Source organism: Phoenix dactylifera, chromosome 6 (genome assembly GCF_009389715.1).
Source record: "Phoenix dactylifera cultivar Barhee BC4 chromosome 6, palm_55x_up_171113_PBpolish2nd_filt_p, whole genome shotgun sequence".
Lineage (NCBI taxonomy): Eukaryota > Viridiplantae > Streptophyta > Magnoliopsida > Arecales > Arecaceae > Phoenix > Phoenix dactylifera.
The window spans coordinates 13997618-14068647 of NC_052397.1; the positions used below are offsets into that span (position 1 = coordinate 13997618).

Below are 71030 nucleotides of genomic sequence, written 5' to 3' on the forward strand. Positions count from 1 at the left end.
ATTATCGTGGAGGGGGATTCGGCCATGGTCATCAGTTCGGTCCGGGAGGCCTAGGGGTAATGGTAGTGCCCACCCTTTGCTTCGAGATATTTGGGCAATGGTGGGGGCTGGAGGGGCCTTATAAGCCAAGCACGTGTTTCGTGAAGCTAATGGGGCTGCGGACTGGGTGACTGCTTATGTAGCCAGTCACTCCGGTAGACCCTGTGGGCTGAAGATGGGAAGTTGCCATTGGCACTCGAAGGTATTTTGTTTTTCGATTTTATTGGGTGTCTCTATACTTGTCAGGTATGATCCACCCGCCTTAGCAAAAAAAAAAAAAAAAACCGTCAGCCTAGGTTAAATCCATAGTGAGTTAGAATTGGCCTAGATAAAAGGGGCAATTTATGACAAAATCCGTCAATCCAATTCGTAAATTATTTTTTTACTAAATACGTTGAATTCTGATTTAAATCTTTCACTCATTTAACCTATTTTTAATCTATGTAATAATTAAATCAAATTATGATCTAACTTATTTAACTAGCTTAAAATTTATTTAATTTATTTAAAACCTACTTAATTCATTTTTATCTTATTTAATATGATCCGCACCGTTGAAATTTATTTAATTTATTTAAAAATCTATTTAATCTATTTAACCCATTTAATTAATTTTGATCTATTTAATAAATAAATCGTGTTTGGATTAACAACTTTTTGGCTTGATCCGCATCCAATCTGATCCATATCAATCCAATTTGAACCAATTGTCATCTCTCTTCATCCAACTCGAATCCATATGTAGACATTAAAAAGTTATAAAATATATTACTATATTATATTTCTTAAAAAGTCTTAACTATTTTTGAGCTCAATATGTACAATTTCAATGCTTCCTGGTCTGCTTAATACGTCACGATTAATTTATTTTAATTACATTAATTATATCTTAAGAATCGCTACTAATAACCTAACTAACTTTTACTCTAGGCCCAAAAAAAATTATAGATTGGATTGTTTGGGTTGAGGAGGCCAAGTTTAAGGTTGGTATGGATTGGCATTGGACAAAGATTTCAAGGTCTGGCTATCGTCCGACTTAAGTTGACCCCCAAGCCTATCCTCATAGACCTGTTTTTTCTCTTTAAATTTAAGAGCCATCAAGTAATTGAAAACATTATCTCCAGGGCAAGTCCAGCAAGAGAGTAGTATAGCTGTTTCTCACTTGGTTGAAATTTAGTTTATCATGTTCTATATTTTTGACTTATATTTTGTTTAATATTATGAAAAGTACTACTAGTTATTTTTTATTTATTTAATTTATATGAAAAATTTTAATTTTTGTTGTTTTAGTTGATTCAATATATTTAATCCATACCATCTAACTTTACTAGATGTGTGATGCCTGGGGATGGGATGGACATTTTAAAAGAAAAGATGTTGAGCCTTTTTTTTTTTTTTTGTGTGTATCAATATATATATACGTACGCATGCACACGACTTATGACTCTGGAAAGCCATGTTCCCCATCATGGGCCACCCATCTACTACAGTACGGCTATGAGCCAATCACGGGCCGTTAGCATGGGGACCTCCAAATAAAACGACGTCGCCGACGTATCTTGTCCATGGATGCAAGCTGTTGGATACGATAATTACCGAGATAAAGGATTAACTTTGTCTTCTAGGCCTAATTATAGTCCTTTTTTTAATCTTTTTAAAGCTACTCCCAGCGTGCTACCGGACAACATAAATGCTGCTCGCCGCGTTTAAAAAACACCGACAAGAGACAGGGACAAAGGTCCCAAATCACCTCGGGATACAGCAGTAAAACCCCACCGTCATAGAACACACAGACACCTCCACTCCCAAATAATGGACTTACACGTGGATCTTTGAATCAAACTTTACCTCTTACTAGGGAACACTCAACAGTAAAACTGGTGTGTCATGTATGGAGGAAAACTGCTAATCCTCACCTCGCAATCACCCAGGACAATCACGATTTACGCAGGGATAAAAAAAAAGGCTCAAATATTTCAGAAAAGCTCGAGCATAAACTTGTCCTACTCAAACAGCAACTTGTTTCATCAAATGACGTGCCTGAATTCAGTTCAATGCAGAATGGGACCCACGACCTTTCCGAGAGACAAAACCAATTAGAATTTGCCATGTCATAGGTAACGGCAAAAGGCTGTCCAAGGCCGAACAGCTAATCCGGGCCTCTCCTACCCCTCCATCCACGCTTCCACTGAGTACTTACTGCGCTCTGCCGGCTTCGCCCTTCACGTGAAGACCCCCCCCCCCTTCTCCTCCCTCTCCTGTCAGTCTCCACACCCCAATCTCTTTAGCATTTGGTTTTTGGACTCTGTTTCGCTCTCGATGGAGGAGGGCGAGGAGTGGGTTTGGGTGCGGCCGCCAACGGAGGCCGATGCGGAGTGGTGGGCCGGCGGTGGAGGCGAAACGGAGGACGCGCGGCCGCTCAAGGTCCAGTTCTCGGCGCCGGCGAAGCACTGGACGGACGCCGCTCCCATCGGCAACGGCCGCCTCGGCGCCATGGTGTGGGGCGGCGTCAACTCCGAGACGCTCCAACTCAACCGTAAACAACCACCATCCACCCATTCCTTTCTCTTCTTTATGTTATCTAAATCCAAGAAGATAGAAGGTCGAAATGCACCTCTCTGAGATATTAGTTATCATCGCATGAATTCGTCGTATATTAAAAATTTTGTTCTGCTTTATTATAATGATCGAAGAATATTTGCGAGACGGCAAACAAGTAATTAACTAGAGGTTGTTTCTTTTCAGATTTTAGATTGCTCTATCGGTAAATAGCACTTGCTCTTGACATGTTGAATAATGATTAATGAAATTTTGTATATAAAGATGTTCTCTTCTTGTTTTTATCTCGAGGATATCATACAATGTCGCCCGATTTTTTCTGATCTCTTTTCACTTTATATATGTGCTGATATAGATCTCTACAAACAATCTTCATATTTGCTTGATCCCCTGCCCCAAACCTAGTTCTTTTTCATTTTTTTTCTTGGCATCCAATAATAAAGTTCATGGTGTTCTTGTGTGATTTCTCATGTAGATGATACTTTATGGACTGGTGTACCTGGTAACTATACAGACCCAGATGCACCTGCTGTTCTTTCCAAAGTTAGGGAACTTGTTGACAATGGACAATATGCAGAAGCCACCTCAGCAGCTTTTGGCTTGTCCGATCATCCGTCAGATGTATGTATGCTAATTTGCTTTCGCACAGCTAAATTTGTGGTTTTCTATGGCAATACACTTATTCTTGCTTGTAGGTCTTGCTTCCTTGTATGCTGAAATGGTAGTAATAACTCTTGGTAAGTCAGTTCCCCATGCAAGTGCTAGGCCTGTTCCCAGAACGAAGGACTTTTAACTAAACGGAGGTTTAGAAGAATAGTAAGTATCATGCACATGTATGAGAAAGGGTACATTCTCCTAGAACTGGGAAGGGACTCTTGTTGGTCACCTCTTAGAAATGATTTAAAAATAGATAGGATTGATGACTACATAATGTTCATTCAGGCCAAGTTATCTATTGAACGGACTAGTATACATTTCTCCGTGACAAAAAGGCTGCTGCATGGCACTTGATCCACGAACTTTGAAATCATTGAGTTTATTGGATTGAGATCTCCATTGTTAGAATGGGAGTTATTATTTGCACCCTATGAGAAAATTTTTTCCACATAGTCAAGCAAAGATTAAAATAATATAAGAAATTATATTTCTGTGGTACCATTAAGTAATAATTAGGTCAATCATTATTATAATAGAGTGTCTGAAAAGAAACCCCTAAAATATCTCCGACCAATTTTTCCCTAAAAACCGGCCATACTACAAGTAAAAGAAATTTAATAAATTTGTTCATATGTCCTTTCAACGTCAAGGAACGCCTCCTTGTTCCATGGTTTAGGATCTCATCTTGCTACTAAATAGTATATAGATTAAGTGGTTCTGCTTTACGAAGATTTCCTAAGATCCAACATCCAAACACCTTAATAAATTTAGAGATAATTTTGCTTTGTCTATCTTCTTGCTACTTTTCTTCTCAGGATTGTGAGTTGTGTATGTGGGAGTCACTTTTGGGGATTGTAGAATCATCTCCATTTTTCTCCATTGATGCGCTAATCCTAATAAAACTGGGAACTTTCATGATCTCTCCTGCTAAAACCGTGCATCTTGCCGTCCAGGAGCTTGTGTCCTAGATTAAACAGAATGGAACTACATTTTTTTGATCTCAGTTCTTTTATATATATTTTCCTCTGAGGAAATTGGCTTCTCTCTCTGTCGTCTGTCCTGTTTACTGTTTGAAGCAGAACATGTGCCTTATACCTGAATTGGTCCATGTTGATGGAATTGACCATCTTCCTGATATTACGGCTAAATTTGCGTTCTAATTTATGTTTGTCTGATCAACATTATGATGCAATTTACGTACTTTACACGTCTAGCGGAGTTTATAAAATATGTTTCTGTATTAGTGCTTCAGTTGAATCATGGTCAATAATCAACTTTAGATTACTTGAAAGCTTGCATGATGTGCTAGTTAAGGCACATATTTCAACCTTTCTTGGCTATCATAATTCTCTGCTGAAATTCTTTTTCTTATTATTTTTAAATGAAGGTATACCAACCTCTTGGCAATATCAATATAAACTTTGGTGACTCTGATGATGCATATATGGCTTATGAAAGAGAACTTGATCTGACTACTGCAACTGTAAATGTCAAGTATATTCTTGGTGATGTAGAATTCACAAGGGAACACTTCTCCTCAAGCCCACATCAAGTGCTTGTGACAAAGATTTCTGCAAACAAATCTGGCTGTTTATCCTTTATAGTATATTTAGACAGTAAATTACACCATCATTCTAGTGCAAATAGCGCGAATCAAATAATCATGGAAGGTAGCTGTCCTGGGAAAAGAATTCCACCAAAAGGAAACGAATCTGAAAATCCGAGTGGAATTAAGTTCTCTGCTATTCTGGAATTACAGATAGGCGGTGATGACGGTAAAGTACAGGTTTTAAATGATAGGAAGTTGAAAGTTGTTGGTTCAGACTGGGCTGTATTACTTCTAGCAGCTTCTTCCTCGTTTGAAGGGCCATTCACAAAACCTTCAGATTCTAAGAAGGATCCTACATCGGCATGCTTGAACACATTGTCTTCGGTTAGGAATATGTCTTACTCTCAGCTACTTGCATATCATTTGGACGATTATCAAAATCTTTTTCATCGGGTCACCTTGCAATTGTCCAAGGTATCCAGTGATGCACTCGGAGAAAAAAGATCGGCCTTTTTAAATCAGATCACTGTTCAGAATAGTCCTGCAGATGATTGTGGTGTGTCAGGATTGGTAATACTAAACTCATCAAAAGTTTATTCTTCAGCAAAATTAATGGATGGCACTTTCAAATCTACTGCAGAAAGGGTGAAATCTTTTAAAGATGATGAGGATCCATTATTGGTGGAACTTCTATTCCATTATGGTCGTTATCTGCTTATCTCTTGTTCAAGGCCTGGGACCCAGATTGCCAACTTACAAGGAATTTGGAATAAGGACATTGAGCCGGCATGGGAGTATGCTCTTTCCCGATAATTCTACCTCTATATTATTTATACTATATTGTTTTCCCTAAATAATTAGCTCAGTGATATATGATGTTGTGGTTTCTTGATACCTTATCATGTCCCTGATTGTTAGTTGATGAGAATTTAGATATGCTAATGGTGTCATTTTTATCGTTACTATTACTACTACTTATTGTTGTTGTTGTTGTCATTGTTATTATTATTATGCTCATCATCATTGAGAGAATGGAGGGAGATCCGCTTGCACTAGAAGGCCTAAATACTTGAGAATGCACCACCCAAGATTCAAACCCAGAATCTCTAGTTCCTAAGCAAAGGTCATGCCGCCACCGCCGCCCCCACCACCGAGAAAATGGAAGGGAGACCGACTTGCACTACAATTGCTTGGTCCAAAATACTTAGAAATGCATATCCAAGATTCGAACCCAGAACTTTTGGTTGCTAAGTAAAGGGGTGTGAAGTAGATGTATGACCATGGGGATGAAGCCCACTTCATAGATATGTTGATGTTATTATTCCATCATCATCATCAAAATCATAGAGAGAGAGAGAGAGAGAGAATGGGAGGAAGACCTACCTATGCTATAATTACCTAGGCCCAAATACTTAGGAAGCCCAAACCTTAGCTTAAACCCCACTGTTAGACCCTAACCCAAGCCGTGGCCCATGCTTGAAGCTAACCCTTGTACCATATCTCTAGCCAGACGATTAGCTTGAACCCCATCTCCTTTGGCATATGCCTATTTATAGTAAAACTACCCCAAGTTGTACAAGCCTTGGTCTATGTTATGTGGACACTTCATTATTAAAGTTTTTGAAGTATTAACACTTTTGGATACTTGGGCATGGCTGGATAGGATGTGACATTGTTGGACACTCTGAATTTTCTTGCTGATGCCAGCAAAATGTGATGCCATATGGCAGTTCTATCACGCACGTGGGACTTTTAAATTCAAGTGCAAAATGTTGCAAACAAAGTGACATTATGTTTAATAAGTATCATGGTTATGTGAACACTTTAAGTGAAGTGTCAATATTTTTTATTGTTTTATCAATTTAAGGGTCTTAAGTCTTAACACATCTTATGTGTATGGACATGTGTCTATCTACGTACACACTTGTCTGTGTATAGTGTTTGGCACTTGCGTTGCACATACTTCAATCAAGAAGAGGGAGCAAATATATGATGGTGATAAACAGTCTTCATAGAAGCATCAGGACTCTAACATTACTAGAAGCATTAGGACCAAGGTCCGTCGTACCGGTACCGGTCGGCGTACCGGTGGCGGGCCGGACCGGTACGTACCGGCCGGTATCGGTACAGTACCGGCCGGTACCACGAGCTAAAAACCACAGCGCCTCGCGCTGTGGTTCATAAAAAAAAAAAATTCGTACCGGTACCAAGCGGTACCAGCCGGTACCGACCGGTACGGACTCCGTACCGGCCGGTTCGCACAAGAAAACCGGAGATACCGGTTTTCTTGTGGTTCCGGTACCGGTCTAGGACCGGACCGGTACGTACCGGCCCGTACCGACCGGTACGTACCGGCCCGTACCGGCCGGTACGGGCCGGTACGTCATTCCATGATTAGGACTCTAATTTTGTAATCGAAAAGAATTATTGAAAGACCTCAGTTGGCAAGCAAGTTGGACTCTGATGCTTGCTCGATGTATATAGAGAAGAAATGTATACACACTTTCACTAATATGTTTATATCTATATGTACATATGAACATATATATATATATATATATATATTACCATATATGTGTGTATATTTATGTATGTGTGTGCCTATATGTATGTGTGTCATGCCACCATTCCTGGATGTTTGGAGGATGTCATATTTGACACTTGAGGATATGCCGAGTCTCTAGGCAACACTACCTAGTCCAGACCTATGCATAGTCTGAATGATTCATTAGGACCAAACATCATACTGATCCCACTCCAAAACTTAGTAACACAAAACTTCTACTCAGGGTTGTATGTCCATTTTGAAAACTCCTCAAGAGCTTAAACTGGTACCCACTTGTTAGGTGCTTCCTTCATGTTTTTAAAATGTTTACCTCCCCACACCCATAGGGTACCTCTCCTAAGTTTGGCAAAACAAGATAAACAACTAAATATACATTTCCCCACCACAAGCCATAAAAATTTTACCATCGTAAAGATCCATATATATCTAGGTTATGGCACCAATGTTGTTCCCAAGGTTCGCCGAACCGATATCGGAGGCTGTATCGGCCAATGACCAGTTCAATACGATAGGGGTCTATGTTGTGCCATTTCTGGGTGAACCAAAAATAGTGAGAGGGAGGGGGAGACGAAGGGAGAGGGAGGAAGTGGGAGGAAGGGAGGAAAGGGGGGAGAGAGGGAGCGGGGAGGAGGGTTGCCGTGGAAGTGGGGGGAGCGAGATATAAAGTGATGGAGAGAGAGAGAGGGGGGAGAGAGAGAAAATCCTAACTCGAATACTTGGATAGGGAGGGGGGAGGGAGGAAGAAGGAGAGGGAGGGAGAGAGAGGAGCGGGACTCACCCGTCGGGAGAGAAAGGAGCGGCCAGAGGAGGCTTCATGAGAGTGTTGAGAGAGAGAAGCTACCGAAGGAGGCCTTTGAGGGCATTAGGAGAGAGAGGAGCAGTTGGAAAGGTTACACGGGGGCATCTGGTGAGAGGAGCGATTGCACACATTGGGATGGGGAGAGATGAGTCTCGCATATTTAAGAGGGGGAGAGACAAGCCTTGACTTAACTCATAGGCTTATATCCTGAATTGGTATGCTGAACCGTGCCGATAACTGATCGGTTTAGTTAGGTACACCCCGAACCGGCCTGTTTGGCATGGTTCGGCAATCCTTGGTTGTTCCTATTGGCCACACTTAAATCAAACTATAATGCTCCACCCTTCCGCTAATATAAAGGCCAACGTAGTCATGATCACACTTAGAATTTGCTAATAAGCCCTTCATTCATCTTACTTTATGGGCCAACCTCATCAAGAACCAAGGTTCTAGTGTTCTATATCGCATGGTGCATGGCTTATCATACTAACCTTGTGTCGTACAGTACAGTATGAAGGCTCGATGCGGCACTGTACCAACCCATGGGATAGCTACTATGCCATCTCTAGTAACATACTATGTATCAATACAGGGGCATTACTGTACTGACCCAATCAACACCATTAGGGTATTGGTATGGTCTCCGATACTGAGATTTGAAAACCTTGTTGGAAACCATACCAAAAAGTTAGTGACATGCCAATAATACTAGCAGTTGGTCTTTTCACAGATCCACTGAATTAAATGACTTGGTTTTCACTCTATATTTAAGCCACTTCCACACCAAACTCACCTCCTACAAGATTCAGTTGCCTACACAAAACTCTTCATGTCTGAACCTACATTATCATCCTATACAGAATCATAGCCATCGGCAAAACCTCATAACCAGATTATCTCACTGTATATAGTCCAACCATTCCAAAATGCAAATTAGAATCATTTCAATCTTCCATAACGAGGCAAGAGATTCCATTGGCCTGGTTCTAGGAAAAGTAAATGAGAGCTAGTTAGACCTCTATTTTGGAAAGTCAAGGATCTATGTATCTATATGTGCTGGTTCTTGTTTTAGGTAGGTATTCTGCTTCATCAAGTAATTCCTATTGTGAAGTAATGGAACGAAGATTACCAAGAAAATGAAGAGAGAGAGAAGAATTGACTTCTTTATAATTGAAACTACTTTGGAATTAAAATCAACTATGGTAAACCTGATGTCTTGATGGTTGACGGAGTTAGTTGGCCTTGTATGAAAATAATGATATGCACAACTAGAGCTGGGAAAAAAATCTTCCTATGCAAAAACGGTTTACCAATAAAAAGGTTGTCACGCTATAATAATAGGAGTTTGAGCAACTCACTTTCATGAGCTGGGTTCGGGTTAGTTTAGGCCAGTTCTGGCCCTGAAACAAGTTGACCCCTCATTTCATGCCAATTCCAACATGGTACTGGCCCGGTTCAGGGCAGCATGGAAGATGCTGGTATAAGCTCAAATTACTCCCAAACAATCAAAGAACAGGTTTGGCTCATCTTTGTGCTAAAATGACCACTGAGGCACATAGAGTAGGAATTTTAAGAAATTTTCAGAGGTCTATGTAAGTCTGTGACTAGTTTTTGTGCATTTGTATCAGAGTGTCGTACTCCTCTACTTATTTATTTATTTTCTCTAATATCTTCATATCTGTTGTATCTATATCCACTTTTTGGCATATTCTGCTAGGAAGTATGAGCTTATGACTCGCTTAATGAGCACCTTTTCTAATTTTAGATTGAACTTTTAGTGATTTATAATGCTTTGACCATAGAAGCATGGGTGTATAGTGAGAAACAAATGCACGTAATTTCTATGCATGGCATTGTGTTGTTTAAAATAGAAAAGCTGACTGTTGTTTTTCTTCTTCAGTGCAGCTCCTCACTTAAACATCAATCTGCAAATGAACTATTGGCCATCCCTTTCTTGCAACCTTAGCGAATGTCAAGAACCCTTATTTGATTTCATTGCTTCTCTTGCAGTCAATGGGAGTAAAACTGCGAAAGTAAGATGTTTTTCATGCTTGACTTATCTTCAAATAATGTATCTCCTAGTAAATTGTGTGGATTCAAAATTCTCAGAAGTAGCAAAAAATTTTGTAGCAACAGGTATGCACCAAAGAATTTTGCTGTGCGGAAAATTTCCACATCAGTTTGCAACTTGCAGCATGATAACTTGTACTTTGTTCAATTCCCTTTTCTAGAATGTGCTTAGTTGGTTATCATATCACACTGACTAAATTGATATTTATTTTAACACTGCAACTGGATTTTTTTTTTCATAATGTGACTTGTTTATGTTCTACGAGTTCAATAGCAAATTACCAGATGTTATGTTGGATTGAGCAGTGGTTAGCGAGTGGTAAGTTAATTTTACAGTTATATAATAATGACATATTTCTTCTTGGTATGATGCAGAGTTATGCTTAATATTAGTTGGAGGGACATGAGATTGACCAGGCTATTGCAATAGATCATGGTTTATAATTTTGTTAATTTAATGATCTGCACTGACAGGATTACCCCTCTAAATCCATGGTTGGATGTGAATTTAGAAATTGATTTTCGACAATGAGCTATGTCCACTTTTGAGAAGGATAAAGAAGATAATATTAATGCTTGGCCTCAAGCCAACTAAAATTCCAGTTTGACTTGAACATCGGCATCACGACTTTTGGTACTAGAAATTGCCTGCATAAAGACAGTTTTTTTTTTTACATGATTGTATGTGGATTGTCTCACTGGTTGGATTTGAGCCATGGACAGTTTTTTTGCATCTGGTTTTAGTTCACCTGGCCCTGGACTTGCTTCTATTGCATGTGCAAGGAAAAAATGATCAATGATGATATTCAGAAAGGTACTATTTAAACATCCATGTTGAGAAGGGGCTAGTTGATTTTGCTTTCCAATGCACTGCTTCCTCGCGAGCATGGAATCAATGGAAGGAGGGAATGATACCCGGAAAAAGTGATATATGGATAAAGATTTTCCAAAGAAATCAGACATCTTGTTTAAACTCAAGTAGCTGTAGCCTGCAAAGGGGAACCTTTGTTTTCTTGAACAATTTTAAGCCAAGTTACAATGAAATAGAAACACAACTAAACAGCTAATGTACGATGTCAATGTTGAATAAGTTATAATGATATGCTTAGAAACAGCTAATAAATTTGAATAAGCTTATTAAGCACCTCAGTGCAAAGCTTTTTGTAGTGTAGAGCTAAATTCCATGAAGATCAGTTGCCAACTAGGATAAGAGTGTAGGACCAAAAAGTTATGATGATATAACTGTTATATGCAACATATTGAGGGTTTAAGGGTTGCAGATATCATGTTAAAGTCTTAATTTCAAAATTTTCTTAAAAGATGCTCATCATGAGTAGATATTGTAATGATTAGAAGATATTTCATGCACCATCGCACGGACAGATTGTGCGCCTCTGTGTGTGTGAGACAAAGAGAGTAAAATTCCATGTAGATCTTTTGCCAACTAGGATGATTAGGATTCAAGAGTGTAGGACCCAACAAAAGTTATTATAGTACAGCTGTTATATGTGACATGTTGGAAGTTTCCCGGCTGATGGTAGCATGTCAAAGTTTCCACTTAATTTCTAATTTTTCTCAAGGGCTGCTAATCTTGAGTAGATCTTGTAATGACTAGAAGATGTTTCATGCATGTCCACACATAAAGAGTATATGTATGAGCACTATCATCCCAAATCTCGAGTTACATGTTGGTAGTAAGTAAAGCATGGCATAGTTTTGAGTATAATTAATGATTAGTGGCGAACCTACTTCTCCAAAATAACTGCATGGACATTATTATTATTTAACTTTTTATATACATTATCTCTTGTTTAATGGTTGTTAATATATCGATTGTTAAATATCCTTCATAATGCTTACAGGTCAATTATGAAACAAGTGGTTGGGTGGCACATCAGGTCTCAGACATATGGGCAAAAACATCACCAGACCGTGGTGACCCTTTGTGGGCTTTATGGCCAATGGGTGGAGCTTGGCTTTGTACACATCTATGGGAGCATTATAGTTTCACTTTGGATAAAGTATTTAATATAAACACATTCTTTTGTTATATTATTGGACTGTTAGCATGCATTACTATTGTAGTATCTGATATTCCCTGCAAAATCTACTATTTTGCAAGATCTAAAATGGCAACCATCTGGTACTGTCGACCCCATTTCATGAATTGTGCCATCCCATATCAACATGGGGTATTATCAGCTAGTTCCACAAACTATGTGTAGCAACCTAAAATCTCATCCAAAAAGGCTAGATAGAAGGTATTATTTGGGTTCCTTGGCTATGTGTAAGTACCGAAGATCTTCCTAGTGCATAGCCGATGTGGGACTAAATACACACTTGCACGGGTTCTCATATACTCTCCTTATTTTTAAGCCCCGGCATTCTTGCCAGGCTAAGGATCCAAATCCATTCACAAACACCAAGTTCAACTCATGGTTAGCCTAAATGGGCTCGTGTTGTAGTATTCCCTAATCCACATAGGCATGGGCTGGGTTGGCTCTGATACTATTTGTAACAACCTAGGACCTTACCCTGAAAGGTGTTATTAGTTCATATCTAGAATCCTCGGTATGCTCTTCATTTCCCTTGATATTGTAATACCTTCATTTCTTTCTTGTTTCTTTCTTTCTTTCACCACCAAATAATTTTAGTTAGAGTGTTAGACATCAAATTTTGGCCATATAAATACCTGATAGGTCTATTTTGCATTAATGTCTTACAAAATTCACATCCTGAGCTATAATGTTTGACAGAAAATATACAGTTCCCAAAATATAAATTATATGATTAAAGTACAGGGACGATGTTTTGGTGATTTGAATGCTTGAAATTGAAACAAATTGGTCCCAATTTTATTATTTTATTATGATCTCTGGAACAATATGCAAAATCTAAAGCCGTTCTTATGTTGTGCATAGTTTCCTCCTGGATCTCAGCCATGACACAATCTACTAAAAAATGTTAAAAAATGACATCATTTCTAATCCGATGATGTTTGAATAAGTTCATTGCCATATTTCATTATGTTTTTTTTTCTTCCATGAGTCCCAATGCTTAAAGGAGGTTCAGTGGGTACATGCATGTCCTTTTTCCCTAAGGAAAAGGACTGGAGAACTGGAAAAGACCGCCGAATCTTAGAGAATGCCTAAAGTAACTAAAGTGAAATGGCCAGGCGAATAAAATATTTTTCTTAGAGTTTCCTGTCGGATTTGATTGCTTTTCTTTTTGTAGAAGATTAAAGAGGCTTACTAACTTTATTTTGTGTTTAGGGCTTTCTAGAGAATAAAGCATACCCTCTGTTGGCGGGATGTGCTTCCTTTCTGTTGGACTGGTTAATTGAAGGACCTGGGGGATATTTGGAAACCAATCCTTCTACCTCTCCAGAACATTCTTTTATTGCTCCAGATGGGAAGACTGCAAGTGTCAGCTATTCATCGACTATGGATATGGCCATTATAAAAGAAGTTTTTTCTGCAGTTATTTCATCTGCTGAGGTGACTTAAAGCTTAATCTTGGCTGGCTAGACATATATATGCTTTGTTAACCTCCTTATTTATCAAATCAGATTCTTACTGCTTTATACAAAATGTCTTATACAAGAAGTTATCCAAATTGTTTATAAACCTAGATCTTGGGGAGATCCGATAGTGATTTTATCAAGCAGATCAACAAGGCACTATCAAGGTTGCCCCCAACAAAAATAGCTAGAGATGGTTCGATCATGGAATGGGTAAGAGGAGCCTTTACTTCATTAGTTTTTGATTACTAATTCTCTTTACTCCGTGGCTGTTTACAATGTCCTATTTTAGTTTTGTTGCCTGTTCTGTGGTAGCCTTAAATTTTTTATATATTTATATATATGGCAGGCACAAGATTTTGAGGATCCAGAGGTGCATCATCGACATTTGTCACCCTTATTTGGTCTTTTCCCAGGACATACAATAACAATTGAGAAAACACCTGATTTGTGCAAAGCTGCTGCCAACAGCCTTTACAAAAGAGGTTTGTGGAAGAAATATATAAGAAAGATTCGTTCAATTATGTGCATTTTGTATGATAAACACCTACAAAATTTTAGAATTATCTTTTGATGCTAAAATGGACTAAATCTCTGATCAACCAAGGCAGGATTTTTTTTGATTGATCAAATATGTCTAAATTTAGTTACTTGCTATATATTCTGGCTGTAAGCAACCTTAAATATGTTAATTATCTGTAGGATTTTCAGAACTCTATTTGCAAACTGATGCTTGGCCCACCATCACAGATGATACCTGCAATCTAAAGAATCCATAAACCACATTTCGAAAAGACTGGTGGTTCAGCCAGGGTAATGATTAAATGCTGCTAATTAATTTGATGACTGAATCGGAAGTCAAAAAAAAAAGAACACAAGAACTTAATTAAAGCACATTAATTAAGAAAGAGGTAAGAGATTAGGACCAGGCACTTTTCCTTCACATGTGGAAATCCTAATGAAATTTTCTTTTTGTCATGCAAACTCTAAATAATCATTAGTACGGTCCAAGGTTCGCTGTGCCTGTACCGGAGCTCATACCAGTCGGCTGGCGGCATGGTTTGATACATCCCGTGCTGCTCTGTGTTGGGCCCGTACCAACACAACAGGGAGGGAGAGGGAGAGGGACGGGAGAGAAGAAAAGAGAGAGAGAGAGGGGAAGGAAGGGAGAGGGAGAGGGAGAGGGAGGGAGGGAGGGCCGTCGGAGGGTAGGAGCAAGGGCTCCGCCAATGAAACAGGGGTCTGAAAAGGGGAGCCTGTGCTCCGGCTCTCCGGAGGCCTCTCGCGGCCCTCTGTCCCTCTTCCTCCCCTCTCTCTCTCTCTCTCTTTCTCTCTCTCTCTCTCTTCATTCTCCCTCTCCTCTCCTGTCGGTTTGCCGTTTTGAATGTCGGAACTATTTCAGTCTGCCGCCGGCATGGCTCGGTATGCCCCGAGCTGGGCGGTTCGGGACGATTCCACATTTCTTGGTACGATCTCATGATTTATTGGCCAGCCAAAAGAGAGCCCTTGATGGACTCGAAGATGAACCAAATGCATCTAGACTTCAAGGAAGCTACTAGAGATAAGGAAAGATATTGAGAGAATCCTGTTGCTTGGCTCTGTTTGGTTTCTGAGGAATGGAAAGATGAACAAGAAATTTCCTCTGGTTGAAAACACAAGAAAATGGGGGTTTTCTATCATTTCGTTGCATTAAGAAAATCAAAGTGAAAGTTATAGACAGTCACAAAAGCTTTTATCTTGTTTTGTTGGTTTTGGATTGACATTGTTGTTGCACTAAGAAAATCAAAGTGAAAGTTATAGAGAATAGTGAAAGGCCTTTTTCAAAATTGCTACCTTTGGAAAAGGAAAAACTAATGGTTGTAAAAGAAAAATTTGGACCCTATATAGTATATTCTCTTGAAAATTTTCATTCTAAAAGTTCTCTTGGCTAGCAAACATTGGAAAACAATATTTCAATGTCATAAACTCTTCTCTTTATGGGCTGCTTTATAGGCCCAAATAGGGCCTTTGCTAGCCCATAAGACAACCTTTTTCGCTTGTAGGGTGATCGTGATAACTATATGACAAAACTGATGTAAAAATAATAGTATATCAATATTCCAAAACCAAATTACTTCTTATTCTGATACACAATAGAGTTACAGATTGTTCCTCAGAAATTTCTAAGTTTCTGCAGGCACTTCATCAATAAATTAGGATAAATCTCGTCTAGGTTTCAGAAAAGAGTAAAATGTTGCTGGGCAAAAAACGGATGCAAGTTGCACATACCAGGTCAACAAAACTATTGCAAGCCACCGTATCTCAGACTGATGATGGTATTCGTTGTTATTTCTAACATCTTGTTACATTACTATCAACAATCGAGGTAACTTGATATTATTGGGCTTTCTCCTTTCTTGACATCATGTGCAAATGGCTTCATGTGGCCCACAAACCAGCTGCCTGGTGTCCTACACCTTCCCACTTTATGTCCCACATTGCTTTTAGGCTCTCTGCTTATAAAATATAGTGCATGCTCTCATTTTCCTACATTAGTCTCACGTTTAAATTGTTTCTTTATTTGTCATATTTTGACAATTTTCTATTTGTCTGTGACTGGCTCCGAATTCACTAGCCACTGGCTGATTATGAGAATGTCTTCCTGCTGTCTGTTGGCTATGATAAAATGAAGATTTGGATGCTGCCAAGAGAAAATTAGACATCTTACTGCATTTTACTTCTGAGTTTTCTCCGAGGAATAGATTAGCATGGAGGGTCTGATTCATTTATCATTTACTATTAAATGTTGTGTGAATTCTAATGAAAACACTGATTTTTGTTATGCACCCCAAGGAGAGGGATGGGACTCTGAAACAACCCCAAACAAATGGTATCATTGTTAATAAAAATGTACAGACTTAGAACCGCAGACATGGATGATGGGTAAGAAAGATGATTTTCTTAGCTAAGAATGAAGTGCGGCATGATCAAGAAATGTCAAAGTACTAATACTTCCTCAAGGTCAAAATACATGAAGACAATCATTTGGTTTATCTTAATAAAACTCATAAATAAGAAAAAGAACAAGCTTAAAAGATGCATTTGCACGGCATAGGATGTTGGCCTTTCCATGGTCTAGCTTGAGAGATGAAGGAAAATACACCTCACCACGTTTATTCAGCATACCTTTTTGGGCCTCTATTTTACATGGTAACACACCAAATTAAATGTAGTTCTCATTGCTAGGATTCCTCATATTGATCATGTTGGTAAGCCAGCCTGCAAAATTCTCAACAAGCCTAGATTTCTAGATATCTTGAGAGTGCAACTGAATGCGAACATCTAAATTTCCACGTAATGCCTATTTTGACTAATGTTTCATTGGCTTTTCCAGGGGACGTCGGCCCAGGGTGGTCAACCACATGGAAGATGGCTTTGTGGGCCCGTCTTCACAACAGCGAACATGCATACAAACTGGTCAGGCAGTTGATCAACTTGGTAGATCCTGATCATGAAAGTGATTTTGAAGGAGGGTTGTATAGTAACTTGTTCACAGCACACCCTCCATTCCAGATTGATGGTAATTTCGGGTAAATCATGTGATTCCATACCAACTTTCAACATACCGATAAACTTTTTCAGCAGAAGGCCAAATTTTCATCCTTGCCAACTAGTTTTGATACTCTCTTTTCAGTTTCACTGCGGCAATTGCAGAAATGCTTGTCCAGAGCACGAAGCATGATCTCTATTTACTCCCAGCTCTCCCACGAGAAAAGTGGGCTGAAGGTTGTGTTAAGGGGTTGAAGGCCAGGGGCAATGTCACAGTTAATGTCTGCTGGAAGAAAGGGGAACTTCATGAAGCCTGCTTTTGGTCTAAGAACCAAAACAGTCTCAAGAGATTGCATTATAGGGGTACTGTCGCCACTGTTACATTATCCCATGGAAATATCTACAGATTCAATAAGCACCTAAAATGCGTGAAGACCTGCTCCTTGAAAGAAGGAATATTTCTTTGACTATTTGCTATTTTAGATGGGTCGACCAAAAAGCAGTAGTTTCTCAAGATCATCAACCAAGGAGCTTCCTTTTCTTACCTTACAATTTAAGTCAGCCAAATACTTTCATCTTTGATATCAAGTTTCCATTCTACATATTTAGTAGAAACTGTAACGGAAGGAGCGGTAAAGAGATCCCATTGGAGTCGCGACATTTTTGTTCTGGTAAGTAATAAAGGGACCTGACTAATGGAATCATGCAATTCATCATTAGAATGTGCTGGTATTTTGTTTATTTATTTTCTTACTGTTTTGAATGCAATAGGGAATCAGAGCAGGAGAATCCTTAAACAAGGAAGAGACTAGAAAAATGGGGTCATTACAGGCCCATCAGAAGCATGCTGCTTTCATTCGACAGGAATGGCATCTCAATTTGGATGTAAAATAAATGTTTCTTTTTAAAAAAACTATGCTGCTGAGCACCTTGGTGAATGTTCATCTCGTTGATATGATAGATGGGAAAACTTAAAAGGATCTAGGATTTTTTGAAATTTTTTCTGATATTTAAGATGGAGATATTGAACTTATGGCCAGTATGATAAATTGGAGATTGGCAATTAGTTTTACTTTAGTACTTCCGGTCGATTAAAGCAATAAAAATTCAGCAAGAATTTTTTAAAATAATCATCAGTTTGGTGAGGCAATCAATCTCCTTTTTTATGGTCGACTGATAGAGCAAAGACTAGCGACCAGCGGCATTGCTCATTGAGGCTCCATTGGCTTATCAAAAGAGTTCCAGGCTTCAAAACCTCTTGGAACAAATAAACTAGTAACTTGTTTAAGCGTTTGTTATCAATTAGGTAATCAGTGAAAACATAAGATGAATGAGTGAACTAAATATGATTGACCAAATTGAAAAAATAATGGGTTAAGATCATATTGTTTATTTGGAATTGAAGAGAGGAGAATGAGTAGATATCGAATGATTAATTTCTATTTTTTGTTATTGTGGAATCCGTCACTAAGATGGATTGCTCTTAAGCAGTCAACAAACTCGTCCTAATGCAAGAGCCTTTTGCGAGCAAATTTGGAAATGAAAGAAAGCTACTGAAAATTGTTGATACTGAATTATTTAACTATTGATTTTAAAATAGTTAACTTAGAAACTGATTCAAGGGAGTAAAATCACGTTTTAAATGTAATGGCCAATATGTTTTTATAGTACTGGCTGATATCTCAAGATTTACCGGTTTACATTAATGTAGTTAATAAGGGTCAAGATTTTCTATATCCTGCATCAATACAGGTTAAGATCTTGCCCAAGATAAAAGTATTGATGCAAAACCAATTAAAAAATTTCTTTAAAGCTCCATAGCATTTGCTATAATCTATACCTGATACTAATAATACCTTTTGTATAGTATTTTGAATGCAGAGAGTGGTTCAACGGAGTTCAAGAGCACCCAGTCTCCAGCATTTGAAAGAAAGAGAACATCTTCACCCCATTCGTAAAACCTTAATGCCTGAGTGCTTGGTGCAATGAATGCCAACTGTTTCTAAGCAACTACTTCAAACACAATATCCCATAAATCATTATAGAGCTAGATGGTACCATTAGCCTGCCCCATCATCTATAAAAAACTGGTACGTGGTAGATTCACACCTCTAATCACACATAAGGGTGCTATCATGTTGAGTCAGGTCTGTGTTTCTGCTAGCCTAGTATTGAGCATGTTGGACTCCTAGGATTTACACATTTAACCCAAATTTTATCCATCCAAGAATTGGTCAAATTCAAGTTCGCGTTGGACTGAGTCAGGAAGGAGTTGGCTTTAGGTTCAAGACCTGAGTTGGATTGGATCTGATTGGGACTATGCCATTTTTCCGAATGTTCATTTCCTTCATGCCCTTTAAAGGAAAGGCAGGTGGTTACTGTTTTTCAGTTTTCTTTTTTTTTTTTTTCAAAAATTAAAGTCAGTTTTTCCTTTTCTGTTGAATACCAAAAATTTGAAACTCGTCAGGTGAATAAGGTTACAATGGTGGAGAAGGTGGTCATGTTGACAGGCAGCATTAGGTGGTGTTGGTTGGCAGGCAGCACTAATATCAGTGATGGTCACAGATGATGATGACCGGTAGAGGCGGTGTTGGGTGGTGGCGGTTAGCAACAGTGGCCAGCGATGGCCACCGTGAGTGGTGGCGAGCGCTGGTAAATGGTTGCAGGAGGCAAAAGGTGGCTGGTGATGGCCGACAACATGCAAAGCTAGCAATCAGCACTGGCCAGTGGTGGGCAATGCTGGTGGTTGGTGGTGGCTATAATCTCTAGAAATTGGTCTCCAGTTTACTGAACACCTGTTTGACCTTGGCTTCCATGTTTTTGAAATAAAAAGTGAAATAGGAAACCATGCCAAAACGTGCGTAAAACTATTCTCAGATATCATGGTCCCAAAGGACAATTAATAAGCTTGATAGGAAACATGGGGAGTATAAAGGTAAAACCAACATTATATACAAGGTAAACTTCATGGTTTGGATTCAGTTCGGACTCGGGCAAGGTTAATGCAAGATATGACCCGGTGAGATCAAGGTGGCATTTAGTCGAACCAAACCATAACCGAAAATGTCATATGAACTCATAGCTAACCAGTAGACCTACAAGTCAGATTGCGGTCGGCGTCAGTTATCATTCCGCAGATATTGGTAACAACCCTATAACTATCCTAAGAAAAATGTAATTCATGCACCTGCTTCTACAGCCATCTCTAGTCTTAACCCTCTTGAAATCCCTTTTACTTTGAGCCTGAGAACAGCAAGCCTCTACCACTCCTTCTCGACATCTTATATTAAATGATCAAATCCAAAGATCTTAACTGCTTTTCTTGTAGCTAACATAATTACTGGACTCCAGCACTAATCCTTCATCCATGCACACTCTTGGCCTATCCTAATATCCAATGCACAACATTTATAATCTTCTACATTTCACAGAATACAACTACACTTTTAGAAGTCCCTTCATATTCCATAGCCTCTGTAGACTAATGTACATCATCTTCTTCGCCATCCTCACCCTTCATCCTAGAAGATACAATCCTACTCATACACCCATCACATCCTAATCCTCTTCTCCTAGTTAATTCTTCGCACAGCTGATAAACTGAGTTTCTCTGAGACTCAGAAAAGAGATCATTCTCTTCTTTCCTCCAGACTTTTTCACTCAAAATCCTTGAGCCCTTTCTCCCTCCATTAAAGGAGGAAAGAAAACTTAGCGTGCTTACATATAACCCATGTATTTTCAGAACCTTAGGTTCCCAACCAACTTTTCAAGAATCCTTTACCTTATCCTTACCCTAGTATCAAAGAAGAAAACTCCATTACAAAAAGAAGACAAAATCCACCCAGTTAGAGCTTGAGAGTAGTGACTCTTTAGTTTAGGGGCTGAGCTTCTTTTCAAGCCTACCGAAAAAGATCTTCCTTAGTGTTGGCAATGTATAAATGCGGCTATGCCTTTTTGCTCTTCATCTTTTTCATTTTACTTGCCTCGCTTGCTTTCATGTTCTTTATTTCATGTTTTCTTTCCTGCTTGTGTCAACTTATTTACCTTTTTCTTTTTCTTCCTTGTGTCCCTAGGTTTACTAATCTCCTACTGAACAATCAATTGTGAGTACTAAGCAGATTCAAATTTACTATGATGATGTACAGTCATTCTTGTATGAACATTGTTTACATTAACAGAAGTGGCACGATAACAACCAACCTGAAGAACAATGCTTTTTTTTTTTAATGTCATTCTAGCTTGGGGCATGAACAATCCATTTTTGTCTCTCCAACACTAAGGGTACAACGAAATGAGCCTGCTACCTCAGTTGATTGAGAATTTTAATGAATATCTACATTCTAAAATCCAACACATATACAGCATTGTTGGAGAAACAGGCTGCTAATTTATCACCTTTTTGGTTCCAACACACTTCACAAAATTTCACTTCCCCACTGTAAGTCTTCACAGCCTTCCCCTTTCTTTCAGGGACCATATGTGTACACATTGATCTGAGCCAGGAAGTAAACACTCACCGTTTGGGCTAAATGCAACAGATTATACGGGAAGCCTGACAAATCACAATATGTTGTTCATAAGAAAAACTAAAGACATTACTCCAATTAAGCATATACAAATTTGTGATTCATCTTATGAGTTACACTTCATTACCTATGAGCATTCAAACTGTACAGAAGCCTTCCTAGTTCCGCATCCCATAACTTGATTTTTGAGTCAAACGATGCACTAGACAAAGTCAGGTTCGGTGATCAATAGCCATTTACAAAAGCTAGTGGTAAAAAAAACTATAATTTGAATTCACATGCAACAAGGGGGAAATTAAAAAACATACAAGACATACAACATCCAAATTACACAACAAAAAAGTTATTTCAAATAATCTTCCATACATTCAAAAGTTCTAAGTTTGAGATTTAGAGTGTTTAAATAATATCATTGTTGATGATTCCAGCTCACATAAAAACATATTTTGGTGCGAGAGAGAGAGAGAGAGACAAAAAGAGTGTGTGAACTTTTGTTTGACAGGTACTCTCCAAGTTTATCCATACATAAGATACCATAACCATTATAACATGATTCATAGCATGACACATATTTAAAGCTACGTCATATCCATTTTACATGACCTTCCTGTTTTCTCCCATCATCCCCCCTTTTCTCGTAAGAGTAAGACTGCCCCCCTCCAGCTATTTCCCATTGAAATAGTCATATCCATCTTTGACATACCCAGACATCCAAACATTGCCTTTAAGGTCCCTTCAACCTTGTCTTTTATTATTAGGTTCCCTATAGGTTTATTTCAATGCTTAACCTTCACAATCCTTGAAGTCATCCTACATAGGAAAAGATCAGTAGTAGGATGTCTACAGATATCCAACATGTGCTTAGCTAAATGAAATTATACACGGAAATTAATAGGTCATACAACTGGTTCCACTTCAAACTGATTAGACGAATGCAATAAACAAGTAAAATATTGGCTTCACTTTCAGAATGTTACATCTAATAAGATAATTTAGCAAGTTGTTTGTGGGAAGATGAAAGTAAAGCTACCTCACTTCACAAGGGGCACCATGAATGAAGTTGGCACTCAAGTTTTGGGAGAATTGTTGAGACTTAGGGGTGATACATGCAAAGGAAATGTCTGGAGTTCAAATAGTAGCTTTTCTTGACAACAGAAAGGTTGAGGTGCAAAGGAGCGTGCAAAATCATGATAAAAGAGTAAGAAGGATTGCAACCCAGAGCTTATATTAAGTAAGTACTTTAGCTTGTTCCTCTGCTAGAAGCAATTAAAGGATTTCTTTTCTTACTAGTATACATGATAACCCAGCTTTTCACTTCCCAAAATATCCCTAACTACTCTTTTGCTTAAACCATGGACCCTACCTTCATCTACGGTCATCTATCATCACAAATGACTAAGTTGCTAGAGCCTCTGAAAAATTTGGAATTAAACATAAAATCTGAAGGACTCCAACAACTAGCTCCATGCTACGTCCTCTTTCCCATTCTCTTAATTTTTGTACGAGGAGTTAAATGTTTAAAGTGGACTTCTTTGTCCTGCTTAGACTTTTTGATATTGCTCCAAATACCCTTAAAGATTTTAACATATCATACTTAACCATAAAAACTCAAAAACTAGATTTTCTATCATAGTACATGCATCGAAGGAAAGCCTTGTTTCTTAAGGAACAAACAATAATCAATAACCAACATTAATATTAAAATTATTTTGAAGTTATTTATTGTAAGATCTCCATACATGAATAATTATATTTCACGCACTTATTCATGTGGCTTACAGCTAGTACCAAGAAAAGTTGCTACATGTTTCAACTAAAAGGTCTACTTCATTGGAGACCCAGTCAAATAAGTTTTCTACTCCATCCAGGTCAATCTAAACCAGAGTCCAGACACAAAGGATTGCTAGAAAATTGAAGGGTTCTAGAGATTGGTGCCTGGAGTCAATAGTCTAAAAATATGTTGGTTAGCTTTTCACACTAGTTCCCAATCTAGGAATGAAAATCCAGATCTTTTGCTGTTTCATGGCCTTTTAGGTAGGTTTTTATTCTTCAACCTAGCAGGACCTGTAAAACATTCTACTTTTCAATGGAGCTATTAAAGGCACAGCTTGGTGATTAAGATTGGCTTTATAAAGTCTAATGATATAAATCATGCCCCAAATTTTTATTACTTTCTTATATTCATGAAAGCTCTAAATAAATAGCACGATAAGATTGCAGAAAATAGAGTGATATTACAATGGTTAACCTGAGAAGCTTTGAGATTTTGGTGGACCTACCATGCTGGACTTGAATCCCACACCCTCTAAATCCTTCTCTTTTTCTTCCCCATTGTTTCCTCTTTTTACCCTTCTTTTATATATCTTCTGGAAAATCTATATGCGTTATTTGAGGTTCGAACTTAAGCACTCTATACCAAGGTCCGCCGTACCGGTACCGGTCAGCATACCGGTGGTGGCCCGGACCGGTACTGTACCGATCCTGTACGGTTCCGTACTGGTATGACAGTCGTACCGGCCGATTTTCCAATAAAAAGCTCCCGGTACCGGATCCCATGCTGATCCGGTACCGGTCCCAGCCCGGACAGGTTCGGACAGGCCCGGACCGGCCGGTACGGCATACCCTGCTCTATAATTTAGACCTTATTCTCTTGACTACAAGCAAGTGCTTTATCAGCTTAATTTTAGGTATGATTTTTCCTTTACCAAGTGCCTCTTGGTTAGCAACAGATAATAGGACAAAAAGATGATGAAATAATGGGAGAAATATGAGAATTCAATATACAAAAATTAAGGAAAATAGGTACAACATACTAGGGAAATTTACGTATATGATTAAAAGAGAACAATGTTTTAACCAGAACACATAACTAAGGCTAAAGAAATTAAAGACATCGATCTAAAAATAGTAAACTAACAAGTGGAATTTACACAATGTTGAACCAAATAAAGCCTGGATTGCATTTGTCAATATAATTGCAGCTAAAAGAAAACATACCTACAAGAAGAAATACTGATACCCATCTATTATATAAAGAAGAAAGACATTCTAAATGCAAGTAGAACCATAGTAACAATATTTGGCGAGTTTTTCAATAATTTGTGAATTATTCATCATATGATAGTTAACCAAATTATTCTGACTTATCCACTGGTTTGCGAATGGATCATGATTAAATCGTAAATTTCATTGGTATCATGAATAATCACAAGATTATTAATTGTTTTGACTTACTATGCAGGGGGAAAACAATGTGGACAAGACAAACAGAAAAAAAAGAAAAAGAAAAAGGCATCCGGGAAGAAACGGAAACAGATCGAAATAAAGGTCCATGGCTCCCATGCATGAATTTCCTCAAACAAGTAATTTGAGTTGATATCCATATCTCACCTTCACATGAATTAAAATTTTTTTGGCTTCCTCCTTTATTTTGCTTCTCAATTTTTTTTAATATCAAGATATCTCCGGGACATATTCAATGGGAAGTAATAATAAATATATTAAAAATTTTAGATTTTTATCAATTTTTATTATCTATGAGCATATATCTGAAGTTGTTGTTGTTGTTATTTTCTGAACCTTTTCCTTATTTTTTTCTGACTGTACCAAATTAGTTCCAAATTCTAAAGTTTCCAACTTCATTGAACTTGTGACTATGAGTATAGCAAAGAAAATGAAGGTAAGTAGCTAAGATAGATGCAGTAATCACCAAGGACACCAACCCTTTTTGGGCAAGGAAATCATCCTGACTGGGCCCTCAAAGTTTTCAAAAACAAAAGAAGGGTGATATGAGAACGGAAGAGCCCAATTGTAGCCTAGACAGTGTCTATTAAGATTTAAAAAGTTTGTTTTTAGGATGATAGTATCTATCTTCAGCTGTTTTTATCAAGGTTTTCTTCACCCAACCCATACTGCCTGGTATCGAGCAACATTGTATAGACCTGATAAGGTACTATTATGGTACAGGGACTCGATAAAATCTTGCACCGACATATGGTACAACTGCTATCTCGCCTCCAGCAACATACTATGTCTTGCTATGGGGGTGTACCGTACCGGTTCAACCCATACCAGTAAGATACTAATACAGTGTCTAGTACCAAGACTAAAAACCTTAGTTTTTATGTTCTATGAGAACTTCTTCCTATTATATGAATTATGTCCAAGGTTGGATATAACAAGAACGATATTGCTTAAAAATAGTTTTTTCCCCTAAAACCTCTTCACCACTGCATTTTAGAAGATAGTATTTATCTAGATGTTTTCCTAAAGTTCTTCATGCATCTATCTCCTCTTCTTATGCTCAAAGATTTTGATAACAAAACTATGTCCTCATCTAGGAATTCATTTATGGATAGAGAAGGCAGTTTGTTTTAGAGTTTATCAATAATTCCTCTTTTTTTGGGCATAGGAGCTTGCTCTGGTACTACTATATAAAGTTTTCTAATTACATAACCATTTGACTGTCATGAAACCATATAAAGGTTAATGAAAGAATCATTGAAAGGTTTTCAATAACCTTTTGACTGTTTTGACAAAGGTAGAGATATGTTAGGACCAACAAAGATAAAGAATAGAACTAGGGCAGTTAGTGCAAAAGAAAGGTGTCCTCCAAGGCCAGGGATGACTAGTGCTGGCTAGAGAACCTGTCATGTAATTATAATTCAGAGAGAAATATCAGGATTAAAATTCATCAGTCTTAAGCCAAAAGTTGAAAGATTCACCCTCATCAGTGATAAGCATAATGACAATAAATTTACATTGTCTAACACTGCCATAGCCGTCTTACAATCTCCACATCTTCTCGTTGTTCATTCCAAATGAATTCAGGTAATAGTAAACGATATCAGTACAAAATTTATTAATGAAAACATATCTGTTCTTTTACCAGAGCATCTAAAAATGAAAAAAGCTTCAACAGCTAAAACTGGTTTAGGCTGCATCTATAACTCTTTATGTAAATCGTGTATTTTAATCAGGGAGAGGCCGACTTGAGCTTGGACTTCATCTAACCAGCTGGTCCTTTTCAACTCATGGACAGCAGCATATAAAGAAAAAGGGCCACGTTATGGTCATTTATGTCAAATCATATTTCCCTCTGTAGTTCAGATCCCATTGTGCTTGTAAACCAGCATCACTTGCATATAAAATGGCAAAGGAAATACCAAAAATAACTGAACTGAATAAAAAAGGAAAGAAATATTCAGATATTACCTCCAGAAACTCCATCTGCACTAAGTTTAGCTTTTGTCATATCTCCATGATTTTTTGCAATATCTTTATCTTGGTGCTCCTGTTGTTGCATTTCCTTTTCCTTTTCTTCCTCATTAACCTTTTTCATTTTCTTATCCTTTTCCTGTTCTCTATCTGTATCCTGTCTTTCTCTTTTGCTTTCACGTTTATTATTATTTTCCTTTTCTTGCTCATTTTTAATTTTTTCTTTCTTTTCTTTGATCATTTGTTGTACTTCATTGATGTTTTTTGTCATGAGGTAAGAATTACCCTGCAAAGTGGAACAAGGGATCATAAGCTAATACACAAAAGGTATTCAATAAAATATGAAATATCATGCTTTAGACAAATCAAGTGCATAGTTAAGTTATCAACTTGCTTAATAGTGACGCAAAGACACTTACGTTGCCCAATTTTTCCTCCAATTCTGTGTACAGAAGGCCCTTTTGTACAATTGCAACAAGAGTACCTGGCGGAATTAGATCTTCCTCAATAGGAATTCTATTAATTCTTGACTCATGTCCAAAAGCAAATGCTGCATTTGTGAAACCTAAAAGAAATAGGACATTAGGTTTTCATATAGCACTAACCTTATAATCATGTGAGATTTCTTCCTGGAAATAAGTCGGGTCAGATGAAAGCAAGATGGTAAAATACACAACAAACTTAGGCCGATTCTACAAGACAAATGAACTAAGAGAATGAAGCAGAAAGGGAAACAAGACCACCATAACTAATACCACAATTTTCTACTTGGCATCTGAAAGGAATAGCAAGCCTTTAGGAACTAAACACATGATTGTGTCATCAGATTACATCTTATATAGATGAGATTTAACATTGACTTTCAATGTAAATCAACATATTTGTCATGACACTCAAGAAGTCAAACACTGATTAGGTTACAAAGTTCGAGTCAAATGCAAAATGTTTAAAGTATTCAAGCCTATAAGTATATTTTATATGGTTTGTGTATTTAAGGTCTTTACGCAGAGGTAGATGGTACTCGAGCATTATTTGAAGGCAAGACAAACAAAAGATGAAACAGGCAGACTTCAGATGGTCATCCCACAAGAAGCCAATTCAGGTATGATTTATATTGACTTGAGCTGTTCAATAGACACTATTGATTTATATCCTCAGCTTAACCAGAATTTTCATTACCACACAAGTTGCACTCTGATTTTTTTAAATCCATTCTCATCCTTATTTAAAAGTAAGAAAGCCTGAACTCAGAAGAAGAAAAAATGACAAGATAAACATATGAAGATGTTTCAGCTAGCCCCTGACAATCCAAGAAAAGGAATTACGAGATTACGAGAATACTTCAGTACCGTTCTTTTGAATAGAAATGCTAGTAAAACATGTACATTTAAATCTGACTAGTGCCTGACTCAAGTTGGATCAGGCTCATAACTGAAGTTGAAACAAATGGCTCTTGTACAGACTGCCAACTGAGAGTCTCGCATCTGGACCTGATCAATTAAACTTATATGGACCTGACTAGACCAATAAATGTTGAATGAAAGATTTAGATTTAATATTTTGGCTTAATAACTGATCTAGAGCAAACCAAAAAAAAGGAATCCTATCTAACCTGACCTGGATGGCTGAGATTTGGGTCTAGATCTTAAACTCAAATCACATTCATTCATATTTAGGACAAGCTAGACCAAGACCCAAAACTGACTCATTTTCATAGCTAGTTTTAAACAACTAATTGAAAAGCTTGTTCTTAATCCTACTTTTAGTATGAAATGTGCTGACATAGAGGAGGAATCGTTAACTGCAGTTAACTTTGAAGTGATAGAGTTGAGACAATTTTGGTGATTCTTTATCTTTAAAGATTTAAAATGGACCATAGAAAATAGAAAAATCATCGAAATGATCAAATTCTTCAAGCTAAAATTTGATTTTGTACATTACTTGGGATCTAATCACACTTGATCAATTAAACTTATGACAGTGGCAAGCTATGTTTCGACCAAGTGTTGAGGCAGGTTGGAAAGCATGGGCAATGGGTCCTATAATATTGCCAAAGCTCCATATTATCCCTAGCCTAGCTGACCTCCCAACTGCATGCCCTTAATAGTTGATAATAGATTTCCCTACCTTGTCTTAGTTAACTCACCATTGATAAAAACAATGAAGTTTCTTATGGCAGTGGAATCCTTTTTTCATGCGTCAATTCTCCAACCATTTCACTCTTGATCATCTGAGGAAGCCCCTCTCTCTTTTAATGCAGTGGCGAGAGACATAAGCCCTCCTCATTTAAGTAGCCCCCACAACTCAAGAAAGAGCAGACACAGAAAAAAATGAAGACCTGAGAACTTTAAGACTGAACCCCCCAACTGAACGAAACCTAAATACCAACTCTTGTTGGTATTTATCTTTATGCGTCTAGTTGGAGAGTAATAGTCTTTCTTTCAGCTACACGTCCAACCTTGATACAATAACGTATTTATATCTACTTAACAGAACTTAAAAAGAAACAGTCCCCCACTATCCTCTTTTGTTTCTCCCTCTTTACAACTTTAATCAGGTTTTCCTACCATGACCATCCTTCAATACAGGTCAATTTTTCTTGCCATTTAATGGAAGTTTGAATTTGAGGCAGAAAAGAAAGGATAATTTTCTACTAGCATCACATTGAAACCAGCGTGATTAACAGAATTTCACAACCAAACTCATACATGAGCCACAAAACACTGTTCAAATGGCAAAACAAGGGATCAAATTCAGAAACCTTTACAACAAAGCATTAACGTCAAGAAAAAGTGGGGAAGAAAAAATCTAATCAAAACCATAAGGCATCACGAAACCCTAGAGATCTAGGAAACGTGAAATCCAAGCAGAAATCAGGGCAAGATGATTAAGAAAAGCCAAGAAGAAGAAATTTCTCGACGGACCGGACTCCTGGAGGTATCGGATGACGAGGTAATTGAGCTCATCATTGGACTCCATGGGATTCCTCGCCATCCCTCGTGACGGTGGCGGGGACGAGCGCCCGGCGGACAAAAAGAGAAGACGTGACGAAACCGAGGAGGAAGCGGACGGGAGCTTTTTTTTTTGCTTTTGCTTTCCGCGTGTCCGGCTGGCTTCCCCTTCTGGTTCCGGCTGCTGGTATAGTGTGCCGTGCGCGTTGACGGTTTTCCTAAAAGAAGGGGCAGTTGACGAATGATTTATTACCCGCTTATGGTAGCGCTGTTTGGTGGGCCAAATCGGATACCTGATTACTTAGTTCGGAATAATCTGATTTTTTTTTTTTTTTTTTATGGTTTAACCGTTTAAGATCTTCAGTATCCCATATTTTAGTGATGGAAAGTTTTCAGATATCCATTATTTGGTTAGTATCATGTAGAAATCCAACATAGCTCAACATATAATACCAAAATCATCTTTTATATAAGTATATACAATTATATTTATTAATTATATAAAATATATTATAATATTAATATTTTATGAAAATATATTTATTAGTCTACTCACATCATCTTTGATTTTGGGATTACTGTCACGTACAAACACGATGGTGCAACTAAAAACGGTAATCTCATTGCTTCCATTTACGTCATTTTTGGTTTTGTAATAATCACCTATGTGAAACACCTCCTATATTGTTTGTTGCGGTGTAAATAATATTGTGGAAAAAATATCATGTGTAACGTTAAATGATTCGATAAAGGCATAAACCAGAGTTTTTCATTGAATGGGTGAGGGCAGATCAGATGTCTAGGCGGCGAAAAGTTCACATGGGCACCAATTAGTTTAGTTGATAAATTCACAAAAGGGTTGGTTACCGACAATTTGGACCCTGACTCATAGTTGCACTATTTTAAAATTTATTGCTTTGATAAATTGAGTGGAGATTGCAAAGCACTGTGGCACAATTGATCTGTCAATGTCTTTTTCGTTGGCATAACATTAGTCGGGTTACAAAGAATAATTTCTAAATGCCTTTCATGGGTTCAACTGATATCATGTTGTAGATAAATACAACATGCTAGCTATTTCATAGAACTTTTGTACAAAGCAGTCCACCAAATATTTTCATAGCATTTAAGCTACCTTTAGCCGCCAAGATGTGGAAATTATAGGGAAGTAGCACTTTGAAGATTCCAGATTGACTTTTTTTTTTATGAATACAAATTGAAAAATAAGTACCTCTCTCTAAAGATAATTGTTACAAGGTGGCATGTTGCTTATGCTATAGCTCTCGCTAAGCAGCTGCTAGCACGTGCCTGATGCATGATATGTGAAAGTTCTGTTTTGAGGCAAGGATGAAATGACAAGCTCCTGGCTTGCGTAAAGCATTTGCAAAGCACGGCGGCGGTGGGGGAAGATCCGGGACTTTAGTCCCATATTGAAAGAGTAGCGAAAAGGATTGTGCCTTATAAGAAGGGGCCACCCTTTTCCTTCCAGAGGAGAGGGGGGGAAGATCCGGGACTTTAGTCCCACATTGAAAGAGTAGCGAAAAGGATTGTACCTTATAAGAAGGGGCTATCCTCTTTCCTTCCAGAGGACCCTTTTAAGAAGAACAAAGCCGTGAGAAGAATATTGCCCATTAAGAGTTGCAGACGACACACGTCGTGCGATACGTACGCATTTCCCCAAAGCAGACAATACCTCTGATCGGGACGCAGTTATTTTCCTGCTCTAACAAAAACAATAGCGTCATACACAAGCTTTTTTTTTTTGCTGAAACGAATGATTCATACGGTTTTAATACGGATACATCCAATAAAGTCACAAAACAACATATCCCGAAGCGCTCTAGGCAGCTCCCATTCTCTAACACAGAGTGTCTCCAGAGTGACTAGCCATCCAGTCCATGGCCCTATTTGCCTCTGTGAAAATATGCTTAGTCTGGAAGTTATACACAAGCTTTAGATTTAACATAAGACATTGCTTTGATTGAACTTGGTCTTTGAGGCATATGATTGAGCCTAGTATAGGTGGTCCTTTGGTTGATCTAAGATGGGCTCCTTGGCTCTTCTTGTTTCTTAGCCAGCCATGGTAGCTGGCCATTCAAAAACTTTGTTACAGTAACTGTGTTTATATTTTTGCTTATGCAGATTCCTGTAAAAGAAAAATAACGGATGCATTTATTTCACATAGAGAATACTAAACCTGAATGCAAAATGCAAGTGAAAACCACCTATTCTCAATGTAACCCACAGTTTTCTGACCTGAAATACTGAAAAATGTGGTACTAACATAACATAGAAGCAAATGACCCGCACAGCATTTAAATGATTTCTTCTCTCTTTTTGAAAGAAAGAACAACCAATGGCTATCTAAAGTACATCATCTTTCAACACCATATAAAATCCTGTTGATAGTTGCACAAGCTATGAAATAATCTACATTAAACAACCAAGCCTACTGTGCATAATTGAGGAAGTTGAATGTTACAATGTTCAAATGCTTTTCCTCATTGCAAGAGCAACAAAATTACTAAAATGCATTATATAGAAATTGAGATTTAAGAGAGGGTGAACTAAAAGCATCACTAAATTTGTGGATAAGCCAGACAAGGCAGGATAAAAGTCAAAATCATACGACACCTAAATCCTTAATTTGGGTCTAATCTGGACCAACAATGACCCCGAAAAGCCAGGGCACAATCTAACAAAACTACCAGAAATGCTAGCTCGAGCCAAATACTAGAGTGTAGCAACAACTTCTGTAACTTATGACAAACCAAGTCCACTACCTGCAGGACGCAAGCTAAAATTAGGAGGAAAAAGTTACTGATACAAGATCCTTCAAACTGAATTTTATTTTATTTATTTATTTATGTTTTTTCCATTATTCATTTATAATTTTTCCATGAGGGAAAGAGGGGTCTGATAAGCTGAAACATCACGCTTCTGTAGAATGATATGACAATCACTTAACAGAATGGAGCCATATGAGGAAATGATGACAAGTATGATTTCTACAGCGAATCCTCGGAATGACTGATGTTGTCAGGGCTAGGAGGAACCTGTACATAAGAAAGAAGCAACTAAATATTACATTCATACGAATAATTTTGTAACCAAACACAAGAACAAATAAAACTTACGTGCATGCTATATCATGGCTCACCCCATCCTATGATGTCATGCAGGTGGTCCTGGTGGGGCACCTCCATCCCCACTCCTAAGAAGCGCAACCAACTGGAGTTTTATATCTTTGATCCTCTGCTCTAGCTCACTGTACCTTTTTCCTAACTTGATGTACCCATCTATTTCCTGCATTTTCTCTCTCCACATGCTCTGCATCTCATCAACTTCCATTGGAACTCCATTTCTTTCAGCCTCCAAGGGCATCTGCTTGCCCAGGTTTGCTTCCAACTCCAAATTTTCAAGGCCTTTCTCCACAAGTGCGACAAGAGAGCCCGATAGAACCAAATCATTCTCAATAGGTATTTTGTTGATCCCTGACTCATAATCAAAAGCAAATGCTGCATGTGTGTAACCTAATAGAAACAATATTTGTATGAGCATTTCATGTAGCATGAACCTTACAATCATGTGGTGTAACATCCTAGATATGAATAGTGTTGAAAATACATGACAAACTCCATTCAAAACAAGAGAAACACTTGCTCTGTAGGAGCACAAGAGGGCAACACTACCAGGCACTTGACAATTAATACCACATTTTTCTACCAGGTGTCTGAAAGAAATAGCATGTCTTTAAGAAATGAACACAATATTGAGGTAACCAAATTAAACCCTATACAAAACGAAATTTAGCATTTAGTACTGCATGTAAGATGAAATATTTGTCTGATGCTTAAGAGACTTAAGTGCTCTACGCCACAAGGTTCATGAAACAAACATAAATGAAAAATGTTCAAATTAGCTATGTACATTGGGATCTCCAAATTGCTTATAAATTCAGAGTTTGATGACATAGATGATACAAGAGCATTAATTTTAGGCACCGTGAAGCAAAAGGAAAACAAATGGACTTCAAAAAAGTAAGATATGCAAAAGGATTGGATCAAAAGCATCTTTAGACCTTATTTCCATTAATTTGAGTTGGGCTATTAAGCTAGTGCTATCAAAATTTGGATAAGCTCAGCATTCACTGGCCCTTACCCCCCATTATTAGTCACTGCTATCACTTAAGAAGAAATATGATAAAAGAGAAATGCATGAAGTTGTTAGCTATAAAGAGACACGTAGCCTCCAACCAAAAAAAGAATGCATAAGAATCCTCTTACACCTTTCTTTGAATAGTTGTGCAAGTGGTTGAAGTTCAGAAAACGCCTCCTGTAAAGACCCCAAACTAAGATTCAACTCAGACAATTAGACCTAACTGACTGGACTTGGTAGAACCTAATTAGACATGACAGATCAAATACATAGGTCAGATCTTTTTGCTTTAAACCTAGCCAATAGCCAATCCAGGAAGGGCCTGTCTCAACCTGACCCAGACAGGTGAGATATAGGTTTAGATCTGCAGCCCAAACCTTGTTGAATCATATTAAGATTAAGTTAGACACCAACCCAACTAACTATAAGCAAATCTACTAAATGTTATTAAAAATAAGATAAAGTCATAAATCATAGCAGGGTTCAGAGTAGATCAAATTATGCTTTTCTTATTGTACTCAGAAATTTTAAAATTGTTAAAAAAGTTGGAAGTTAATTTTCAATGGTTAAATTTATCAGCCAAATGATTCTAATGGAAGACTAGGGATGAAGCTGGGAAATTTCATTACTATACCCTGCTTGACCTTTACACCTTCCACATAGACCTTTACCTATCCAAGTTGCCAAAGGCTCAAGGCAAACTAAGGTGCTATAGTATCTTGGAGCCTAGGAGCAAGGCGCAATGCAATGTTGCACGCCTTAATGAAGTGAGGTGCAAAAATATCAATAAACATATAAATAATAATACATGTCTGTAAACACATCAAATAAGAATTATCAATTTTTGAACACAATGTAAATAAAGAAGCATTGAAATTCAAATTTATACATATACAAAGGGCATTGCATGTCAAATATTGAAAAGTCAAATATAATAAGACAATAACTGACAATAGCAAAATAACTTCTAGTATATAAAGCCATCTAAATCAATAACCCTAATGTTAGAACTTAGACAAGCTAACTAGTATGAGATAGAATAAATTAAAAGAATTCTTAATACAGGACCAATCAATCTAATTAAACATGCTTTGTTGTGTTCTGTTTTTGATGGACCAACATAATAGAAGCTGCAATGACCTGTTTCTAAAGGACTGGCAGCAGGGGATGGGCTTTCTGATGGACTGGGAGCAGGGCGAAGGAGAAGGAGGAGAGGAACGGCAGCAGCGGCAGCAGCAGCAGCAGGAGGACAAGAAGGATGAGGAAGAGGCCTATTTGTCAGCCCTAGACCTTGTATCTGTCCCTTGTTGTTGTCCTTGTTGCTCTCCTTTGGAGCCCTAGATCTCATCCCCTTTATCTCTTTTAGTCTTTTCTTTTTTCAGGCCAAGAAGGCCTAAAAATCCGATAAAAATCAAACAATTCTGACTGAAAAGAGTAAAGGGGTGCTTTTGTGAACCTGGGCTTGGTTCAAGGCGCAAAAAAGGTGTCTTTTTTAATTTGAAAAGGGGAATAGCATTGAATAAGTGAGGTGTTTGGGGTTGGCTTTGTTTGCACCTTGCGCCTAGGCATGCCTTTGACAACACTTGAACCACCTAAAATGATGGGTCAAATTGGACCAGAGATGAAAGACGTGGAGTTGATCAATGAAAGATGTGAATTATACTCGGATTTTCCCCATGTACTTGCCAAATTAATGAAATAATCTGACCTCTTTGGATGACTCTCATGTCACATGTATACGGCAAGAGGGAGAGCATGTTGCAGATATTTTGGCTAACATCATCTGCTAGCACTTTCAAGAAAGAAAAATTTGTTGCATATTTTGCTACCCTTGGGGCAGTTACCTTCATTATTGGAGGTGATGGGTATGGGAGGTAGTACACCAAAACTTGAAATTGTATCATCTTGTTCACTACATAATGAATATGCAGTTACCTTTTAAAGGAAAGAATACAAAATTAGTATGCACTAACATCTTAATTTAGTTTTCTACAAAAATAACCCACATATAGCATATCCAATGAACAAACACCATACCTGGCAATTCAATCTGTTTATATGGTGCCATATATAGTGCAGTCAAAACAGAAAGAAGACTGGTCCATTCAGGCCCTGCTGGTTCCCTAATCACTGCAGTTGAAGATATACTTGGCTGGTCTTTTGCTTTTGAAATGCAGGTTATTATTAAATCTCTCATGAAATCTGTCACTTCTAAGTCATTCTAGGAATCTTTAGGTGTCCAAATCCAAGTGATTCTAGATTGACCGAAATGTAGTCCCCAAAAAACTAAGGAATTTTTTTCTGAAGGAAAATGGTGGGGTATTCATAGATGATGAAATGGTTATCTCAGATCAGAGACCTGAGTACAAAGGAAGGGCTGAACACAAAACCCTAGAACAATTTGATTTTTTAACCTTCATGGTTTGAAGTGGAGTTGGAGCACCATTGTACCAGCATCATTCAATTATGAAATTTATGTCACAAACTATTTAAATTTAGGAGATAACAGTTGGCTTGTCTAAAGACTTATTATTTCCTTAAGGGTCATACTACATGCATAATTGTGGCTGATCGAGCCTTTTAAAAGGGTACTAGGTCGGTTGTTTCATGGTGGTGTTCTACAAGGTTCTGATGGACAATAACTCAAGGGCAGCAGGCCACTTTTCCTCCTCTATATCTGTTCTTCTTTTGTTGTTCCTCTTTTCTATATCTTATTATTCTCTGTAAAAAACCTGCTTTTATTACTCTCCTCTTCAAATTAGAAACTGACAGGCTCTTACTTAGAGAGGGAGGGGGAGGGATAAAGGAGGAAGGGAGAGACAAAGCTTTGTTTGCAGCAAATAATAGCCCTTGGATATGACTCTTGATAGTTCTTTTTCCCCAATTCGTAGATTCTGAGTCACATCAATATATGCCCATATGATATCTCAAGAAGTTGATCGATTTTCCATAAAAAGACTAGAGTATATCTTATCATACTTGTTTTCCCAGGGGAAAAAAAAACTACTGAATTTGATATGCTAAACCACCATTATTTCTTCTGTTTCTAAGGAAGTGAGGAACTACGACACAAAAGGAAGGAGGAAAAGCTTCTTGTACATCCTACAGCAGAACCTTTATAAGGCATCACAAATTGATCTTCATGTTCCTACATACCAAGTAAGCAATAAGTTTATATATACTCAACAAAGAACAGGAGACAATCATCCTTGACGATAGAATATTTTAGGCAAAAAGGAATCAAGTTTCAGCAAATGGCTGCAAAAGTATATTGATTTGCCACTTCCTTGTGCTCTAAAATTTCCGGGTTAAAGTCTTCGAAGGAATTGCTGATTTTACGAGCTAGAGTTCTTGCTAATGACAATTAACTCTAGAAGCCAATAGTTCAAATAGGCATTCTAGAAGGCAAGATATCAAATAACATCATAAAGATGGAGTTTCTTCTTAAACGTACAAAACATGATCCAGTTCAAGCTTATCATCCAAGTGAGGTAAATGATCTAATAAGGTCAAGATTTTCATATCCCCTATGATTCCAATCCAACTATGAGATTAGATTAGTCAGGTCTTTTCTGATTCACATTGTAACATCTGAAATGTAAATCATAAGGTCATGACAACCATGCTCCATGGCCTCGCTTTTGCACAATTAGTTAACAAGTATGATCTCCATCTTATTTTTAGGCATAAATTTTACCAAAAGAGAGGATGAATTTATAGTTGTAATCAACTTGTGGCAAATGTATGAGACCTACAAAGATTACATATTGGAATAAATTTAAACTAGTGAAAATAATAATCAGCATTGCTAAATTTCCTGTGCTAAAATTTAATAGGGTTTGGGATGAAGTTACACTTGGATCACCCCACGAGTTCAACTTATGCCAATGGCAAGCTGGGCTTAAATTGAGATATGTTGAGGTTCCCATCAGTTTTGCTGTAGAAAAAAAAAAAAAAGAATGTACAAGAAAAGATACATTACAAGGTATATCTACATAGCAAGAGGCTGCTGATACTGCATCTCTCCAACACTAGCCGTCAAAATTAACAATCAAAACAGACAGACATCGAATTCAAAAACCTTCACACAACAAAACCCCGGCTTGCCTCAAAAAGGAGGTACAAAAACTCATGGCCACAGCAAACCCTAGAAAGCTAAAGAAAGTGAAATCAAAGCAGAAAGCAAGACTAAATGATGGAAATAGTGGCTAAGAGAAGGAAGAGATATTCTTGACCTTTGTCCTGGAGGTAGCGATAGACGAGGATGTCGAGCTCGACGGGGGTGACCGAGTTCAAGGCCATGGGATCCCTCGCCACAGCGCGACAGCGCACTTCCGGCGGGCGCTCGTGGTTCCGGGCGTGACCGATAAGCTCCCGGTCTGGCCGCTGATATAGTGCTCGTCGAGTGCCGACGCCTCGCGACGATTTCAGAGAGAATTTTTGACGGGGCACCGAGTCGCGCGGGACCGGTGACTCGGGGTTGGGGGCGAGCTGGGTGAGACCTGGCTCGGCTTCTGTTATGAAGCTCAACTCGCCAGTCTCGTTGATAAATTAGAGCTCTCACCAAGCTTGCAAAATATAAATAGAAACTTTGATGAGTCTGTCCCAGTAGCGAAGCTGCGAATGGCATGAAAGGGCCTCGTTCAGGCTAGAGTGCACCTGAGTGCTCGGCGAGTCCTACTAGAGGGAGACTCGACTATAGTGGTCGACTGGATTCGGAGCGGCGTATCAGGCCAGACCTGCACCCTCTTGTTTATGATATCTGCCATCTTGTGGGGGAGCTGGACTTATTTCGAGTTGCGCATGTCTTTCGGGAGGCAAACAGTGCGGCGAACTAGATTGCCTCTTTTGCAGCACACCACTCTGGGGTATCCTCTGAGGAAAATTGGAGCACATGCTGGTGGCACTAGAATGTATTTTATACTGTGACCACTTTGAGCGTACTCACGACTGATGTAGTAAGTCGCCGGTATGCCAAAAATAATAATAATAATAATAATAAATAAATAAATAAATAGAAGCTTGATGCGGCTCAATAGCAGCTAAGAATCTTATTCAAACTTGGCTTAACTCACAGTCGACCCGCATTTAAACACATATCATTTATCAAGCTTGTCTCGAGTTCAAGTATCCTCTCTTGGCTCATTTAGCGATAACTATATCTGCACTGCAATGAAGAAAATAAGTTGATGACTCTATACGTCAACATTTTTTTTTCAAACATCATGAATAACTTTTTAAAACATACTGCATGTTCGAGACAAAAATTTGCAAGCTGTTTGCATTTTTGTTGTCTAGTACATCTAGAAAGCTCCAAGCAAGGTCTACCATCTAGGTCAAGATGAAGTGTAGCAGTCGATAAAAGATTAAAAGCTCTAGTTTTAAAATAAAACTAGCATATATTTCATGATGCACAAGATGCCATTTTATTTTCTTCTTTTCTGATTGCTCTTGAAATGCAACATAGCAATGTAACACGTTATAATAAGGACAAATCTTTGATAATATTAAGCAATAATTTTTAATGATAGCTGAGATGAAACTCTCGTCGATAATTATACAACATGGTAAGCGAAGAATTCTACATAAGTTGAGCCTCTGCGGAAAAATTCTTGTCATTGTTATTAGCATTATAAATATGGATCCTGTGTATGCAATTTTTTCTTTTTTTTACTATTCTTAAAATATAATATAATAATATAATAAATTATAATAAAATAGAAAATTTTAATAGCTAAATTTTTATTACACATTAAATAATGAACTTTAATGATGGTCGAGCAGAAACTCCTATAATTAATACTAGTCTTCATGTGATATAGAACTTTACATGAGAGTGTCTATGCAGAAACTCACGCCATTAATAGCACCAACCGTGCATGAAAATATATTTTTTTTCTTTTTAACTACTTAGATGAACCCCTTGAGTGAAACGAAAGCTAGAAAAGGAAAATATGATATAATAGCTTAACAAATTATAATACATAAAAGGATTCAATAACCAAATTTCTATTACACTTTAAGTAACGAGCTTTAAGGATGGCAACATATTAATACCATGTCATTAATATTTGTTACATATTAAGTAATAAATTTTAATGACGACCAAATATATTAATATTGACATCATTCATAATGGTGTCATATAACATCTGGAGAGCTCCACACAACGGAGCCTCCATTTTAAATATATATAATGTATTTGAGTATAGTATTTAACAAGGTAATGCTAGTTACTTATATATAATTTCAATGTTTGAGTTGTAACCACAAGGAAAATAAAAAAGAAAAAAAAAAGAACCACAATTGAGAGTTAATCCCACTTATCAATCAAGTTTTTCTACTAATATTACTGTTGATTTTTCAAGCAAGTTTTATCTAAATAACTTGCTCGTGCACAAGTTAGAAAAATATTCCCAAGAATACCTTTCACCTATTCAATTTTTCTACAAATTAGTTGCAACAATGGTGGGATAAGGGAGAAGCACATAATGGATCACTCTGTTTGTTACTCCAAGTGCTATTTGTTTGTAAAATAGCATTACCATATATATAACATTTGATAAGAAATATTCAAGTAGTGGACAAAACTAATGGCATGTTTGTAAAGCCAAGGTTTGACTCGTACAATTTTATTCTCGTTCTAGCCTTAGTTTTGTTGCTCTAGTTCAACCTCGTGCATGCAATGGAAACCTTTTCAAAAGAAAAGTTTTGTAAAATAATTGAACTTTAAAACATTATTTTATTAAATGAATAGCCAAGTGACAAATAATAGTTGTTATTGTATTAATGGACCATTATAACACTAATAATGGCAATTATCTTTTTTCCATCATGAAGTAATACAATGAAAGGGGGATTGGAATTGTTGTAATGGCTGCTGTGACCATGTAACCACAATAATAATTATTATTAGGAGAATTTTCTGGGATGCCTGTGGTGTGCACGGGAAAAGAGTTATAAGAGCCCACAATATTTATTAGTCATTAACTAAACTACAATTAAAACTTGATGAACTTTTTGGGTGCACCCAACTGGCTCCAATTGCTATTTTCAAGTCTGAGGACCGGACCAGTGTACAGTGAGATCCTATGTGCAGCTATGTCACTTTCTACATAATAGCTTCTACAAGCATATTTATAGAGCGGCTAATGGTCACAGTCCTAATATGTTTATAGAGAGGCTAATGGAGCCGTAAATTGGATGGCCTTATATATGGCCGATCACTTGATGGGCTCGAATTAAAAAGAAGAAGTTGCCTAGAGTATTTAGAGATATTATTTTTTGATTTTTTAAAATATATTTAGACTAAAAATGTCTGAGTCATCGGTCATAGTTAAAAAAAAAAATCACAGGGGCAATCTTGTGGGCCATGGCCATGGTCCCACGCACAGGTCTCGCTCACACTGTGCATGTGGGATGCAACTCAGATTGCTGGCCCCCACCGCGTGTCAGCGTAGTTCGTTGCCACGCGAGACTCGCTTTTAGGGAGGCGTTACAAGTTCTAACTCTCAACCTCACTTTCGCCCTGACATCCAGATGACGAGTGACGACTCTTCTCTGTCTCTTCCGTAGTCGTTCTTGTCCCAACCCGTCACCATTGATGAGCTCAACTTCCTCGTCTCCTACTGCCTCCAAGAGTCTTTCAAGTCTGGGGACCCAAACAGCGTGCAATATTGAGATCCTATGCACAGCCATGTCGCTTCCCAAGAGCTTCTGCGGGCATATTTATAGATAGATTAAAGGTCACAAACTGAACGAGAGGCTAATGGAGCTCTGAATTGGAACGCCAGGGGAGCCGAATTAAAAAAAAAAAAAAAATTGTTTAGAGCATTCAAGACTTGCTATTTTTTATTTTTTTTATTGTATTCGTATTAAAAAAATCAGCGTACTGGGGCTATCCTGTGGGCCGTGGCCATGGTCCCACCCACATGTCTCGCTCACGCCGTGCATGCGGGATGAGATTGCTGGCCCCCACCGCGTGTCAGCGCTGTCCGTTGCCACGCGAGACTCGCTTTCAGGGAGGCGTTACAAGTTCCAACCCTCAACCTCCCTCCGCTCGCTCTCTCTCTCCTTGGCCTCGGGATGGCGAGCGACGACTCTCCCCCGTCACCCCCGCTGTCGTTCCTGTCCCGACCCGTCACCACCGACGAGCTCAACTTCCTCGTCTCCCGCTACCTCCAAGAGTCTGGTCCGTCTTTCACCACTATTTCCCATCGAAAATTCTCTCTCTCTCCTTCTCTCTCCTTTTATCTTCATCATCTCGTATTCCTTTATGTTTTCCGTTCACTTTCTAATCTTTTTAGGGTTTATTGTCGCTAAAGAACCTTTTTGAGGTCTTTATACGCTTCTGTTTTTGTTTTTTGATGTACGAGAGTTTTTGTTTCAAGGGTTCTAGAATCCGATCTCTCGCTTTTTGCCGTTTTGCCGTTTTGCCAGTTTTAGTGGTGAATTTTAGATATGATAGTCGCAGGTTTTTGGTTTTCCGAACTCTGAACGAAGAACATATGGAAAAAGTAGTTTAAAGAACTTTCGTAGGGTCTTTGTACACTTCAGCTTTTGTTTCAAAGGTTTTGGAATCCGGTTTCTCCCGTTTTCTATCTTTTGAGGGGTGCATGTTAGATTGAGATAGGTAGTGTTGTATTTTGAAGAGAAAGAAATTAGATGGTACATTGGAAAAAAGAACGACTGGAAGAAGTAGATTAAATAAAATGGCTGAACACCTCGTAGAATCTGATTTGGCCACATTGACTAGATCTAGACCAGATGAGAATGTTCGCAGGAAAAATAGGAATGAAAAGCTTGGGGCCTGCTTGATATTGTTGCTGCTTTTGTACTTTTTGCTTCTTGAAAAATTAGTGAAATACCGCATGGAGATTGATGCTGAAGACAGTATTTTGCACAAATCTTTTGCTATTTCATGCTTTATTTTCAACTTTCTTTTGAAGCAATCAAAAAAAAAAAAAAATCATTGCTGCAAAAAGTCGGCGTTTGATTCAGCCATAAAGTCTTATGCCTGCCAAATAGCATTTGGAAGAAGGCATAACTGAGGAATAGTTTTGCCGATCAAACTTGCTTATGACAGTCATAACTATTCTAGGGAGAGCTGTCATAATTTATTCCTTGGCGTAAAGGAACCTTTTATGCCTTTTTTTTTACTATTTTATGGACAAAAAGGTCATCATCCAAAATTTCAATATTCAAAAAGGTGCCTTTTTCTATCGAAAGTGAAGCCAGATACAATTGGCATAGCTTATGACATAACTATTCCCATAGGCATACCTTTCACTATTCCCATTTTTCTTATTTCTAAACCAAATGCAGTTTTTGATTTTTCAAACGATTTCAGAAAAAATGGAAGGGTCTCATTATACGTGTTGTTCAGTCTAGTTTAGTTTTCTTCTTGGGGTTTTGAAACAAAAACAGAGAATAAAAGCAGTACCAAACAGGCAGCAAATCCTTTTATTGTCTTGCCCAACAGCTACTTGAAATTCACTTTCCCTTGAAGCCGAAAACTTGGGTTGAAGGGCTTGAAGGATTGGCTGTCAGAGGAATTTATCTTAAGCAGTACGCGGAGTATAATTGCAATTACATATTATTCCTTGCTCTGTAGGACTTTAGCATATGCTGCACTTTTAATGCTGGAAAGAAAATGTCATATGATGGCAATGAATTTTGCCAGAATCCTATGTGAAATTGCATGAAAGAAATGGAGGAAGGCAGGGGACTGGCTCTTTTAGTTTTGTTCTGTGTTTTTCTATTTTTGCAGGAAATGTAAGACTTCATGGAAGTATGGTTTGCGGTGCTGCAGTTCAATGAACTACAGCTCCAGAAAGCAGTGTCTTAGTTGTTGGAACTGAACCATCATTTGGATGTTTGTTTCATAGTAAGATAGACATGGAAGTCATGGTAGATTGGCTTAAGCCAGGTCTAACTGAACTAAGCTGGGTTAGCTTGATTCTGGTCAAAATTGATTTAGTTGGATCAGGTTAAAGGTGATTCAGTTGCGTTGGGCAGGAACAGGTCGTCTAGTTAAGTTTGATTGGCTCTGGTCTTAGTAAAACAGGTTCAAATACGTATGACATGCCTAATTTATGATTAATAGCTGACTTGCTTCCTCTGAATTTGACTTTGCCTTGGCTGAGGTCAGGTTTAGTATTTTGGGGCTGCCAAAAAACCACACTCTCCCAGTCCACGCTCACTTAACATAAACAAACACTTAAAACTGCACATATTTGGGTGATGTTTTTTCAAGGTCCTCACTTACCTGAAATACACTAAGTGGCCAGATTATTGTTCTATAAAGTAACGGCCGAATTCTAGTTCATAAAAGAAATTATTTAGTCTATCTAGTTAGAAGCATAGGAAAAGGATAGAACATATTGGAGAGGATTCATGGTGTGTTTTTTAGAACATCATGCAGAACTGGCTGAAGGGTTGAGACTTAGGTGCAGGCAGTTTTAATCTATTTTCTATAGTCTTATGTTTAGCAAGGGTTGCCAGTCAATTTTCTTTTCCTTTATTTTTTCCAACAAAGGGGTTTCTTTTAGTTGGAAGCTTGAGGCTTAAAATTTGTATTGATCTTAATTCTAGATTTTTTGTAACTCTTTTTTGGTTTGGAAGTCACTCGTTCGGAGAGGGGGCTTATAGTTTTGGCTGACGAGGGGGAGAGAGAACATTAGGGGGGGGGTTAAGAATGGAGGAACATTGAACATTAGGGGGTCTTGGCTAGGATTGCAAACAAACCGAGCAGTGGATAATTACTCATTTGAGCTCGGCTGGGATAAAAAATGTGCCAAGCTCAAACATCTTTTTAGAGACGAGCTAAGCAACAACCAATGGGAAAGCTCGGCTTAGCTCGACTAAATCTTGTCTCAAAGCTTAGTCAAGTCGAGCTTGAACACTCCATATAAAGCTTGGCTTGAGCTCAAGCCAAGCTTGAGAAGCTCCTTTGATGTACCAAGCTGAGCCGAGCAACCTGATACTCGGCTGGCATGGCTAATTTGCACCCCTAGACTCTCTTGGCCATATGGGGATGACAGCTTGTGGCAGAGCTCTATGTTAGATCTTTCCTCTCTGTTCTTTGTCCACCATGAGTTAAATATAATGCTTGTTTCCTTCTTGAGTGTGAATTTGGGGAAGTTTTCTAATTAAACATTATAGAACATGAGTCGAACATGTGACCAACTATCCAAGGTGCATGTTGGGTAGATTGGGCTAGGCTAGAGAGTCTTGAATTTAGGCCACATTATAAAGCTTTCTTCCAAGCTTTTGCTGCAATTAGCCTCAATATGTCTTAGCCCAAACCCACATCCCCATGCCATAAGCTGAATCTTTTTAAGCTATACTTCAGCTAGCATTCTGCCTTGCATGCTCCAGGTGCGATTCATTCCAAACTCTGTCCAAACTCAATTGTTATAGCATGGACAATTGAAGCTTGTCAATTTATTTTTTCCTTGTAATAGTAATTTAAAATTATGCTATTAGGAAATTGCCTGTGGTTTTCTTATGTCTGTGATCTAGAAGTCAATTATAGCTAACAGGTTATCTTTAGTTTTTGTCATGATGATGCCTAAGCAGGATGGAGAGCATACTTGGGCCCCCCTGATTGCATCAAAGTACAGTTGCATATGAGCTAGGTTGGGTTAGATCCAGATTGAGCTTAGACTTAACATGCTTTGGACCTTAGATTTAGATCTAGATTTGATCCATTCAGGTCAGGTTTGGCCGGTTCCCTTTTTCAGGTTGATCTTAGATTAGGTCTAACATCAAAAGCTTAGACCCAGACAGTTGATCTTATTTTTGTCATTTTGGTTAGATATAGTTTTGCAAGATTCATACTGACCCGGATATAAGTTAGTTCTCAGTTTGGGATTATACCAGAGCCATATGTTTGAACTTGAGGTGTGAGTTTGGTCCAAATTGGGCAAGTACTGGTTGGATCCAGATCTGCTTACACACCTGCACGACTATTGAAAAAAAGGGAGGTGTGGAAGGTTTCACATGTTTTCTCTTTCTAGAGTATCAGAGGCCTGGTGTCTCATATAGCTAACAACTTTATATATTTCTATTTTTATCATTATTTCTTTCTTCTGAGGTTGGTCTTCGAGACTTGTAAGAGATGCAAATAGGCTGGGCCAGGGTTGGGTATAGCTGATTATATAAATTTTTGATATGGTCAGCCAGAGGAGTTGGCTTGGAAGAATATAAATCAGGCCTGAATTGTTTTCTGTTTTGGTTGGTTTTGCAACCATACTCTTTAAACATTTTGCACTTATGTCTTGAACTTTGTGACCCTTTGGAATATTTGATTTCATGAGTTTCATCACAAATTAATTTGTCTGATAAGCATTTGCAATGCTTTAATTTATTTGTAAAAGGTGTTATTTGGTAACCTCAATGATGGTTCATTTCTTAAAGGCAGCTTATCATTCCTTTCAAATACTTGATTGTTATTTGTTCTATCGATCCAAAGTGCTTGTTTGCCTTGCCTCTCCATGTTCTTTATTCATGTCTTTCTTTAGTTCAGTCCTAAGCTTTTTTTCCAATGTATTTTTGAATGTTACATTACATCCATCTGACACTAGTTATATGTAGTGTGATATGGAATGCTAACATATATGATGTATCCTGTTTCTGTAAGGCTTCACAAATGCCGCATTTGCTTTCGAATATGAGTCTGGGATTAAGAAATTTAATTTTGAGGATAATTTGATTCCACCTGGTGCTCTTTTGACTGCTGTGCGAAATAGCATTCAAAGCATAGAGCCTATGATGGAAATCATAGAAGCTAGAAGGACCTGGGAAGAGCAGAAGAATATGTTCATGAACCGGTTAGAGTTCATCGAACAGAAATGCGAGTTACTTCAAGCTCAAGTTGCTGAGGTCTTGGCAAGGTGTGGTCCAACACAAAAGTCCCCCGAGGGACGCCCATCTGATGATGCAGAGACACAAGAAACCAGACAGGTAATTTCTGATTGGACTCAAACACAAAATTATGCATCTGAATGTAATACATATTTTCTATTGCTTAATGACAGTGTCCTGGGGCTCCTAATGATCCTGAAGTTTTACAACATCAGGTAGTACTGTCATCTTCTGGTCATGCCATTGCACCTGTGCAGGTGACTATTTTTCAGAAGAAACAATTATGTAGGTTTTGAAAAATATAACTTTTATTGCTATGGAATTTATTTTTCTTCTGTAACTTGAGTTTGATCACTTATTTTCACATTGGTTACTCTTTTTCTCCTTGATGTTGATCTCTTTAACTGCAATTAGAAGGTTTTTCTTTTAATCATGTCCCTTGCAAACTGGGGTTTTGTTTATGTTCAAATTTTCAAAAGACAGTTATGTTCACCTTAGTTCTAACATTAGTACTAGACCTTCAGTGAACTGGTTCCTTTTATATCAAGGTTTATGAAGGCTGATATGTCAGCCATCTCAGCAGGTGATTGATACCTAGGTTAACTAAGATACCAGTTTCTCTTGGCCAAGATGGAAGGTTGGAGAATTTCAGAAAGACCAATATATTCTGAGATCTCAGCTATTATTTAATGACCATGATATCAAATTATCAGTTAATAGTTAAGAAATATTAACCACAGTTTTGGGCCTGAACTTTCACATGTAGTAACTAAAAAACCCATTTAATATATATAAAGAAAAACTATAGAGTGATACCATAACAGCTGATATCTCAGGATATATCAGTTTGTGTTGTCCAATACAATAAGCTCCAATGCGAAAGCCTTTAGATCTTTGTTTCACCATGTCAAATTAATTTCTTTTCTATAGCAATAGTTGTAAAATTGAAGTACCATACTTGGCCTACGAGAGATACTTCTACTGAGACAAATTTCCTAACTTGGCTCTATTTTAAGTTTTGGTTAGCTTCCATTTCTATGCCAAGTGATGGTTGTTTCTTATGTCCATCAAGGTTGCTGTCTTGCAACTAATAAGATTTTTTTTAAGAATTCTCATAGAAATCTTATCAAATGTGAACAGTAAGATTTGCTGTACTAGTTGGTATCGGTGTGTACCGACCGTACTGTACCCGTATCAAACCGGTATGCAGTACAGGAGGCATGCTGAGTGTTGGTATGCCGAACCGATCTCTGTACCAGACGTACTAACACAATAATAGGATGGTGCCAATAGGGGGTTCGGTACCGAGATAGCGAACCTTAATGAACACTATGGTATTTATTGGGCATTCTCTTACCGATCCTTCTTATTTGTTGTTTTATTGATTTAGTTTTTTGGGTCCTTTCTTTTATCATATACTTAGCTTAAGGTACCTTTTTTAAGCTACCAAGATCCCCTTTTATTGGTTCAAGTTTCTGTAAAAGGGGATGCAGCAGTGATCAGCCTCTTTTTTTGGGGTAAAATGTAAGCCTCTCTATTTTGCAACTGATAAGATTTTTCTTAACAATTCTAATAGAAATTTCATCAAATATGAACACTATGGCATTTATTGGACATTCTCTTATTGAGCCTTCTTATTTGTTGTTTTATTGATGTAGTTCCTTGTGTCCTTTGTTTTATCAAATACTTTATTTAAGATACTTTTTTAAGCTGCCATGATCCCCTTTTATTGGTTCAAGTAAGGTATGCCGAACCGAACCGGTGCCGACAGACAATAGTACGGTACAGCATATGAAATCGGTTCCATACTTGTACCGGTGCAAACCGGGCCATCCCGAGCGAATTTTTCCCGCGGGCTTGTGCATGGGGAAGAGCGCCCACACGGGGTGCCCATTTAACGCATCCGCACACAGACGCGTAGTTGTTTGTTTTTTGGGAACTGCGCGCGAGCAGCGTACCCACAGGGGCTGCCAGCCCGCATGGGCCATTTAATGCCACAAAGTGGCACTGGCTTTTAACTCATCCGCGCGCGGACGCGTCTTTTTTTTTCTTTTCTTTTTTGTTGACGTCCGCGCGCGGTCGCATCTGCGCACGCCTCTCCGGTTCGAACCGAACCGGTACTGTACCAATACCGGTGCTCACCAGTACGCCGGTATGGTCGGTCCGACAAATCTTGGGTTCAAGTTTCTGTAAAAGGGGATGCTAAAGTGATCAGCCTCCTTTTTTGGGTTAAGCTTTAGGGCTCTTTCAAGAACCTAAATTGTGACTAAGTTTTACATCAAAAAAAAAAACAACTACTTTTAGGGAGAGAATGGAGGTTGGTTCTCATGCTTGGACCCTTTAATGGAATCTGTAAATTTTAACCTTGTGTATTCTGGGAAATCTAATCCCTTAGGCACAACCATCACTCTTAAATAGTCTTACATGATAAATATTTCATAGAAAGTATTGTTTTATGATCTGAATTCCATCATGTGCCTCTGAAAAAATCCTGCAATTGAGTTCATTAAAATAGATCAAGAGAGAGCATATGGAAGGTACGATGAGTCTTTCAAGACATGTCATGTGCCTTCTACATATCCGTTCTTTACTTGACAACACAAGGTCATATAAAGCAGAATTCAGTTTGATTCTTTCGAAGAAGAAATCTATCGGTGTCAAGAGCTCGGATATTAGGAAGATGATTCGAACATCTCCTTTCGCAAAATGCAAGTAAACAATGGGAATTTTTTTTATCTTTTCCATCATTTTGATGGCATTGAATATTCCTCGCAAGCGGACTTACCTTTTATGTTCACTTCTTTCTTTAAATCCATTTTTCTTGAACCTGAGTAGGCACCAACCTCTGTAGATTGGGAAAATTCTTTTCTTGTGCAGCATCTTGCACTAGATCATCTTGTAGACCCTTTCACTATGAAAGAAATTCAAAAGCCCATCTTATCTTTGGGAAGTGAAAACTTCCCTGGCCCTGACAACCTTCCCCTTCTCTTATTTCAAAGATATTGGAACCTCCTCAAATCTGATTCCTGACTATCTTTAATGGCTTCTAGTATGTTTCAATACTGATTATTGCCTTCAACTCTCCAGATCCCAAGACATATCAATTTGATTATCTACTCTCAAAGACTACAAATGTATCAATTTGATCCATGATGATGTTAAAATCATTTCCAATATCTTAGCTAATAGGTTGGCTTCTCTTCTATTTGATCTGGTTGATCCTGCAAAATTTGCTTTTATAAAGGGGGCTCGATTCTCCACAATTTTCTTGGTGCCCATGAATTATTATCTTATTGTTAAATTCACAAAATAGAGGGCATCCTAGCAAGTTAAATTGTGAAAGAGCCTTTGATTTTCTAAGCTTTGAGTTCCTTTTAACTTTTCTCTCTGTGTATACTTTATACTCTTTGGAGTTTGGATATCTTGTTTAAACTCTCACCTGCACTTGAAAGGTGGCAGTGCTTGTTAATGGAGAGGATGGTAATTGGATAAAATGTTGCTGAGGTTCTAGGCAAGGAGATCCACTTTCCTCCTTTCTCTTTACCTTAGCAGTGAATGTTCTTAGCTAGGTTGAACATGAAACTAGAGTTATATAGTGTCTTGGGCCACCTATATTTGAGCATGAAATTTGCAACCTACAATTTGTGAACAACACTCTCCTCTTCTATCAACATGAGGTTGAACAAGTTTGATCATTAAAAGCCAATCCTCTACTCTTTTGAGTTTCTTCCAAACTCCAAGTTTAATATTTCTGAAAGATTTTTTTTCTCTTGGCACTAATATATATAGGAGTTTCTTTTCCCTAAATGCTCAACTATAAACAGGGTCCCTTTCATTTTGTTATCTGGGACTTCTCCTTTTCAATTCAAGATTCTTTAAATTAGACTGGTTTTCTTGTTGAGAGATTTGATTAATGCTTGGCCAGTTGGAAAGGGACTTACCTTTCTTTTGGGGGTCAACTAACTTGAATAAACTCTGTTTTATCTATTCTTCACAGCTACTACTTATTAGTCTTCAAGTTCATTGTTTGGGTAGTAAAACATATTGATAGACTTCATGAAACTTTCTTTGGAAAGGATCACTAGTAGTTATATGCTTCTTTATTAGGGTAAAGTCTGTGAAGCCAAGGAGGACGGGGTTAGGAGTGAAAAACTTGACTAATACGAACAAAGCCATGCTTGCAAAATGGTGCTGGAGATTCACTCAAATGATAATTATATTGGGAAAACAATGGCTTGACTGAACTACTACAACTACTGCTGTTTTGGTCCAAGGACTAGAAGAACTCAAGCTGCTTCTCCTATATGGAAAGTCTTAGCTTAATCTTGGATGCCTTCTGGTGTGGTCTCCCTTTGTCTCTTGAAGGAGGGCTATCTATTAGATTTTGGAAAGATGATTGGCGGGGCCACCTTCACCTTGGATCCCTCTTCATGCTTCTTTATGCTACTTTTCTAAAGCAGAATGTTACAATGCTTTCTCAATGGAATGGGTGGCTCAGTTGCTGGTATGTGAAACTAAGAAGTGCCCTCATCTTCAGGGAAGACTTATAATTGGTTCACTTCCAAACTTTGTTGATGAGTTTCTTCTGTTTTCTACTATGTATATTCTTTCCATACCTTCCTTAGGAAGGGTGGAAATATTCATCTCGTCTTCACTGCACTTCGAAAAGCAATATTATGGAAAAGGTCCATATCTTCATGCGGGTGGCCCTCGACAACAGGCTTAACACTGGCATATGTTTGCAAGAAAAAATGGATTTACCTCTAGACAGTTTGGAGAAATCAAGAATTGAAAAATGGCAACTTAAGCATGCTTGGAACTAGTTGATTTTGGCTATTTGTTGGTGTATTTGGAAGGAATGTACTACATTCCTTTTCCTTAAGAAGGCAACTTCATAGGATGCCAATTTCGCCTCTGTATTAGTCCTCAAAGAGTGGCCTTCCATTGTTCTATAAAATATTGTCTTAGTTATTATGTTGTTTCTAACATCTTCTTTAACTCCTTTGCTTCTTAATACATGGCACCTCCCATTCTTGTACTACTCCTACCTTCTTCCTTCATTATTTTATATATTGTGTCTTTTTTATTTTTATTTAATAAATGGGTGGACCCCCTCCCTTTCCATCTAGAAAAAAAGAAAGAAAAGTAGGGATGTGATTAGGGAGCAAGATCTAAAAGTACTTAGGATGGTGTTTTAGTGGTTATATTTTTTGGAGTTGAGACTATTATGGTGTTTAAAGGGTTCAGTGTAATAGGATTTCATGAACCGATACTGAAGGGACAAAGTAGTATCGAGCAATGTGGACCAATATAGAATGACACTGGCAAATTTAGCAGGAATGTAGGAGATATTAATCTATACCATCGCGTTCACTGTTATAATTATGAAACTCCTTTGACTCGGCTATGAATCCTCAATGACCCTGATTGTAGGAAATTTCTGCAGCCATGCCTTTCAACTAATAATAGACTTGCACGTGGCACATATTACATGCAGTCCTAGTAAGAGTTTAGAAATGCCAAGAAGCCTATACAAACATGATAATTTAAAATTCGATGCTATTACACATCTCCATCCAGTTACCCCATCTCACTACCCTTTCTTATATTTTATTTTATCAATAAATAAATATAAATTCTCAAAAAATAAAGAATTTTTTTTTGGATTTTTTCTCTTCTCTCCATCTAGCTAGCACCGGTCTTTGTACCACACTCTTGTTGGAGTCCATCATGAAAACTCACTGTAACATGATCAATGCCTATGCCTTATGGTATCCCTGAAGTTCCATTCTATCCTACAGATCTTCACCTATTGCTCATGAGGAAAAGAATCAATTAAAATGGAGGTAAACTACTTCTAGTTTGTCTCTCTCATATGTTATTGAGGGGATCACGAGACTCGAACCTGGGATGTTGTAGAACTTCTTTCTCCTTATAATGTATTATGCTTCATGACCCTGCTTTTGAGAAAGTTGATTTTTATCTCAGTTCTTGCAACTCTTGGCTGTATGGTTTCATCGCTTTCCTTATTTTGAAACTTGATTTTGATTAGGTTGGAAATCCTACCCGAGGAGAATGACAAGATCTATTTGACTCAAATGTATTCACATGATGATTTTTCGGTCCATTAATTTGATTTTGAAACTTAGAGCAATTACCTAAGTTCATATGTTCATCTATTCATTGTTTTGAAAGAAAATTTAATTTTAAACCTCTATCAATATCATGAAGCAATAGAAGATTCTGAGAGATGCTTTCTTGATTGTTGATGGGTTTTGGAATTAGATTTTTTAGTGATGGTGTCCACACTAATCTAGCGAGTTTCAGTGATAGTCTCTCAAGGGATAACTAGAGCAAGATGGATGTCTGTCCCATCTTCCAAAACAAAATAGCATGAGGCATAGGGGAGATATGTTGTAGCATGGGCATTAAGATGTTAGTTTGTTTGGATCTATCCGCTCCAAGATAGTGGAAGAGAGATTGGTGTCGGCAAGATGGTGGAAGCGAATAGAGATAATTAGAACTTTATCCAAAAGAAATAAATATTGGAGATGATAATGGGATGTAGACACACGATGGCGTTAATGTTACCACATCCTTCTAAACTCCTATGTGAGTTGTGCATATATGTGCACGGGAGTCTATTATTGGTTGAAAGGCATAATCTGCTTGAATTTTTTGCAACCAAGTTTGTAGAGGATTTGCAGTACCCCCAACCTATCCAAGAAGAAAGAGAAGGTAAAATAAAGATGCTCTTTGCCACATTTGCCTAATTTAACACCCTTGTCTCTACTTTTGGTATAATAGATTATGGGAGTGGTCTTTCCTTTTGGTTCTGGGAGGGTTCGACGGGCAAAAGGAGGATTATTCAGAGCAGGCTCAATGGACAACGGGGTCAACTACACCAAAGTGGAAGGGCCACTATCTAAGCTATTAGTGAGCCCTCCTTGGGCAGATTGCTTTTCATAGCGTAGTTTCGTAGCTTTGCTCCGGGAAGGAGACTTGCCTTATCAGACCTCGTGTCATTTTTGAACACAGCGATCAGCAAGTAGCAAGCGGGGGAGAGTCAAGTAAAGTACAACACAGGACTTACGGGGTGGGGCGCGCCAAAGCAACCCGGGACCCCCGGAGGGGTCACTACTAAAATGCTGGCGCCTTCTTTTGAAGGTGAAAAACGGAGGGGCGCATCTTCAAAACTAACGCGCTACGAAAAAGAAAACGGCTGCGCTAACGCGCAACGGCGAAAGCCGTTGCTTGTTCTTTCGCGTCTTGTGCTTAATCCGTAGCTTGTTCGCCCTCGGGCGCGGTAGCGCACGGCGGCTTAGCTTTAGCTGCGGGTGCGTATGAAAAAAGTAGGGATGAAAGCCCATTTCCGTACCATTCATTCGTAGAAGGGGCGGCCACTTATAAGTTTCTTGCTAAAAGAATGATCATGTCAAAGGTGAATTGGTTGGTTGAAGGTGGGGTGGGGAGTGACGGTGAGTGGGACCGCAACTCTCCTAAAGTCCACGAACTTACTTTGTTTGGCAAGAGATGCCCTCCTAAAATAAGTGGACTGGCCTTATACACTAGGCATGGCACCTACTAAAAAAATTACTTAATGAATGAAATATTCTTTCCTAAAAATTAGGTGATTGATCTTATTTGGTCCAAATAAGGAAATGAGGTTTCACTTCTTCACTTCAATTTCATATCCATCTCCACTCTCTCCATTCAAATCATTTCTCTTAAGATTCATCGGAGCCTATGCAAAATGGATACAATAAAGCATTGATATGCCCATTAACAAATCTTGAAAGTAGGCTACAATGCAGCTAGAATACATCAATGGATAAACAATTTTTTTTACCGTATGTATAAATAAGCATGATAAAGCATAGTAGGTTATTGAAATAACATTATTCATGCTTTATATAATAATATTAACATCCACAAACTTCATTTAGTCATTATTCAAATCAATAGACCATAATCCATACTTTATAGTCCATACGCTGTACCGACCGTACCGACATACTGGTGGGCACCGGTACCGATACCATACCGAACCGAACCGGCACCGTACCGGTTCGGCTGGTTCAGGCCAAAAGCCAAAAAAAAATTGAGGTCGGTACAGGCCGGTCGGTACGGGCCAGTACCGGTTCGGTCGGGCCGATACTGACCAATACGGGTTGCGAATAGTCGGAACCAAAAAAAAATAGCTGTACCGTACCGGTTCCGTCCGGTACCGGCCCACCGGTACGGGCCGATACTGACCGATACGGGTTGCGAATAGTCGAAACCGAAAAAAATAGCTGTACCGTACCGGTTCCGTCCGGTACCAGCCCATACCGATCGGTACGGCAGACCATGGTCCATACAATAATATCATTGTCATAAATGCCAGGATTGACCATTTACCATAATAAGGTTAATGTTCATTAAAAAAGAAATAAAGCCTTGGCCCTCATCTCTAGTGATATAATGGAAGTATCCCAAGTGTCTAAGAAGTATTGGAAGTCCTATTTAACTTTTGAAATAGGATACTTGAAATAAATATTTGAAATATTTCTAGAAGTATCCAATAAGTATTGGTATTTCAATGCATATATGATATTGGCATGCATTTTGAAGTATTCGTGCTTTTTTGATTAGAGCTTTTACTCATCTCTCTCTCTCTCTCTCTTTCTTTTTAACCTTGAGCATTTTAGAACTGTACAAGGGAAAGGTGTTTTAACTTATTTTCTTGAATTACTCTTCTTTTCCTTAAATACATCCCTTCATATTTCCTATCAAAATTTTCCTATTTAAAAAAAATTCTCTTAGAAAGAGAGAGGAGAATGGTTCTTAGATGTAGGGGGGTAAATGAGTTGAACACGAGAGAGTGGGGCTCTATTTGAGCTCAGCTCGAAATTATGTAAGGTGGGCTTGAGCGGTGCTAGAGCCCATGACAATAGTGGGTGGTGCAACGGATGAGAAGGGAATGAGATTTAAGGCCTTTGCTTGCTAGTTGTCCTCCATGCCGACAACGAGGAGATGGTGGGGGAGAAGGGAAGGAAGGCTAACGATGATCTTCTTTGCGATGGCGAGGAGGCAGTGGTGGAGAAGTAGAGGAAAATTGGATAGAGTTCAAGGGGGAGAATAAGCGATAAACAAAGAGGAGGTGGAGGGGTGAGAGAGAATGGAAAGTAAGGTGGTGGGAGCTAAGAGGATGGGATTATGGGAGCCACTTAGTGTTCTCAATTTGGTTGTTTGATCCAAATCATATCGTTGAACTTTCAACCATTGGATTAAGATCTATAAGATCTAACAGCTAATTATAAAAACAATGATATATTAGTTATTTATAATATTATATATATTTAATTTGTATTATATATTAATAAAATAATCTTCAAGCTATTCGAGTTGAAATGGAGCAAGCTAAGCTCATATGAAGCTCGGCTCATTTAATAAATGAGATCAAATATCCAGCTTATGCTCGGTTTGTCCACTAAACAAGGAAACTGAGATCAAGCTGAAAATCAAGTTGGACATGAGCTGGCCTGCAAAGAACTCGTTCGTCTAACAACCTTAATCAGATGCACTCCAAAATGTTGGATCATTGCTAGCTATTGCACACTCGTTCCTCTTAAACTCTTAAATAAACCACATGCATCACATTTTCAACACTAACAAAGATGCTTTCTTGTTCTTCCAAATTCTTTTCCTACCATTGCAAGGACTCATAAATAACTCCTCTTATTATGTCAGCTAGACTTTTGCATCCAACTCTTGGTATCCTTGTCAACAGTGTATTCAAATTGGATAACACTAAATGCTTAGATACTTACCATATTCTTTTGTTTGTAGCTTTTAGAAATTGGTCTAGAGTTGCACTGGTACAGCATTAACTTCAGCCAGCTATACGAATGTTAAAAGTAACATTTAATTATTTCCCATAAGATTTGTCGTACTGTCTTGTACCATCTTATATCGACTATACCATATCGTAACTGGTAAGATATCGATACATTACTAAGATTTTGTTTGGTATATGAGACATACTAATGCAAACAAGCGGAATCACCCCGAACCATCTGGTTTCAAGCAGCATGATGGCTGAGAGAGAGAAAAAAATTTTAAGAGCCTATCTCGATATTGGGTGCATATCGTGTTATATTGACCTTACCCCACCGAATAGTAACATACCATACGATTCTCAGTGTCGGTTTTGCAGACCTTGGTTTCTTATATTGGCCATGTAGGTACTAAGATGGAGATGACTTTGCAAAATGTCACTTTCTGTAAAATCCTTGATCTAGCCAGTAAACAGATTAAAAAAATATATATGTAAGAGATCTGAAAATAATATCTTTCAATATTTGAGTTAAAATTATTTTTTTTTCATGTATTCTTGTATTTCATTTTTCCCCTCTTGCTAAGTCAAGCACTGGATGATATATTTGAATCCGATTCTTGTATTTGTCTATGCAACACTGCTTTATTAATCCCCATCCTGTTGTTAACATACTATGATGCATTATCTTAATTATCTTAATTTTATAATGTCAGAATTAGAAAGAAGTTTATTTTACTACGATAGTATGCCTTTGAATCAAGGATGAAAATTTGATGGTTTTAGGGAATCTTAATGTATTAAATCATGTTTAATTTGTTGAAACCTTTTAGGCATGCATGCTATGATATAGATAGTTAAAATGAGGAGGAGACATACATAATACTTCTCTTATGCTTGATCTGGAACATTTGTCTAGCTGATATTTTCTACTTTTAACCTGTATTAATTATCATTTATATGTTTGATCTTTGTTGCTTGTAAAGTAGGACATATTTTTTAGTTTAAAATCTTTTGTTGCTTATTGAAATATATCAAATGGCCTAAGAATTATTATTTTTGGATATGTATTATGACCACTGTGATTTTGTTATATAATTGAGATAGCTGCGACTAGGTAATAGTATGCACGATTTAAAATATGAAATACAGTATTCAAAAGTAAATTTCTTAGAATGCCATTATCAATTTATGTTAATGGTGTAAAAGCTATTAGTTTCTCCTGCAGGTAACAATAGTAACTACTATAATGCATCAACAATCAAATTTAAAAAAATATTTTATTTATTTCATCCTGTTAATTGTTGATATTAGATTTTGCAATTGCTTATATTGGTTTAATACACTATCGAGACATTGGTGTAACCATGTTGTCTCCTTTGTCCTTTTTCCCTTCTGTGCATTTGACCTCCTAGGCCCTATGTCTGCCCATGGATGATGATGTTGAATGATCTGTTGTCACACATTGTAATCTCATATAATATTGGTATATATGCTTCTATGAACAAAGCATAACTGGAAAATATATTAATCAAATTGCAGGGACGCAGAAAGAGGGGGAAGACGACCCACATTGGTCCTTCTGGCAATGTAAATCACATACATCTATGTTCTTATTTTGTGTTTCTATATCATTTAATGCTGTCAGATATGCAGTATGTTATAAACAAATGGACATTGCATGTCCAATTGTTCTTTTTTTTGTTGTTGTTTTTTGACAATAAGGGAGGATGGATGAACCACCCACTTTGTTCCATCTGTTCTTTTTTGAAAGCAAGACTTAGTTTTTTTTCAGTAAATGGAAAGGGAGCAGAGCCCCTCCCTGAATTTATGGAAAGGGAAGATTTAGTTTGTAGGTTGGAGACGGAGTTTCTTAGAATTCCAGAAATTTTGATGAAACTATTTTGGCATGAAGAAGTCTGTTAGGTGCCAATTCTTCCACATAGTGAGCAGGAAGTTAATAGGGCCTAATTCTAAGAGGTGCAAATTGATGTGGAAACTAAGAAAGTAGTGCCCTTGATTTCCCCCTCCTCTTATTGGCCTTTTATTTTTTACACTTATTAAAGCTTCTGTTTGATAATGCATGAAACTGATATCATGACTACTAATTCTCTGTCTATTCTTTGCAGGTCAGTTACAAAAGGAGATGTTTCTGTGAGTGATATTTAAGACTTGTCAGCATGTTTTCTTAGCTTTTAGTCTCTGTGGACTGAGACATTTGGAAAATGCATCTCTGGTACTTAATAAAATGTGCATCGCTTGTATGCGGACAAGTAATTTATATTTGATGTTTGAAACTTTGCTGCATGTTGTTTAATTCCAACCAAGTGCTATGTGATCATGTTAGGAAGTTCTTTATTTCTACTTATGGTCGATCTTAGATATCTATGACTGTTTTTTTTTTTTTTGGTATTTTCCTTAGAGGGTTTTTTTTTGGCTGTAACAACCACCACTGAAAAAAACATTGACAGTTAGAAGCAGTATGAACCACTTCCACTTAACTAGTTCTAGTGGAAAAGAGTAGCTGTCTTCTTATCTATGATGGATGTTAATTCACATATCTTGAATTGCACAGATTGCTGATTGGATCACTGGGAAGGGATCCAACAGCCAAGATGATGATCTAATCTAGACTAAAGTTTTTCTTCTGAGCGGTGACTTTTTGCCCAGGTCAGTGGCATCTCTGAAATGTGTCTTTCTTGAGTAATTATATGGGTGGATAGGGAAGCAAATAAACCGAGTTTTGCAGCGTTCAGTTCGGGCCATCAGGTTGTGACATGAGGATGTGGAGAGGGCAGGGGCGGCCCAATACATTTGGGGGCCTAAGGCAAATCCAATGAATGAGGCCTTTTTTTTTTAATAATAAAATTTTTTAATAAATATAAAATATTTAAAAAAATGATATAGAAATAGATAGCTATCAAATATACTATTTCAACAAAGATATATAAATTTAATAAAAATAGGTAAAAAACTGTTTTAATTTAATATAATTTTTAAATGAAAGTAAATAAAAGTAATTGCTCGAAAAGAAGGACCATGAAACTGATTAATTAACTAAGATAATGCTTGACAATAGTGTTTACCATGTCAAGCAAAAGCCCAATAGGAAATGGTTATCTCATGGCACTTCATTGTCAAGGTAATAAAAAAATTGAAGAGAAAGTAGGGGCATTATGGGAAATTCACTCCATCCAATAAATAAAAGTCCCATCCCACCGTCTCCCCTTCAAGGGAGTACCCAAGCAGCAACTGCAACATCACAGCACAGCAGCCATTCAACTCCCTCTAGCTCCTTTTCTCTCTCTACCACCCAAGAGGGGAGAAGAAACCGAGAGGAGAAAATTAAAAGAATCTCCACCCTCCAAGAAGTCCATCTCCGAACCCCCTATCTTTCTTCTTTCTTCCCGATGGCCCAGCTGGATCAGGAGTAATGTGAGGGAAGGAAAACCAAGACCAAAACCAAAAAAGAGAAGGGATGAAAGATAAGAGTGGAAGACGAAGGGGGGAAGACGAGAATGGAAGGAATGAGTGTTTGTATAGCTGCAGCATCTTCCGGTGGGGGCCTTCCCTGGGCCGGGGGCCTTAGGCGACCGCCTCAGTTGCCTAAGACTCGAGCCGGCACTGGGAGAGGGCAAGGTAGGAAAGGATGGACTCCATGAGTTTAGTTGTGGGACGGAGAGAGAATACTCCAAGTGGATCTTTTGATAAGAAGATGGATGTATTAAGGCCCTGTTTGGGGGAGCTGTTGGAAGTAGAGCTGTTGGAAGTAGAGCTGTCTGAAGTAGAGCTTTTATGAAAAGCTGTTTGCTGTTTGGTAACTATAATTCTAAAGTGCTGTGGTACTTTAACATGTGTTTGGTAAATAAACTGAGAAAGTACTTTTGTATGACAAAATTACCATAAAGGACATTGCATGGTATTATACAACAGAGCCTAATAAAATATAACATATATTAATACATAATACACGATATAGTATAATATTACTGTAATGTAAAATAATATTATTATAATAGAGTAATATGACATTGCATAGCTAGCATAATAGTAATATAATTATTAGAGTAAATTAATTTTCCATAATATAACATAATATTAAATTATTTAATATAACATATTAATGTATTATGATATAATGTAATATATATTATATTTATAGTATAATACAATAATAAAGATATAAAATAATATAATTATTAGTATAAATTAATATCTCATAATATAACATAATATTAAATTATTTAACATAACATATTAATGTATTATGATATAATATATTATAATATTATATTTATAGTATAATACAATAATAAAGATATAAAATATTATAATTATTAGTGTAAATAATTAATAATGTAAATTTTTTATCTTATTTATTTATTCATTCATTCATTCATTTATATAAATATTTATTTATGCATTTATTTATTCTTTTTTTCTTTTCTTTTCTTTTCTTTTTTTCTCTTTTTTTTCTTTCCTTTTCTTCTTTTTTTTTCCTTTTCTTTTCCTTTTCTTTTTTTCTTCTCTTCTTCTCCTTCCTTCCTCTACCCCGTTCTCCTTTCTTCTCCTCCCGCACGGCCGGCAGTGCCGGAAGGGGGCCACGCCGCGGCGGCCGCGGGAGGCGGCCGAGCCATGGCCGGCGGCGGCTGCGGCAGTCTCGGTGGCCACGGCTGGCCCCCTGGGAAGAGCTCTCCTCCCGCGAGGCCGACGGCGCCGGAAAGAGGCCGGGCCGTGGCGGATGCGGGAGGGGGTGGGTCGTAACCAGCGGCGGCCGTAGGAAGGGGGAGGGCGCCCCCTTCTTCTTCCTCTTCTTCCTCTTCTTCGGCACCTCCCCACCGTGGGACCTCCTTGTTCGGCGCCTCCCCTTTCCATGACGGGGAAATCGTGGCCGGCAGCCGCCGTGGGAAGGGGAAGACCACCCGTCTTCCTCTTCTTCGGCACCTCCGCACCGTGGGAGAGGGAGGGGGTGCGGCGGCGGGGGAGAAGGAGAGGGTGCGGCGGCGGGGGAGAGGGAGTGGGGTTCGGTGGAAGAGGAACAGGCAACGAGAGAGAGGTTTTTGGGAGGAATTTTTTTTTTTGAATGGGGGTATTTCGGTAAAAAATACAGCTTCCCGACAAAGTTGAAAACAGCGTTTTCGGAAAGCTCCAAAATGGAGCTTCTGCCAAAAAGCTGTTTTCAGCTTCCCGCAAAAGCTGAAACAGCTTTTCCAAAATTTTACCAAACACCGTTTTTTTACCTAAAAGTACTTTTGGAGGGCCAGAAAGTGCTTTTTGGCCCTCCAAAAGCTCCCCCAAACAGGGCCTAAGTGGTTAGACCATGATTCGCCGTACTGACCTAAACCAGGCAGTATAGCATGTACCATACTGCTAGAGATGGGCATTGGGCCGGGCCGCCCACGGCCCGGCACGGCACGGCACGAAGCGGGCCGTGCCTGGCACGGCCCGCAAGCTACAGTGCCGGGCCGTGCCTGGCACGGCCCCTTTGATAGGGCCGTGCTGGGCTAGAGGGTCCTGGCCAGCGGGCCCGTGCCAGGCACGGCCCGCTTCGGGCCTGGGCCGGCACGGCCCGGTCTAGGCCCGCGGGCCAAGCACGGCACGGCCCGCGGGCCAGCACGGCACGGCCCATAAGGGCCTGGGCCGGGCTGGCACGCGAGCCTGGCACGGTCCGGGCCTGGGCCCGGCTCGGCCCGATAAAAATTAATGCTTCATAAATTTTTTTAATAAATTAATAAATATTGAACACTAAGAAATCTTGATTTATGAATATAAAGCCACCTTAATGGTGGGGGGTTTGGCATAGACCCCTACCAGTTTATTAATTTAAATCAAAATGGTACATGAAGGGAGGTTTGGACCTTGGTCTGACCTCTAGAATACAATAAGAAACTAAGAAAGGGCCGAGGTTTGGACCTTGGTCTGACCTCCAGAATACAATAAAAATGTACAATTATAAAAAATTAAGAAATCTTACTAATCATCAATGATTCAGTGAATCAGTATTCACTCTTCAGTCTTCAGTCTTCAGTCTTCAGTAGTGTTTGTATCATCATCATCAGAGGATGTTGTATTATGTCCACCTTTATCTTAAAGTCTTGCCTCAGCATCCAGCCAATCCTTGAAGCAGAGAAGCATCTCCACCGTTTCGCCCGTCATCCTACTTCTCTTTTCGTCAAGAACACGCCGACCTGCACTAAAAGCGGATTCCGATGCTACCGTGGACATCGGCACAGCTAAAATATCGCGTGCAATTGCAGACATAACAGGATATTGATTTCTAACACTCTTCCACCAAGATAATACATCTAGATTCTCTATTTGATTTTCATCATATGCAGAATGAAGATCATTTCGTAAATAAAATTCTAGTTCACTACTTAAAGATGAAGAAGATGAAGAGGAACTTGAAGCATGTGTGTGTCTTCTCTGTGCAATGAATGAAAAAATAGATGACGAACGAGAACTACTAGAAGGAGGAATAGAGGTTTGTATTTGTGTTCTAGATCCACGAATTTTTTCATCATATATAGCATAAATATCATAAAGAAGTTGTCTTACCTCATCTTTAGCAGATTCAGCATCTTGATTCATATTTTCAGAGTATGCATCAAGTAAAATTAGCACGCCATTTAATTTAACTCTAGGATCAAATACAGCAGCTAAGTTATGCATAGGACATATCCTGTCCCAATACTCATTCCATTTAGATTCCATTAATTCAATAATAGGCATTAAAACATCATCATATCTATGTTCTGCAAATTTTTGACTAATTATATATGCTTGTTGTAAAAATGAACATGAAGTAGGGTAATAAATACCAGAAAGAACATTGGTAGCATTATAAAAACTAAGCAAAAAATCTTCCAAAATTTTTCCTTTATTCCAATCAGTTTCAGTCAATGTAAATCCTAATCCACGATCATTAATATATGCACTTAATAAATTTTTATATGGGTATGCATCATGTATCATGCTATATGTGGAGTTCCAACGAGTAATTACATCAAGTTTAAATTTTTTAAAACGTTTACCATGATTTATGCATAATTCCTTAAATTCTTGAAGTCTTGATCTAGAAGCATGAATAAAAGAAACTGCATTTCTAATTTTTGAAATCACATCTTGAATCATGCCCATGCCAGCTTGAACAGAAAGATTTAAGATATGACATGCACATCTAATATGCAGTAAATTTCCATCTAATATGGGATGCAATGAGTCTTTTAATAATACAACAGCAGAATTATTATTAGATGCATTATCAAAAGTAATAGACATAATTTTTTCATTAATATTATATGAACATGCAGTTTGATAAATTATATTTGAAATTTGTTGCCCAGAATGTGGAAAATCAAAAGCACGAAAAGCAAGAATACGTTTATTTAATTGCCAATCATTATCAATATAATGAGCAGTAATGGCAATAAAACAATTACTACCTACAGATGCTGACCAAATATCAGAAGTTAATGAAATTTTTACATTTAAAGTAGAAAGTGTTTCAATTAAATTTTGTTTCATTGCTAAAAAATTGGTCATAGCTACTCTTCTAAATGTACGCCTACTAGTTCTTTTGTAAGCAGGTTGTAGGTTTAATTGAACATATTCTTCAAAATTAAAAGATTCACATAAACTAAAAGGTAATTCATCCTTAACTATCCATTTTACAAGTGCTTTTCTTTGATTTTCATGATTATATGCAAAATTACCTACAAGTAATCCCCCTTGTATATTAAGGCTACTTTGAGTTTGAGCATGAGAATCATGCATCCTATGACTCTCTTGATGTCTTTTTAAATGCCCTGTTCCCCCACTACTACTACAACTATAAAGTTTGGCACATTTTTTACATCTAGCTTTCCAGACTCCCTCAACCATAACTCTATCAAATTCATTCCATACAGTACTAGTCCTCTTACGAGAAGAGGTTTGACCTTCACTCGGTTCACCAGTTCTAGAGGAACTAGGAACAGGGGGTTGGGGATTAGTTTCTTCTCCCTCAGAAACAGGAATGCCAAACTGACTTTCCTCAAAAGATGACATATCTATGATTAATTCAAAAAATAAAAACTAACCGCAAGGAGGAATTGAGTAGAGGGTCGGAGGGCAGAGGCAGAGCCGAGATTCCGAGCTTCCTCTTGTGCTCTCAACAGAAGCGACCTTCTCTTCTCAACAGGAACCTCCTCTTGTGTAGCACTTGAACAAACTAAAAATTAAATTGCTAGAAGAGCACTTTAGAAGAGAGAAATAATAGCAGTAGAGAAGGAGAGAATGAGAGGTTTGGTGTGGTGAGAATGAGGGAGGAATGGGCTATTTATAGAAGCCCAAAATTTTTTTTTTCCCAAAATACCCCTCAATTCAGCCGTTATTGGACTGTTGGGAGGGGTAAAAGCGTCTTTTTCCCGAAAATAGCCGTTGGAAACGGCTATTTTCCTCCCCCTCTCCAGACGGGCCGTGCCAGGCACGGCCCGTCTGGAGCCGTTACGGGCCGTGCCGGCACGGCCCGTTCGGAGCCGTTGCGGGCCGCCCGTTTGCGCCCGTTACGGGCCGTGCCTGGCACGGCCCGTGTCGTGCCGTGCCCGGCCCGGCCCACCAATAGAGGGGCCTGGGGCCGGGCCGGGCTGCAGTTCCGTGTTGGACGGGCCGTGCCAGGCACGGCCCGTTTAGTCTTTGGGCCCGGGGGGCCTGGGCCGGGCCGGCCCGGCACGGCCCGTTGCCCAACTCTACATACCGCTCTGATTCGATATCGGTATATGGTACAGAAGGCGTTCTGATCTTTGATATGCTGAAAAGATTCTGTACCATACCGAACAATACTAGTGTGGCACCAGTACGAGGTTCGGTATCGAGACAGTGAATCTTGGGTCGACGGCCTTTGTTTTCATCTTTTCAAGATCAAGAGAGTGGACTTTGAGTGGGGGTTGGCACCCAGTTGTTCTATTGGTCATCAGCATGATATCAAGGGTCACGGTATAGCCTGCATGACCATTTCATGCTCGTTATCTTCTCTTATCGAACTTTTAAATGAACAGATCCAGTCTCCCAGTCACAACCATCTTGGCTGCAAGATGATTACCATGAAATGCAGAGGACCTTTATTTTTTCTGGGTAATCTAATGGAAGGGATGCCTCTTTTAGTTAGGGTTAATGTTAAATTACGTTACGGTTGGAATCAGTCCCCAAGGATAGGGTTGGGTATAAGGTGAAAAAGGAGAGGATTAATCCCTTCTAGACTTCTAGTTCTAGTCCCCCAAAAAAAGGTCTTCAAAGATGAGAACAAGAAGGCGAGTCTCTTGATCTTTCTTCTCGTCCAACTTTGATTCTCCAGCACATGAAGCCATCATAGATATAAGGAACCAAGAGCAAGAAATTCAGCCGTTAGGAGTGGTACGAGTTGATATTAGAGGCATTAAATAATAACACAAGGATCACATACATAGAACATAATTTGCAGAGGTATCAAGAAATCTATGACTGTCTTGGGTTTGGAATAAAAGAAAAGCCAGCAACCAAGTACTTGCTGCAAATACCTTGGTTAGCTTGCTCCCAAAATATGATTCTACTGTAGTCACCGTAAAGGAATTTTAAGATATCTCTTTCTTTCAGTGTACATGAATTCATGTGTTCTCTTAATTGCCTTCTATGCTTATTATAATTTCTTCCCAATCATGCGTGAAACTTATATCAATCACTAATTTCTGTTAATTTTCTCTCTCTTCTTTTTGCATATCAAATGCAAAAGAGATGCTTTTACTAGTGATATCTAAGACTCGTTAGTTTCGATGAGCTTTTAAGGCCCGTTTGGATTTGAGAACCACCCAGATTAAACTTCCTATTGATAAGGAGGTGAAGAACAAAACTTGGAGTCCTTAATCAAACACTCGATCCCTAGATTCTTTACCATTTTATGGGGATAATTCATCAGAGAGGGGACTTATCTTGTCCCCGAAAAATCGGCATTTGGGAAACAAAAACACCTCCATGTCTCCAACTTCATCTCCTTCTTGCTAATTGTCTTCAACTACAAAATCCCATTAGTGACATATTGTCCGAGGATTGAATGTTCCGGCATCCAGACAGCTCTTGGTGTTTCCTCGGACTAGTCTGAAACCTTGCATGTTGTGTGCAATTAAATGTGCAATGACTTGTATATTGACAAGTAATTTATATTTGTTAGGGCTTTTTGTATGGCTACCCTTCTAAATATCGGATTTTGCACGGATATCCTTCCAAAATTGATATTTGCATGTATACCCTCGTAAAACTCTATTATTGTACAAATGTCTCTAATATAACGGTTGTTTTAACGGTGTTAAGAAAAATTATATTTATATTAATTAAAAATAAAATAAAATTTTGAAATTATGCTATTGTCTCTGTCTTTTTTCCTACCATCGGGATCTCGATCACGATCCCTTATAAATGTTTCCGTTTGTACGTTTACCATTTAAAAGTATTTTAGTTATTTTAATTTGAAACCGTTAATTTTTTAATGGTGTTAGATGACATGGGTACACATGCAAAAATAAGAATAAAAAAGAATAGAATATCAAAACAAGTATTTTAAGAGAATATACATGCAAATATCAATTTTAAAAGAATATTCATGTAAAATTTGATATTTAGGAGGATATTCATATAAAAAATCCTATTTGTTATTTGAAACTTTGCAGCATATATATATATATATATATATATATATATATATATATATATATATATATATATATATATATATATATATATATATATATATATATATATATATTGTTGTCTAATTCCAACCAAGTGCCCTGTCATCATGTCAGGAAGTGCCTTATTTCAACCCACATGGAAGGGGAAAAGAAAAATCTCAAGGCACAGTGTATGTAGCTTTTTTCTTTTTTCATGGAGGCTTTTTTGCAGCAAACAAACAATTCGCAGCAGAATCCATATAGAAAATTAAATTATGGTGACTAATAAATTTTTTTTAAAAGTTTAAAATTGAACTGTAACTAGCCCAAAATTTAAGGAATATCTCTATAATATTTGTCAAAAAAAAATAATTTAAAAGAAATTGTTTTTTCATTAAGTGTAATCAAGACAACAAGCTCATGAATTATTTGATGGCTGGGAAAGGGATATGTCTCGAATCCATGACATGGGCATCACAAGGCCACAGAGATGCCACTAACACAGGTTGAAACCACAAGCTAAAAGAAAAGTCTCCAGCTAACCACAAGCTGACGACTCGGCCAGGAAATTAGATAAAATTAGACAGACATCGAGACTCTGACCTCCTCCTTTTTCGTACAAGATTTCTATAATCTAATTCTTAAATTTCTTGTTGACAATCTAGATATAATTTTTTTTTAAACAGTAGTTTATATAGTTTTACAATACAACCTGCCAAATTACGGAAAAGTAAAAAATATAAACAAAAATATATATTTACTGTGGATGTTCGAATTTTTTTTTAAAATATTAAGCAAGACGATCCAATTTGCTATTCTGTTTGTCTTCGTCATCTGAAACATGCATGGCTCAAAGCCGTCCAAGAACCTCTGCCGTGCTCTGACGCGGCCGACACATCGCCACGAGGGGAATAGCCTTTGGAAGCGTCACCGCGCTCCCTTCGCTCATGTCCACCTCCTCTCCTCCCACCCTTTCCCACTCAAAACATTGGATCATGGCTCCCAGCGCCAACCCCGTCACCCTCATCGCAAGCCCTTCCCCTGGACACTTCCTCCTCCCCATCCCAAAGGGAAGCGCCATCCCACGCTCCGCTCTACCTCCCAAGAATCTCTCCGGCATGAACTTGGTCGGCTCCGCCCATACGTTTGGATCCCTGTGGATGGCCCATGCGTTGACCAATAGTATCGCGCCACGGGGAATGTCGTAGCCTCCGAGGACGGAGTCTTCCTGCGATTCGTGAGGTAGTAGGAGTGGGGCGACAGGGCACAATCTAAGCGTTTCGTTGATGATCCCGTTGAGATAAGGAAGCTTGGGGAGGTCATGTTCTTCCAGCAAGCGCTTTTCCGCTACCCACGCATCAATCTCCAGCCTGGCCTTCTGCAGTGCCTCCGGATTGTTTAGCAGCAGCGACATCGCCCACTCCAATGTCTCTGTCGATGTGTCGGTCCCTGCAACGAATAAGGTCTTCTTCACAGGAACACAAGGGGTCAGTGTCCGTTTTTCAGTTTCCGGGATTTGCAGCAAAAGCTACAGAGCGATGCTTATGTGCATGCGTGCGTGTGTATGCACGCGTGTGTGAGACGGGAGCCGGATTGGCTTACCGTGATGAAGGACTTGATGAACTGGTCGGTGTAATACTCGGGATCTTTGTCTTGCAAAGAGTGCAGAACGCCGATGATGGTCTTCTTATTGCTGCTCTCTTCGCCTTCACCGCCGCCCTTCCTTCGGTGCTCATCAATCAGTCCTTGCAAGATCTCATCTCTCTTCTTGTCGAGTCTATCGATCCTCCGGTTCAGCCCCTGGAAGTCTAACACCCTCAGTATTGGAAGGAAGTCGGCGAGATTCGACGCACCAACCACCGCCAAGAGCTGCTCCACCATCTCCATGAACTGTGCCGACTCCTCGGAGCTTGCCATGTTCTCTCTATAATACTTCTTCCCGGCGATGGTCCTCATCATCACGTTCAGCGTCAACCCGAACAGCCTCGGCTTGAGCTCCACCTTCGCAAACTCGGCATGCCTGCCACCGGATTCGCGGAACAGCCGGCTCATCAAAGCCCGGACCTCCTCGGCTCGGATGTCGGAAAGGGATTGGAGGCGGGCGGAGGAGAGGAGCTCGACGGTGGCGATGCGGCGGAGGTTGCGCCAGTGGGGACCGTAGGGGGCGGAGGCGAGTGTGGTGAAGTTATAGGTGAGGCGGCGGTTCGAGGGGAGCTGGGGGCGGTTGGCGAAGGCGATGTCATTCTTTGTGAAGCACTCCTCGGCGAGGGGGGCGGAGGAGACGACGACAACCGGGCGGGAGCCGAAGCGGAGGAGGAGGGCGGGGCCGTACCGGGCGGAGAGGCCGGCGAGGGTGCGGTGGAGGGGCTTCTTGAAGAGGTGGAGATGGCCGATGATTGGAAGAGAGGAGGGCTTGGGGGTGATAGGTTCTTCTTTGAAGAAGGGGAGGGGAAGAGGAAGACTTTGACAAGGAGAAGGAGGAGGAACGAAACGGAGAGGGCGAGGGTAGGAACATATGGACTCCATGGGTATGGTTTTGGATGGAGAGGGAGAACGGCAGAGGGGATCCATTTATTATTATCAGAATGATTTCTTATATTATATGGTCGTGGGTGGTTGTGGATGTAGTCAGATTTTTCTTTTGGAAATTACTTTATAATTCTATGGAGAAACTTTTCCTCCCATTCTCCTCAAAAGGAACGGCGCAGGCTTGGCTGTACTCATGCTAAGTATATAAGTTACTATTATATCAAAAAAAAAAAAAACAGACACTAAAAAACAAAACAAAAAAATAATTTATTTTGTTATTTTTTTATCTATTTTTCAAAAAAATAAAAAAATGGTAGATTCTTTCTAATAATAGAGTGGTTAGTCCATAATTAAAAAAGTAAAAAAAAATCATACAAGGCTTTTTTTTTTCTTATTTCTATTGTATACTTTTTACTGATATATACTATATAGGCAAGTAATATATATCAAGCAAATTAGTCATCTAGTAAGCTAATATATGCATTTAAATTGATACAAAGTTTTTAGAACATGATATTTACTAGTACACAATATATAACTAAATGATACACAATTAGCAAATTAGTCATCTAGCAACTCAATATACACCTTCAAATAAATTGATACATATTACACGGTCGGTGATACATACTCGTCGATTTTCTTGTACACACTATAAGCATATTTGATACCACTATAAAAATTTATGCATTTAGCTATAAAAAAATATTTCTTGCTAAAAAATAAATTTCGGTCTTAAAGTATTTGGTGACAAAAAATTTTGCCGCTAGATTCGTGGCCAATGCTCCATGGCCAAAAGTCATCTAGTAATTCATCACCAAATATTCAATATTTTGTGACGAAATAAATATTGTCGTTAACACATACATAATTTATGACAAATAATTCATCACTAAAAGTGCGTAAATGATGTTGCCTAAATATCTATTTTATCACGAAAAGTTTGATCTAAGAATCATGTGCATTATTTTTTGCCACAGCAGTATAATTTCATTGCTA

General features: G+C 38.4%; 5 protein-coding genes across 10 annotated transcripts; 2 read left to right on the forward strand and 3 right to left on the reverse strand.

Moving 5' to 3' along the window:
• The first annotated feature begins 2262 nt into the window (after positions 1–2262).
• LOC113460935 (alpha-L-fucosidase 2-like) lies at positions 2263–18364 on the forward strand. Of its 2 annotated transcripts, none has more exons than XM_039127500.1 (11): positions 2263–2575; positions 3074–3219; positions 4643–5598; positions 10070–10202; positions 12102–12260; positions 13512–13736; positions 13871–13972; positions 14109–14244; positions 17133–17328; positions 17433–17958; positions 18059–18364. In XM_039127500.1, the coding sequence occupies exons 1-10, from the start codon at positions 2359–2361 to the stop codon at positions 17752–17754; spliced, it is 2592 nt and encodes an 863-aa protein (XP_038983428.1). In that variant the 5' UTR covers positions 2263–2358; the 3' UTR covers positions 17755–17958; positions 18059–18364. The 2 variants fall into 2 exon arrangements, with proteins under 2 accessions (XP_038983428.1, XP_038983427.1); XM_039127499.1 differs by having other exon boundaries at positions 2281–2575; positions 17133–17318.
• A 3048-nt stretch (positions 18365–21412) lies between these two features.
• Positions 21413–30197, reverse strand: LOC103705249 (WD40 repeat-containing protein HOS15-like). Of its 3 annotated transcripts, none has more exons than XM_008788901.4 (5): positions 29955–30197; positions 27450–27514; positions 27028–27316; positions 21941–22015; positions 21413–21839 (listed from the first exon to the last, which is right to left on the reverse strand). In XM_008788901.4, the coding sequence occupies exons 1-4, from the start codon at positions 30022–30024 to the stop codon at positions 21972–21974; spliced, it is 468 nt and encodes a 155-aa protein (XP_008787123.1). In that variant the 5' UTR covers positions 30025–30197; the 3' UTR covers positions 21413–21839; positions 21941–21971. The 3 variants fall into 3 exon arrangements, with proteins under 3 accessions (XP_008787123.1, XP_008787122.1, XP_038983429.1); XM_008788900.3 differs by having other exon boundaries at positions 27450–27595; XM_039127501.1 differs by lacking the exons at positions 21413–21839; positions 21941–22015 and adding an exon at positions 22022–22623 and having other exon boundaries at positions 27450–27595.
• A 2605-nt stretch (positions 30198–32802) lies between these two features.
• Positions 32803–38632, reverse strand: LOC103705248 (WD40 repeat-containing protein HOS15-like). Its single transcript, XM_008788899.4, has 3 exons — positions 38375–38632; positions 33119–33514; positions 32803–33037 (listed from the first exon to the last, which is right to left on the reverse strand). Exons 1-2 carry the CDS (start codon positions 38439–38441, stop codon positions 33156–33158), a joined length of 426 nt encoding a protein of 141 aa, XP_008787121.2. The 5' UTR covers positions 38442–38632; the 3' UTR covers positions 32803–33037; positions 33119–33155.
• Positions 38633–42217: 3585 nt separating this feature from the next.
• Positions 42218–59183, forward strand: LOC103705247 (WD40 repeat-containing protein HOS15-like). 3 transcript variants are annotated; one of them, XM_039127504.1, is made up of 5 exons: positions 42218–42330; positions 46783–47105; positions 47180–47221; positions 58366–58413; positions 58953–59183. In XM_039127504.1, exons 1-5 carry the CDS (start codon positions 42225–42227, stop codon positions 58983–58985), a joined length of 552 nt encoding a protein of 183 aa, XP_038983432.1. In that variant the 5' UTR covers positions 42218–42224; the 3' UTR covers positions 58986–59183. The 3 variants fall into 3 exon arrangements, with proteins under 3 accessions (XP_038983432.1, XP_008787117.2, XP_038983431.1); XM_008788895.3 differs by having other exon boundaries at positions 47180–47263; positions 58953–59164; XM_039127503.1 differs by lacking the exons at positions 58366–58413; positions 58953–59183 and adding an exon at positions 51114–51980 and having other exon boundaries at positions 47180–47263.
• An 8839-nt stretch (positions 59184–68022) lies between these two features.
• Positions 68023–70029, reverse strand: LOC103705246 (cytochrome P450 81Q32-like). Its single transcript, XM_026803931.2, has 2 exons — positions 69105–70029; positions 68023–68970 (listed from the first exon to the last, which is right to left on the reverse strand). The coding sequence occupies exons 1-2, from the start codon at positions 70026–70028 to the stop codon at positions 68353–68355; spliced, it is 1542 nt and encodes a 513-aa protein (XP_026659732.2). The 5' UTR covers position 70029; the 3' UTR covers positions 68023–68352.
• Between the last annotated feature and the right edge of the window lie 1001 nt (positions 70030–71030).

Bases quoted from the DNA above. Each gene is read 5' to 3' on its own strand.
- LOC113460935 (XM_039127500.1), top strand. From the start codon at position 2,359: ATGGAGGAGGGCGAGGAGTGGGTTTGGGTGCGGCCGCCAACGGAGGCC. The intron at 10,203-12,101 runs GTAAGATGTTTT...TAATGCTTACAG, and splicing joins ATGGGAGTAAAACTGCGAAA to GTCAATTATGAAACAAGTGG. The intron at 12,261-13,511 runs GTATTTAATATA...TTTTGTGTTTAG, and splicing joins ATAGTTTCACTTTGGATAAA to GGCTTTCTAGAGAATAAAGC.
- LOC103705249 (XM_008788900.3), bottom strand. From the start codon at position 30,024: ATGGCGAGGAATCCCATGGAGTCCAATGATGAGCTCAATTACCTCGTC. The intron at 27,317-27,449 runs GTAAGTGTCTTT...TCCACTTTGCAG, and splicing joins TGGAGGAAAAATTGGGCAAC to GGTAATTCTTACCTCATGAC. The intron at 22,016-27,027 runs GTAATATCTGAA...GACTTTGTCTAG, and splicing joins TGCAGATGGAGTTTCTGGAG to TGCATCGTTTGACTCAAAAA.
- LOC103705248 (XM_008788899.4), bottom strand. From the start codon at position 38,441: ATGGCCTTGAACTCGGTCACCCCCGTCGAGCTCGACATCCTCGTCTAT. The intron at 33,515-38,374 runs GTCAAGAATATC...TGTTTCTATTAG, and splicing joins TCGCTACCTCCAGGACAAAG to GTTACACACATGCAGCATTT.
- LOC103705247 (XM_008788895.3), top strand. From the start codon at position 42,225: ATGGCGAGCGACGACTCTCCCCCGTCACCCCCGCTGTCGTTCCTGTCC. The intron at 42,331-46,782 runs GTCCGTCTTTCA...TGTTTCTGTAAG, and splicing joins CCGCTACCTCCAAGAGTCTG to GCTTCACAAATGCCGCATTT. The intron at 58,414-58,952 runs GTAAATCACATA...TATTCTTTGCAG, and splicing joins ACATTGGTCCTTCTGGCAAT to GTCAGTTACAAAAGGAGATG.
- LOC103705246 (XM_026803931.2), bottom strand. From the start codon at position 70,028: ATGGAGTCCATATGTTCCTACCCTCGCCCTCTCCGTTTCGTTCCTCCT. The intron at 68,971-69,104 runs GTAAGCCAATCC...GTTCCTGTGAAG, and splicing joins TCATCAAGTCCTTCATCACG to AAGACCTTATTCGTTGCAGG.